Source organism: Canis aureus, chromosome X, assembly GCF_053574225.1.
Source record: "Canis aureus isolate CA01 chromosome X, VMU_Caureus_v.1.0, whole genome shotgun sequence".
NCBI classification, from domain to species: domain Eukaryota; kingdom Metazoa; phylum Chordata; class Mammalia; order Carnivora; family Canidae; genus Canis; species Canis aureus.
Window position 1 is genome coordinate 12,319,810 of NC_135649.1, and position 72,089 is coordinate 12,391,898.

The 72,089-nt window shown below is 36.4% G+C and overlaps 1 long non-coding RNA gene across 1 annotated transcript; it reads left to right on the forward strand.

Annotated features, from left to right (window-relative positions):
• The first annotated feature begins 8,365 nt into the window (after nucleotides 1-8,365).
• Nucleotides 8,366-55,982, forward strand: LOC144308113 (uncharacterized). Its single transcript, XR_013374748.1, has 5 exons — nucleotides 8,366-8,529; nucleotides 46,325-46,373; nucleotides 48,557-48,698; nucleotides 49,086-49,220; nucleotides 55,604-55,982. It is a non-coding gene; the product is annotated as an uncharacterized LOC144308113 (long non-coding RNA).
• Nucleotides 55,983-72,089: the final 16,107 nt, after the last annotated feature.

The window sequence follows — 72,089 nt, forward strand, 5'->3', positions numbered from 1 at the left end:
ATCACACACCAGATTCCCTCTCTCATATTCAGACTGCAAACTCTGACCAGCCAACATCTAAGCATTATACCACAAAATGTCCACTGTTGTTATGATAGTAAGAAATTGGAAACAACCAACCAAAAAATATCTAAAAATATAGGTATAGCTAAATAACTGACATACAATATAGCATTTGCAGCCCGTATAATTAGACTCATGAAGACTAATGACACAAGAAATAATTTATATTAACATAATGTTACTTGAAAAACTATAAACTGTTTATATATGAAGCAAAAGATCAAATGATGTGTGTATAATGATATTTGCATAAAGAAAAACCTAGAAGTAAATGTTTCAAAAGCAACGAATATGGTGGTTATCTTTACTATAGGATTACTGGTGATTTTTCTTCATATTTTTTCCTGTATTTTAAAACTCAAAAGGTATGTATATTATTTTGTTCTAAAAACCAATTGTTGCATGCAACAGGGATGAATGTAAAAGGCATACTGCTAAATTTAAAAATCCAGATACAAAAGACTCTTTATTGCATGATTCCAGTTATAAAACATTCTGTAAAAGGTGAACTTACAGGATTATAGACCAGCAATCAGTGACTACCAGGGACTGACTGCCAGGGACTGGGTGTAGAAAGAGAGGATTGACAGGGAAGAGACATGAGAGTAGTTTTTCATGTAATGGGAATAATTCTGAAAGTCAGTAGCATGATTCTTAAGGATCATAGAACTGTATACCTTAAAAAGGTGAATTTTACTGGATGCAAATGTTACCTCAATAAATTTGACTTTAAAAATAGTTTTTCTTTGTTTTATTGGACCAAATATAGTAGCATGCTTAAATACCTAAAGAATATACATCCCTACTTACAGTTTACAAATGCTATCATTTAACTGATTCTTCAAGGCTGCAAAACTATTTTAGAACTTTTTCATTAATAAATTTGGTTAAAGCCAGCCAACCAATCAATCAGCCATACAGTCAACAGAAACAACAGTAGCTTAGAAGATATTACCCCCAGACCATATCTTTAAAAGACTGGGTTTAACGCTATCTTCTGTTTGGTGTTGGCTTTTGCTTATGGCTGTCCCTTGTCATACTACATCACTATCTCCATCCTCTTGTCTTTTTTTTTTAATTCCTGGACATCCTTTGGTAAGTCAGCCATTCTTTGTGACTGCCACATCGCACTTTATGGACTCTAGTTGGCAAGAATGGATCTCACCTTTAAAGATTTGTTAAGACGATCGATCTCGCATTAAGTGTTCTTAACCAAACACAAAAAAGAGAAGAACACGAAGAAACTTTTGGAGGTGATGGATATAGCTTATATTATTGATTGTGGTGATGGTATCGTATTTGCATATGTCCAAACTTATCAAATTGTATACATTAAATATGTGCAATCAATTATACTTCTCTAAAGCTATTTCAAAAGAAAGCTATTATATTAATATAACACACTCAAAGAATACACATTTGGACTTCCTGAAGTAGACTCAACTGTCAACATTTTATCCACTTGCATAAGCAATAAAACTACAAAGACAGCAACTTAGATGCATGGTATTAGAGTTTTAACCACGTCGAATTAGGACTCAACACTCAGTCCACTAAAAGGGAGTCAAAGGTTGTCTCCACTGACATTCCTATTGCCTGTCACCCTATAGTTCCAATTCTTTTTTTCTGCTGTCTTATGTGTGTGGCACCTACAAGGTATTCAGTTTCTCACCGTCTGGAGCTAGCAGTGTTTAGTGTTCACTAGTATACTGGAAAGCACCCAAAGGATGATATCTTAATAAAGAAAAGTATAAAATGGATGTGTCCTCAATTTATTACACAACAATTCAGAGCATTGAATATGGGGTAAACTGCTCATATGTTTCTAATATGATTTGTTAATTAAGAAAATGGTAGGGGAAGAGATAAATGACCCTCATATTACATAGCAAATTAGAACTCCAACCTAATGCTAGCATTCATTATCTAGCTTCTTAATTTACCATTGCTTTCCCCCAAAAATGGATATATTACATACATTCCTAATGTCTCCAATTTCTTTTTATGATAAATTTCATATTTAGGCCTAACATCTATATATAGAACTTATTTTTTTATCACAAAACTGGATTTTAATGCCTCACTGAGAATATAAAGTTTTAAAAGACTGTTTAACAAAGCCAGAGTATTTTTTTCAAGTCACGATGAATGCATCCATTTGTATTCCCCTGTGCACAATTCACTGAACTTCATTTGGAAAATGTCAAGGATAAATATTCTTCAAATGCTTCCATTAAACAGACGATAACCATAGTAACAGTGTATAGTTTGATTTTACCTATATTTCTAAAATTCTCTCTTAAAAATAAAATGATATTCAAATTGAAGTTGCAAATGGGAAACACTTATGTGGTTTTTACACACTGTTCATATAGGGATATTAAAACAAAGATACAATATACCTCCTAATGCATTACATTTAGTGGTGCCTATTGTCAAAAAGGCTTTTTACAGTAGCCTTTTTTTATTGTAACATGCTCTAACTTGGAATCAACTATATCTTCACTTGAGAATGCAGGGACACTGCTCTTTTCTAAACTCACAAATATTAGCTATCTCCCTTTTACAAATACATACCAAAAAATGACAGACAAGATAGATTAAAATGTGCCCTAGGTCTAACCACATGATATTGAAGTGGAAAGAGAACCTACAGATCATTGAATCCTGCATAGTTATTTTTACTGATAGGAAAAGGGCCACTACCTATGACTGAGCCTACAGGCAAACAGTTACATTACTTCAAAAAAGAGAGTAACATAAAGAGAGTAATGATCAAGTCATGCACACTTCGTGCTTACTTCACATTTAAATCATGTTAATGATACAAAACAGGAAACTGAGAAAAAGCCCATAAAAATAAGGAGGCCCTGAGAGATACACAGGTAGGATAGCAAAGATGATGGGGTGGATCCTTATCCACGAGGTGTTGCTTAGAAGTCCTACAAAACAACTAGCTCCAATAATCAATATTTTTAATGATTACCAAAGCCCCTTCTCAACTATGAGCTGAGAAGATTAGCACATGTTGAGAATATTTTATCTGAAGTGAAACGTTTTTTTCTTCCTCCTCTCCAATCCAATAAGAAGCTAAAACATAGCCAGAAGTGAAGTCTGAAAACTCAAAATACAAAAGCTTAATCTGCAGAGCTACTAAACAAGATTTCCAAAATCCCTGAGAAATCTTAGGTTCTGTGAAATCACTTTATCACATCAGATGAGATGTAGAACACACAGAAGGGACGATAGGAGCTGGCAGTACCAATAAAAGCAGGTTGATAGTTTTCAGATTCAAAACCTTTGTCATCTTAAGAGAAAAAAAAAAGATCTTAGTCTAAACCGAATCAACCTAGCAGGAAATTGTTATTTCGTAGGGCCACTTTCTTGAAAATTAAACAATCTACCCATGAGGGGTATTTTTTTCTATAAAACTACACTACATGTTGGCATGAATAAAAGCTCCAATTTTTCAGTACCCAAAGCCCACCTTTGGTCACAGGTGCAATTATTTTAAGAGTTTTCAACAACTGGGCCTTGTCTCTCATAGTCTTGGTAGAGCATGAAGAAAGCCTGTTATTCTGGCTCACAAAAGGATGCCCCGTTTCACCTGATAGCTATTACTTAAGCCAAATGAAATATTTTAAAATTGATTTTCAAAGTAATTAAACTGACTTCTGGAGTCATTCCTTGTGGACGGGGTCCAGAATATTCTCACTTTCACCAATACAACTGTAACCGAAAAGAACAAAGGTACAAGGTATGGTGACTCTAAGAAAGAGAACATACAAAGTGGGTAGGAGTTTCAATCTTCAGTATGGACCAGTCAACTTGTGGTGTTCAGTTTCTCAGCATCATTTCCTGCAATTCTATCCTGCTGGCACAAAGTTTTGGCACAAATCTAAAGCCTCTCTTGAGACTACATTACAAACTTGCCAATTATCTTTGCTCGTTTTCTGTATACAAAGATTCTGATTTGAGACTACGTTCTCAATCAAACAGTTCTCTGGAACATGAAAGGATTGCCACAAATATATTCTAAACAATTACATTAAAATATGTCATTAGAGTCAAAAAGAGTTTGAGTATTGATAGTATCTGATCACTAAAAATTCCTCCTCAGAATTTTGCACAATAGGCATATGATTGGGGGGTAGGGAGTATAAACATTGCAGGGTGGGGCAGAGTGGTAGAAAGAACCCTGGATGTAGAACACAGAGGAAAGGCTGAGTTTTGTGGGTATTTCCTTTGTTAACCCTGACAAATCACTTCCTCTCTCTGAATTAAAGATTACTGATTTGAGAAATGATGGAGTTAGATTATCTTTGAAGGTAGAGTAATTGGCAAATTTTAATTCACATGAGATCACCCAGGAAGCTCATTAAACATGTAGGTGCTTGGGTCCCATCCCTAGAGACTGATCCAATTGGACTGGACTGTGATTTTACAAAGTGGATCATGAAAAGAGGACATCTGAGACAGGTATTCTCAGACTATACTTTGAAAAAACACTGTACTAAAATATTTTCTTGATTAAAAAATTCCAAAGTCTATGAGGAATAGACAAGAAGTAATGACACTTGAAGAAGATAGGGAAAAAAGTTATATAAATTTCTTGTACTCTGTCATAAGTAGCTGGGGAGTAGCATGCTTGTACATGTGCATTTATCTGCGAACCAAATCCTAATGACAGTAGACAATACATTTACACAACAATCTCCTGATGAATTAAACTGCCACTGCTCTTTTTTCACTGCAGAAGGATAAATGTAAATAAACTGACCTATAGACAGTCAATTCATTGGCCTGTGTCTCAGCCTAGGATTAAATGTCATATCCTTTATATGTGAGAATGGTACTACACTTCATGTACACTGGTGACATGTTTGGGGAATTTGATTTTTTTTTTAGTAGGAGGTTTGATGACTCCTTCTTTTCATGGGCTCCTCTGTGACCATAAGGATAATTTGGAGAGGCTCCTGGGTAGTGTTAGTGGTACTGCCTGTGACCACAGAACAGAATAAAAACATCTAACCTAACCAGGGACCTTGGCCTTGACATCTCTACAAATCTGGGTGGTAATATTGACTCAGCATATGCTGATGACAGTCACTCTGTAAAGTATCCTGTTTATCTATGAAAGAGATCAAGGTAATGCTTTACTGTCTATACTCATTAAGGGAAGGATGAAAAAAAAAGAAGGGAAGGATGACTCACATTGTGTTTTAGAGGGTAAACCTTTATCTAAGTTAAAACAAATCTGATCTTCCTACCTCTATGCCTTTTTTATCCTCTCTTCACTCAGAATTCCTTCCCCACCTTTCCATTTGTGTAAAACTTTCTCCTCATAGGAGATCCAGCTGCTTGAGGCTCTGCTTCAATGCCCAGGTAGGATTAACCATTCCCTTATATGAACTTCCATAGCACTGAGGCTGCACTTCTAGGGGGTACTTTAAACCTTTGCAGGCCTTAGTTTATTCATCTGTGGAAGACTGGCTATTTGTTTGTTAAGTTGTTTTTTGAAATACTATAGGGGGGCCTGGGTGTCTCAGTTAGGCATCTGACTCTTGGTTTTGGCTCAGATCATGATCTCAGGGTAGCAAGATCAAGTCCTGAGTCAGGCTTCACACTCAGTGTGAGGTCTGCTTAAGATTCTTTCCTTCTCCATTTGCCCCTCTCTCCACTCACATTTTTTTTCTCTCTCTCTCAAAAAAAAAAATACCCCAAAGACCCCACCAAAAAATTGCTAGAACTGATACAGGAATTCAGTAAAGTAACAAATAGAAAATCAACACACAGAAGGCTGTTGCATTTCTATACACCAATAATGAAGCAGCAGAAAGAGAAATCAAGGAATCCATCTTATTTACAATAGCACCAAAAACCATATCTAGCAATAAACCTAACCAAAGAGGTAAAAGATCTCTACTCTGAAAACTATATAACATTTATGAAAGAAATTGAGGAAGACACAAAGAAATGGATTGGAAGAATAAATATTATAATGTCTATACTACCTAAAGCAATCTACACATTCAATGCAATCCCTATCAAACTAACACCAACATTTTTCACAAAACTAGAACAAATAATTCTGACATTTGTATGGTTCCAGAAAAGACCCTCGATAGCCAAAGCAGTCCTGAAAAAGAAACACCAAAGCTGGAGGCATCACAATTCTGGACTTCAAGCTATATAAAAAAGCTATAATCACCAAGACAGTATGGTACTGGCACAAAAACAGACACACTGATTAGTGGAACAGAATAGAGAACCCAAAAATTCTATGGTCAACTAATCTTCGACAAAGTGGAAAAGACTCTCCAGTGGAAAAAGGGCAGTCTCTTCAATGAATGGTGCTAGGAAAACTGGAGAGTAACATGCAGAAGAATGAAACTGGACCACTTTCTTACACCATACACAAAAATAAATTCAAAATGGATGAAAGACCTAAATGTGATATAGGAATCCATCAAAATCTTGGAGGAGAACACAGGCAGCAACCTCTTTGACCTCAGCCCCCGCAACTTCTTGCTAGACATGTCTTCAAAGGTAAGGGAAACAAAAGCAAAAATGAACTAGTGGGACTTCATCAGGATAAAAAGCTTTTGCACAGCAAAGGAAACAATCAACAAAACTAAAAGGCAGCCTACGGAATGGGAGAAGATAGCAAATGACATCAGATAAAGCGTTAGTATTCCAATTCTATTAAGAACTTACCAACTTAACACCCAAAAAAACAAAGAATACAGTCCGGAAATGGGCAGAAGACATAAACAGACATTTCTCCAAAGAAGACGTACAAATAGGCTAACAGACACATGAAAAAAATGGTCAGCATTACTCATCATAAAGGAAATACAAATCAAAACCACAATGAGATATCACCTTACACAGGTCAGAATGGCTAGAATTAACAACTTAGGAAACAACATATGTTGGAGGGATGCAGAGAGAGAGGAGATCTCTTACATTGTTGGTGGGAATGCAAACTGGTGCAGCCACTCTGGAAAATATTATGGGGGTTCCTCAAAAAGTTAAAAATAGAGCTACCCTACGACACAGCAATTGCACTACTAGGTATTTATCCAAAAGATAATAAAATAGTGATTCAAAGGGGCACATGAACCCCAATGTTTATAGCATCAATGTCCACAATAACCAAAATATGGAAAGAACACAGATGTCCACTTGTGGATGAATAAAGAGGTATGGTAAAGAGGGAACAAACTGAGAGTTGCTGGAGGTAAGGTGGGTAGGAGGATGAGGTAATTGGGTAATGGGCATTAGGGAGGCAGTTGATGTAATGAGCACTGGGTGCTCTATGCAACTGATGAATCACTAAATTCTACCCCTGAAACTGATAATACACCATATGTTAACTAATTTGGATTTAAATTTATTAAAAGAAAAAAATATAATAATGCTATAGTTAAAATTTTAAGTGTTAATTATGTTTCATTTCCTTCCCTAGATTCTGAGCTCACTGACAGGATGTATTTTGTATTCTTTTTTTTTTTTAAGATTTTATTTATTTATTTATGAGAGACACAGAGAGAGAGGCAGAGACACAGGCAGAGGGGGAAGCAGGCTCCCTGCAGGGAGCCTGATATGGGACTTGATCCCAGGACCCTGGCATCATGACCTGAGCCAAAGGCAGATGTTCAACCACTGAACCACCTAGGTGCCCCCCCCTTTTTAAAAATTGTATTTAATTATTCATGAGAGACACAGAGACAGAGGCAGAGGGAGAGTATTTTGTATTCTTTGTTATATCTGCCCTATCTTGCTTAGAATCTAGATTATAATTGATAAATGTGTTTTGAAGAAAGGAATTAGTGAGTGAATGATGGATTAAGTGAACCCAAGTATCAGAGGTAAAAATCTCAAAATTTTCCATTGGTTAAAGGTTGCCATTTGGGGGTGCCTGGGTGCCTCAGTCGATTAAGCATCTGACTCTTGATTTTGGATGGGGTCATGATCTTGGGGTTGTAGAATTGAGCCTCTGTGTGGCACTCTGCACTGAGCATGGAGTCTGCTTGTCCCTCTCCCTCTGCTTCTTCCCCTGATTGTGCTCTCTCGCTCTCTCAAATAAATAAATAAATAAAATCTTTAATTTTTTTTAAATTTTCCCATACAGTCACATGGGATGAAAATACTGTTCAGACATGGGGCTGTCATGAAGTAAGCACACCCTTAGGGAAAGCAGATTAAGGAACGGTTTCCCCTCAGGATTGCGTGCTGAAGAGGAGTTATGATTCAAAACACAAATATGGGAATATTTTCCCAAGTTAATGGAGCAAGTCGAAGGTAAAGCAATTTAACTTTAGTTTGACTGATCTTCAAATCCACTCTGGAGCGACAGTTCTGTTGCATGTTGTGAAGCCTGCCGTGAAAATTCTCCCAATTGTCCTGCTTCTGGAGGGGGTAAAAGTTAATTCATCTGAGATCCAGTTGACTGCCACACAGGTAATTTGACAGCATGGTGCTTCTAAAGCACTTCAATTATACTACTCATTTTCCCAAAACTTAGGACAGAACTATTTTAATGCTCAGGGGTACTTTTGTGGTTGATAAAGAAGAAAATGTTCAAGTATTCTTGTTTTATACATATTAAGCATTAATCTCACCAGGAATGGTACAGTAGTGGGTGTGTTTAATTTTCTTTGCCAAATACTAAATTAAAAATATTATGAAGGAACTATACCAGAAAGGAAAAAAATTACACTAGTAAAGCATAACTTTCCTTTTACAAGGTTTGTTGAAAAAAGAAAAAAAAATGGTTGATCTCAATTTCTGTTTTTCTTTCTTCTACTCATTCTTTCTTTCTCTCTGTCTCTCTCTATCAAAAGGGGGCAAGTTTAAAACACTTAAAACCAAAAATAAGTTTGGGGATATTGGCTTACAATTTATAATCCAAATTGTCAGGTCTGAAAGGGATTAAAAATGAAATGTCAATCATCTAACATTTGGAATAAAGTTATGAGCATAAATCCTGGAAATTACACAAGGTATGGCCCTTAGGCATTACAGATTTGTATGCTGGTTTTCATGTCTGTGGACTGGGAATTTTCACCATCCTGTTATTTTACAAGAATGGATAAATCAGAGATGAAATATAATTTATAGATGTTCTAAATTAGAAAATATGAATAAATACTATATTCATGTGTGTACATATGTATTCACATACCTACTTTTTATACAAACTTAACTAAATTATAGAATTTATTCTTAATGCTGTCTTAGTCCAAAAGGGAGGATCCGTGCTTTTTACCTTTTACCACTAAATATGGTATGTAAATCCATTATAACTCAGAAGGTGTGGGCCTAGCACATTGCTAAAGCCTAGACAAATTATTTCCTGAAGCTGGTCATTAGTGGAAAGTAGCTTCAGACCTCTGCTAAAATAAATTCAATGCAACTTCAATTTTACGAGTTTTATATTTAATACTGAGGACTTGTTTGATTAACAAGACTAGGACATCTATTAGGCAAAATAACCAGGAGCCTCAGGGAGAACTACAAGCCTGAAGATCTGGACCAGGGCTAATTAGGGAATTCAAATGAGCCTCCAACCCTAGGTTAGACTGGGTTGCTTCAAAACTTTAATCACTGCCTTCCTATTCATCTTTGGACTGGTAGTTTTCAGTGAATAGAAAATAAATTTTGGTGCATGTATTTGCAAATTATTGAGGACAGTATCCTATTTAGGTACAATACAGTATGCATTTGAGTGTTATATGAGGATTAACGTTTGAGTTTAATGTAAAATAATAGGTTACTACATTCCTACTGTCTTATCCTCAATGTATGAAGAATATACAATGACCATTTACTGTGGACCTAAAAAAGTATCTGATGCTGATAGGAGCTGAGAGATGGATGGTGGGATTAATAACCCTATAAGACAAGTTTTATGTACATATGTATTATGTATACATTCTATAAATATAATAAATATAATATATTGAACTCAATATAATATAATAATTACTGAGCATCTGCCATGTGTCAAGCATTGCAATAGACACAACAGATTCAGTGGTGAGCAAAACTGACAAACTGACATATACTTGGCCATCATGGAGTTTGCCATTTAAGGAGAGTAGTGTTAAATTGAATATTAGGAGTAAGCCAAGGGAGGAGGGAAGCTTTCAGGAAGGAAATACTATTTGAAGTACTTATGAAGTATACCTGTATTTTCAACCTTGTAAACACCAACATGCTGTTCTTTATAAAAACCTTGCTTGCTCTTGGACTCATAAGCACAAATGGGGTACACACAGGGATTGTTTTCCTACAGCTGAAATACATCACTATTGAACTACCACCCACCCTCAGCTAATCTCTTCCATAGACACACATAGTTACTGAGTGACTAGACTAAATTAGGCTATGGCACAGTGTGAAGACAATTACTTTAACTAGAAATTAAATCAGCAACTTGTGTCCCTTTGGTTTACTTTAATTGATTTAATTACCAAATAGCTGCATATATGGTCAAGCTGGGCACACAGGTGCATGGGCACATGCATTATTGCTTTTCTAGTCTGTAGACAAATCTCTAAAGTGAGCAAAGCAGATGCTGTTAGTCCCATTTCACAGATAAGGACAACAAGACTCCATTTAAGGTCAAAATATGTAATAAGAGTTATTCCAAAGTTCAAAGTACAAGTCTTCTGGCCAAGAACTTTGCTCTCTCAGCCGACTATGCATATACTTGGCAACATTATATAAAAAGTAAACTGGTTATTTCTGTGTACTTTAAGCCTTATAGGTGTATTCTATCAAAGACATTATAAGATTATATTCATTCAATTCAAACCAAAATTGCATTAAAATTCATAAATGAGATACTTACTTGGTATTAGTCATGATTCAGTGGGTAATCATGCAATACATGCTTGGCAGAGATATTATTCACTAGATAATAATGAAGTGATGCTTTCTTGGATAAAATTCTACTTTCAGGTCTGCAGAGTAAATGTCAGTTTGAATCTTCTTTTTTTTCTGCTTGCTACTATAGAAAAAAAAACCCTGTATATTTCAATAACAAAAACTGTAGCATTTTTATTATGTAAGTTTATGCTCCAAACGAATGTAGTAGAAATTCAATTTGCATAGATCCCCATTGAAATTTGAGAATAGGTAACTGAAAATATCTGGTCTGAAAATATGTATAATGTCTATAGTATCAAATATCTATAATACAGAAGAAGAAACTAGAAATAATAGATTTATAGCAAAGAAAGAAGAACCACAGGCATAGTAGCGTCTCATTGAAGAATTCTGCTTCATGACATCGGTCTTGGCAGTGATTTCATGAGTCTGACAACAAAAGCAAAGCAACAAAAATCAAAACAGTTGGACTACATCAAACTTAAAAACATCTGCACCACAAAGAATATAATTAGCAGAGTGAAAAGGCAACCTACGAAATGGGAGGAAATATTTGCAGATCATATATTTGATGAGGGGTTAATCTCCAAAATATCAAAGGAACTCACACAATGAAGTAAATAGCTTAACACTTCAATTTTAAAAATGAGCTAAAGACTTGAACAGACATCTCTCCAAATCAAGACCTGCAAATTGCCAACAGTCATATGAAAAAATGCTTATTGGCACTAATCATAGGAGAAAACAAATAAAAAACCATAATGAAGTATCACCTCACATTTGTTAGGACGGCCATTATTTTATTTTATTTTGTTTTTTTCTTTCTCCAAATTTTTATTTAAATTCCACTTAGTTTAATATACAGTGTAATATTAGTTTCAGGTGTAGAAATTAGTGATTCATCACTTATATACAAGACCCAGTGCTCATTACAAAAAGTGTCTTTAATTCCCATCACCTATTTAACCCTATTTAAAAAGTGTCTTTAATCCCCATCACCTATTTAACCCATGTCCTCCATCCCTTCCCTTCTAGCAACCCTTAGTTTGTTCTCTATAGTTAAGAGTCGGCTTTGGTTTGCCTCTCTTTCCCTCCCCTCCATGCAGTGTTCATTTGTTTTATTTCTTAAATTCTACATATGAGTGAAATCATATGGTATTATCTTTCTCTGACTGACTTATATCACTTAGCGTAATACTCTCTAGTTCCATCCATGCCATTGTAAATGGCAAGATTTCATTCTTTCTGATACTCAGCCATCAGAAAGAATGAAATTTTGCCATATATATGTATATATATATAGAAATAACAGATTTATATATATAAAAGAACCACAGGCATATATATATACATATATATATATATATCAGAACATGGGAGATATATATATATGCCTCTTCTTTATTCATTAGTCGATGGACATTTAGGCTCTTTCCACAATTTGGCTATTGTTGATAATGCTACTGTAAACATTGGGGTGCATGTGCCCCTTTGAATCAATATTTTTGTATCCTTTGAATAAATACATAGTAGTAACAATTGCTGAGTCATAAAAAATTTCTATTTTTAACTTTTTAAGGAACCTCCACACTGTTTTTCAGAGTGGCTGCTCCAGCTTGCATTCCCATCAATAGTGCAAGAGGGTTGCCCTTTCTCTGAATCCTTGCCAACACCTGTTGTTTCCTATCCTGTTAATTTTAGCCATTCTGACTGGTGTGAGGTGGCATCTCATTGCAGTTTTGATTTCTATTTCCCTAATGATGATGACATTGAGCATCTTTTCACATGTCTGTTAGCCATCTGTATGTCTTCTTTGGAACAGAAAACCTAGAAATGAACCCATAACTATATGGTCAATTAATCTTTGACAAAGCAAGAAAGAATGTCCAATAGAAAAAAGTCTCTTCAACAAATGGTGTTGGGAAAAACTGGACCTTCTTTCATGCAAAAGAATGAAACTAGACCACTTTCTTACACCATACACACACACAAAAAAATTCAAACTGGATGAAAGACCTAAATATGAGATAGGAAACCATAAAAATTTTGGAGAAGAACACAGGAAGCAACCTCTTACTAGATAAGTCTCTTGAGGTAAGGGAAACAAAAGCAAAAATAAACCATTGGGACTTCATCAAATTAAAGTGTCTGCACAGTAAAGGAAACAATAAACAAAGCTAAAAGACAATCTACAGAATGGGAGAAGATATTTGCAAATGACCTATTTGATAAAAGGTTAGTATCCAAAATATATAAGAAATTTCTAAAACTCAATACCAAAAAACCCCCAAATAATCCAGTTAAAAATGGTCAGAAGACATGAAAGGACAGTCATTATTTTTAAAAAAGAAAAAAAAAACAAAACCAAAAAAACTAAACAAAAAAAAAAATAACATGTTGGCAAGGATGTTGAGAAATTGGAATACTTGCCACTGTTGGTAAGAAAGCAAAATGGTAAAGCCACTATGAAAAACAGTATGAAGAGTTCTCAAAAAATTAAAAATGGATCTACCATATTATCCAGTAATTCCAATTCTGGGTCTATATACAAAAGAATTGAAATCAGGACCTCAAAGTGATATTACCACTCCCATGTTCATTATAGCACTATACTTGTGCTTATGATACAGCTAAGCTCTAGAAACAACCCAAACGTCCACTGACAGATGAATGGATAGAGGAAATGTAGTATATACACACAATGGGGAATACTATTCAGTCCTAAAAGAGAAGGAAATTATTCAATATGACACACAGCATGGATAAACTTTGAGGACATTAATTACATTAAGAGAAACAAGTGAGACACAAAAAGACAAGTACTGTGTGATTCCACTTATAGCAAGTATCTAAAACAGTCAAATTCATAAAATAGAGACTGGAATGGTGATTACCCGAGGGTGAGGGAAGGGAAAATGGGCATTTATTAATCAACAAGCATAAACTTTCAGTTAAATAAGATGAATAAGCTCTGGAGACCTGCTGTAAGGCATTGTATCTATGTCAACAATAATATACTGTATACTTAAAATTTGTTAAAAGGCTAATCTCATGTGAAGTGTTCATTACCATAATAAATCAAATAATCCAATCATGAAATGGGCAAAAGACATGAAGAGAAATCTCACAGAGGAAGACATAGACATGGCCAACAAGCACATGAGAGAATGCTCCGCATCACTTGCCATCAGGGAAATACAAATCAAAACCACAATGAAAAAAAAAAAAACACAATGAGATACCACCTCACCCCAGTGAGAATGGGGAAAATTAACAAGGCAGGAAACAACAAATGTTGGAGAGGATGCGGAGAAAAGGGAACCTTCTTACACTGCTGGTGGGAATGTGAACTGGTGCAGCCACTCTGGAAAACTGTGTGGAGGTTCCTCAAAGAGTTAAAAATAGACCTGCCCTACGACCCAGCAATTGCACTGCTGGGGATTTACCCCAAAGATACAGATGCAGGGAAACGCCGAAACACCTGCACCCCGATGTTTCTAGCAGCAATGTCCACAATAGCCAAACTGTGGAAGGAGCCTCGGTGTCCATCGAAAGATGAATGGATAAAGAAGCTGTGGTCTATGTATACAATGGAATATTCCTCAGCCATTAGAAATGACAAATACCCATCATTTGCTTCGACATGGATGGAACTGGAGGGTATTATGCTGAGTGAAATAAGTCAATCGGAGAAGGACAAAAATTATATGGTCTCATTCATTTGGGGAATATAAAAAATAGTGAAAGGGAATAAAGGGGAAAGGAGAAAATTAAGTGGGAAATATCAGAGAGGGAGACAGAACATGAAAGACTCCTAACTGGGAAATGAACTAGGGGTGGTGGAAGGGCAGGTGGGCAGGGGGTGGAGGTGACTGGGGGGCGAGCACTGAGGTGGGCACTTGACGGGATGAGCACTGGGTGTTATTCTGTATGCTGACAAATTGAACACCAATACAAAATAAATTTATTAAAAAAATAAATATTTTTTAAAAAAGAATGTGGTTGTCATGTGGGGTAGGTTATACATTTAATATAAAAGAAACAAGCAATTCTAGAAGATAATTTCTAAGTGTGCATGAGTGTATGAGTATATATGCACATATTTGTCTTTTAAATTTTTACTAATAATCACAATAATATTCATTGGAGAAAATTTGGAAATTAAAAAATTGTAATACCACCATTCAGAAATGACTGCTATAAACTTTTCACTGCATTTCCCTTCAGATCATTGATTATGTTTGATATTTCTCATGTATTTTGTAGTGATTATCCCTTCATTGCCATCTGTTCTTTCTTTTTTTTCATCTATTCTTTCAAACATATTTTAATTCTACCATATTTCATTTAAGTGTTCCTACATTGTAGAATGTTATGAATTTGCCCAGTTACTTTTTAAAAATTGTTTTATTTAAGTATTTTAGAGAGAGAAATCATGAGGGGTTGGGCAGCGGGAGAGGGACAAGCAATCTGACACGGGGCTTGATCCCAGAACCCTGGGATGGCTCTATCCTGAGACCCCAGGATCATACCTGAACCAAAGGCAGATGCTTAACCCACCAAACCACCCAGGTGCCCCTTTTCCCAGTTACTTTTAAATATTTTCCAGTTTTACAAATTGAAACAATATCTCAGTGATATACATTTTATTTCTTTGACTATTAGTGAGAGTGAACGTGCTTCCCAATATTTGTTGACTAGTTCCATTTCTTTCTTTGTTGGTTGCTTGAGAATGTTCTCTTTTTTATTAAGGACAGTAGCTTCTCTCTCTAAAAAACAATACCATCAACAAAACCAAAAGCAAATTACTGAGAAAAAAAATGTTTTTAGCACATTTGGCAGATAATATACTATGATGGTCTCATGACAACACTTCCAGCTTGTTGCCTTAGAAATGGGATTTTGTTTGCAGTGATCTTGAATAACAAAATTCACCTTTCCAAAATCAGCTTTAGGGGTTAAATGATAATAGGAATATAAGTGAACCCAAAGGAGGCAAAGAAGGTCACTGTGTCCAGCCCCTATAGGCAGCTGATATTGGCTACTAAAGTCTGATCGATGCACAAAAACTCTTTCCCATCAATTATTCAGCCTTCTGGCCTTTCATATCCATATTAACAGTTAAATGTCTCTAAGCCATCCAGGAAGGATTTATAAATCAGAATGCAATCTTTATACCAGTGACTCATCTTAGAAATCTATTTCTGACATTACAAGATTAATGCTTTGAAAAAGAATGAAAAAAGTTCTCATTTGGCATATATATGAAAATCTTTAAATGATACAAACTTTTAAATCTATCATTATTACCGTTAGTAATAATCATATTCCATATAGACACCTAATTTTTCATTTATCTTATTTGATCCTCACAGCAACGTGTAGAGCTAGAAAGGAGAGGCATTTTCATGCTCTTTATAAAGAAGTTGAGGTCCAAAAGACATTGGATAAAAACCCAAGATCATACCATTAATTAGTAGCAGGGAAGAGGCTCAAATCCTGTCCCTCTGATTCTAAATCCTCTGCTCCTTTTTTCTTAACAATGTCATTGTCAGAGTTCTAGGCTTCTATCAATACTATATTTGGCCAATAGGTAATGTTCATGTACATCTGTCTGTTTACCACCAATCTAGTAATTATTAATAAACAGAATACAGGAGTTTTAATTTGAAAGTGTCTTAAGGGAACTGAGAGGGTAGAAATATCCTTTCAAGAGAATATATGCAAAGTATAAATCTCTGAGTTAGTCTGACCTAATATATTTTGCACACCAATGTATCTATGGCTTTGTTCATATAGTTTCCTATGCCTGGAATGAACACTTATATTCTCTATTTGATCTCTCTCTCCTTTCTCCCTCTCTCTCTCTCTCTCCCCACTGTCTCTTTCTCCTTCCCTCTCCAAGGCCCACCTCATATGCCATCAACATTTCCCATTATTTCCCACAAACTGAGTATGATATTTCTGTCCCTGAACACATACTTTATATTTACTGAACTTTATTTCTTATTTCAGATCTATGAGTTGCTTTATTCCCTTATCTGACTAGGAAATGTTCTATGGTTGTGACTGGCATATATGAGAGCTTGATATCATTAAGGAAAATAATGCATAGATATATACCTAAGGAATTATTGGCATAGATGATTGAAACAGGTATATGAACCCCCAAGATGGGTTAGAGTTACAGCTCTAGAACTGCCCATATTAAAGTACATCTACATTCCTAATCCTGATATGTAGCTGAAAACAATCCACAGAGACTTAAATATTCTGCAGGGGAGCCCTTCAGAACCTGATTATATTTCAAAAGCACATCCAACTTTGATATAATGACCTCATCTATTGTTATTTCTCTAAATTCAGTGACGACGATGTTTGCTATTGCCTTCTAATTGGAGCTTTCTTTTTTAATATGTCCAACAGCATAAATTATGTAGGTAGCAATAACAGAAGCAGAAAATATTTCTGTCCAAATGCTATTTGGGAATGAATATCTATCTGCTCTAGGGTTTACTCTAGGATGCTGTGCTGCTTTTTTGACTTCCTGAGCATTGATCTTTTACATTGAAAGGTAAAAGTCGGTACACACAATCCATAGTGCTTGAGTTGTAAATAACTGACCAAGAGTCAAGTATGATAGGACACCAGGCCCTAAGTAAGCAATTAAATACGAAGACAAGATTCCTTCTCTTTTCTAGGCTTCTGTTAATTTATCTATAAAAGTACGTTGTATTAGATCAAAATTTTCCAAGTCTTTCTGTGCAGGAGAATCTCCTGGGAAATTTATGTAAATACAGTCTTTTATCTCAGTCCTAGTCCAATAGAATGGAAATCCCCAGGGGTCATTCTAATGGATCCAGTCCATAGATCCCTATTAAGAAATAGTAGACAAGATGATTAGGGTCTCAGGCATTACTGAGTTTTTTATTTTTTATTTATTTATTTTTTTTTTTATTTTATTTTATTTTATTTTTTTAATTTTTTTTTATTTATTTATGATAGTCACAGAGAGAGAGAGAGAGAGAGAGAGAGGCAGAGACTCAGGCAGAGGGAGAAGCAGGCTCCATGCACCGGGAGCCTGATGTGGGATTCGATCCCGGGTCTCCAGGATCCCGCCCTGGGCCAAAGGCAGGCGCCAAACCGCTGCGCCACCCAGGGATCCCATTACTGAGTTTTTTAATCCCTAAATATATACTAAGTCCCAATGAGAATAGGAAAGTGCTTTTTTATCCATCTGGAATCATTTAAATAAATAAAAAAAAGAATATTGAACTGAACACCAAGAGACCTGAAATGAATCAGGAATTTTCCATGTCTCTTTGTGATCTTGGGACACATTCTTCCCTTTTATGGCTTCAGTTTTTTTCATCTGTAAAGTAAAATGATTGCATTACATCATAATTAATCTGTGGGGCCTTGCAAATTATACCTGCAGAAGTCCAAACAAGACAAATGGTGATGAAGCCAACACAAAGACTTGTGTCACCAGGGGAAAAGCTGCTGACTGCCTCACAGTGACACATTAATTATGGTGTTGCCAAGGTCTGGGATCTAGCTCTCAACCTTGTTGACTCAGGGATTTGAGTTGTCAGCACATCTACAGTGAACTTGCTACTTAAGAGGTAAATTCACAATGCCTTGGCTCAAAATATTAATCAGAAAGAGAAATGTTCATTTACAGGGAGAAATTGGACTATGATAGTAACTGGACACTGTAGTTGAGATATCTATTCCCCATAGATTTTCCCTATAGCCTATAACAGTTGTAATATGGAAAGCCACCTATAAGGAGAATGCCAGGAACTTCATTATAGTGAGAAATATAACTTTAAAGGGAATAGGACATGAATTATTCTGGTGAGAGCAGTCTCTTCTTGAAAGCAAGACTCACCTAGGAAACCCAATAATTGTCAGTATTCCCACCGTGAGAGCTTAGAACAAGAACAAAGGGAGTTAGATAAATTGACAAAAAATTCAAGCACATCTCCTACTGTTTTGATCTCAAACTCCATTTAGCCTTCCCAAAATTAGCTCAGAAACTGCCATGAACCTAGACTTACAGGTGGGATCCAACATAGAATTGTCTTTTCAGAGGCTGAGAAAGGCAAATGAGCATCAATGAGGTGGGGGAAAAGTAGAAATGGGAAATGACTTTGAGGATAAATCATGGAGGGCTCTAAGTTCCATACCAATGAGTGTAAACGGAATTTATAGACAATGGAGAACTACTGAAAACCAAATCTCAGTTAAGTGACATATACAACATAGAATTGAATCAGAGTCAACTGGTGATAACTTAAAATGTTAGTCAATGAACATTATCAAATGTGTGGCTGGTGACTAGAACATTCAAGTGTGTTATGTAGTATCCCAGCAATCTAGTAGAAAAATACAGTATCTGAAAAGGGGTAGAAATTAAGACTTAGTATAATTCAGAGGGAATCCAATTTGAAGTCCAGTAAAATCTGAATATAGAACTCAAGGGCACTCTCATTGGCCAAAAAATGGCACAGATTGAGCAGTAATTAATGGACAGAAACATCAAATATTCTTAAAAATGCATGAATCCATAATGATAAAAAAATTCACTAGATAACACTTAAAGTTGCTAAGTCAGTAACTCATTATTCTGAAAACTGATGAATAATGACAGGAAAAATGAACCACTTACCCTCTTTTTCCAGATCAATTATATTTCAGGACAACCAAATAATGAATAAAGGAGAGTGCTTCTTTATAGAAGAGCATACACTGATAAATTCAAGAGCAATACAGAATGAAAAAAATCTCCATTTTGTGACATCTAAAGGAATGATATATCTTGCCATGATCAATTAATGGTAAATTCATTAGATGAAATGTTGAAAAACTTAATGATAAAAGAATTAAACAACATCACTTGAACCCCCATCGATAGTTTACATTACTGAAAGTAGGACAATCAAATATCATGTGCCTCCAGATGTGACAAAACAGGAAGTAAACAACAACACCCACAAATATTCTTGCCAAAAATATGCTTAAGCCTCTAGGTCTACCTACAAGTTTACAGGAATCACCAGGATTAGAGGAATACATTAAATGGCACATGAGGAAGCAATCTGACAAATCCAGAATGTGGGGCATTCTATAGGACAAATGATGTGGTTTCTCCCTCAATCAATTGCATGATGTGAGTTATCATCGGCGATGGGGGGGGGCAATTATAGAAGAAAAGATACTCAGGAAACAAATCAAAAACAATACACAGATCTTGTTTAGATATAGATTAAAATAAACCTACCTCAAAAAATATATCTGAGAGAATCAGCAAAATTTGAATATAAGTGGTATTAATGATATTAAGAAATTTAGTTAATCTTCTTGGTTAATTTATCAATGTTGTTAGGTGTGATAGTTGTTAGGTGTGATAGCGGCATGGTGATTATGCAAAAACTACTCTAAATGTTCTTGTCATCTAGAGAGGTTTATTTAAATGTCTTTGTGTAATACATAATCCTGGGATTTCTTTTAAACTTTTCTTGAAAATAAGAAAGAGTAGTGAGGAATCAAAGAATCAAGATTCAAAAGTAGTGATGATTGCTAGAGGTATGTGATACGTACATGGTACTTAATTATACTGTTCTTTTTACTTTTGTGTACATTTGAAATTTCCCATATTTTTTTTAAATACTGAATATGACTAAAGATGCAGAGATGGATCTAACTAAACCAGAACAAGCGGAAACTGTGTCCAAGAGATGCTACAGAGATACAAATCACAGATACCTCTTCAAAAAGTTTCACAAAATGCAGTGTTTCTTCTGTCATAGCACTTATCACTCTATGTAATACTTGCCTACTCAATTGCCACTTTGCATACGTTATATGTTAGTTATTGTCCATTTGTCTCTGTAGATCAACTCTCTATCCCTTTCCATCTTACTGTGTTCCAGAAACCTGGCTTGGTTAGGATCCCTTGCCTCTGGCGTCAACTAGATGTAATCAAAGGAAGATGCCAGCAAGATATCTGAGGGTGGCAAATTGAACACCAATAAAAAATAAATTTATATAAAAAATAAATAAAAATAAAATTCAAATAAAAAAAGATATCTGAGGGTGGAAGGAGAAAGGTAATAAAAGTATTAACTCTTCTGCTTCCCTCTTCTGGGCTGCAGGTGTTCCAGGCTGCATTTCTCTATTTAAGTCAATAGTTCTGTGTTCAAAACTTCCCAAGACACACAACCTTCTTTCTGGGTTCCAGAAAGCATCATCTTCCTTTGTCCCTTCAGAATAAAGGATACCTGTAACTTTAAAATCTTGATGACCCAGGTATGCTTTCTTTTTGTTTTCCTTGACCCTGCCCATATCTTTGTATCTTTGTTCAGCATAATCTCTTGAATTACTCCCTTTGAGTGTGTCATTGTGTCATTTGTTTCTTGCTAGAACCTTGAGTAACACAGGGTATAAGTTTCTTGAAGGCCTGGAAATTGTTTCTCTCTCTTTGTTCATTGTGATTTGTACAATACATGACTGTCTGGCACCTAATAGACATAAAATAAACATTAGTTAAAAGAAATTAAAAGACAGAAGGTAATGCATAAAATTCAACATTAGTTCCTGATTTAAAAGACATAAAATAAGGAATAGAGAAAAACATTTATCATATGTTCTTTTAAAAAAGCTCTATCCATTAGCTTCATGCAGAACGCAATAAATTAGGCATATTTGTATTTAAAGGGTCATGAAGAGGATAAAAATAAGTGATAAAAATTGAAAAGAGGGGGGGCCAAAATTAATATTTTTTCAAGTCATACCCTAATAAAATCCTAGTAAACACTGTCAGTTCTCCCTAAATAAATCAATAAATGCAATTTAATTTCATTTTATAATTTGACAAAATGATCCTTAATTTCATGTGGAAAAATGATGAGATTAGGCAAGAGGTTGTAAAATAAAAAGGGTAAGGAATTTGCTTTACTAAGCAATAACATATAGTTAAAATAGGATAGCTATTAAGAGAATTCTACTTCTGACAATAGTGTACCAAGTGATTTGGAACAAACCTCCCTCTAAGAACAACTAGAAAATACACACAAATACTATATTTAGTATATATGTACACACTCTAAATAAAAGCTGTAATTTAGGAGGGAGAGAGAAGTGCTGCCCAGCTTCCAATCATCACAATCCCTGCTAGTTTACTTGCCATAAGCAAACAAATTGTCTCTTTCTTTTTTTTTTATTGGAGTTCAATTTGCCAACATATAGCAAAACACCCAGTGCTCATCCTGCCAAGTGCCCCCCTCAGTGCCCATCACCCAGTCACCCCAAGCCCCCACCCACCTCCCTTTCCACTACCACTTTTTTGTTTCCCAGAGTTAGGTGTCTCTCATATTTTGTCACCCTCACTGATAACAAATTGTCTCTTTCAAATATGCCATAAAGCTAGGCCTCAATGTATTTCCACAATTCTTAACATAAAAGTAAGTTATTCAATTAAAAATAACCAGGCACTGAAGGTTCTCATGGCTGTAGGTACAAAAAAATGATGGATAGAGGTGGAGGAAGAATGGTTGGGTGACCCAGACAGACATCAATCGAAGAGATGACAGAAAGAGGGTTGGCGTGTATATTGCTGACAGTATATTTTGACAGGGTTTAAAGGGAGACATGGATATCCCTCTCAGGAGATTCTACATGATGAAGGAGCTCAGGTAAGGCTGAGGAAAATCCAAGGAAAACTATACACATTAACGCTGGGAAGACTATAATACTAGGTTAGGCGACCCTTAGATGAAAGTAGACTAAACCAGAGCAAGACCAGGAACGCTTTCCATGCCAGGCTAGGAAACAGAGGAAGAGGTCTCTGGACCAGTCTAAAGGTAGGGTGAAGGAAAGAGCAATACAGTAGATTACTCTCTCCTCTCTACCTCCAGGGATATATGACTTCAAACTCCACCTCCAGAATATGACCTGCTATAGGACAAACAGAGATGAAACTAGATTTGAATTGAGGTAGAGATCGAAATTGTAAACTCGATTGGACTGAAAGTAACCAGAAAGTTACGGAATCTACCTAAAATAGCATCTATGAATGAGAACCAAAGCAGTGTTTGAAAAAAACAAAACCCTTGCTTGTCTATTCTCCATTGAGTTGAGACTTCTTAATAAATCATTATACTTAATAAAAACTTACCATGTGTCTCACACACTCACACATACACGTATGGATGACAATTTATTGAACATTTACTGAGTGTCTCAGGCACTGTGCTAAGTGTTTATTTAATTCTCACCACAATCTTATATGGTAGATACTTGCTTTTAGCACTGAGAACAGAAGCTCAGGGTGGTAAAGTGATTTATTTAAGGGCTTATACCTCGTATATGATAGAAGCTGGATCTGAATCCAGATTTCTTTGACTCCAAGGCCCATATGAACAACCACTTGAAAATGGAGGGTGTCTTTTTCAGTTTTTTTTTTTTTTAACCTGCCATAGGGACACCTGGGTGGCTCAGTCGGTTAAACGTCCAACTCTTCATTTCAGCTCAGGTCATGATCTCAGGGTCGTGAGATCCAGCCCCAGGTTGGCTCTGCACTCAGCAGGGAGTCTGCTCGAAATTCTTTCTCTCCCTCTATCTCTACTCCTCCCCCAACACTCTGTCTTTCTAAAATAAATAAATAAATCTTTTTTAAAAACCTTGCCATTGTTTATAAATTAAGTTTTATTAGAACACAATGTCAATTCTTGTACATATTGTGTACAGCTACTTTTGTGTTACAAGAGTTTAGTAGTTATGAAAAAAACATAAAGCCTACCAAGTGTATCTGGCCTTTTACAGGAAAAGCTTGTCATCCTCTGCCTTAGATAGTACTTGATAATGTTTGCTTTAAAAGGAATGAGGGTCTTTTAGACAAATGCTTTATTTACCACTTATAGCTTTTCTGCACATATTACCATTACAGCTCAGAAAAGTCCTACTCTGTTTTTGCAAGCTTATTTTGTCATGAAAGACTTTTCTTCTATTTTCTAGTCTTTTCCAAAAATATATTTTTCAGCTTGAAATAAAATAAAATCTGAGAAACATCATTTTGAGAAATGAATTAGCTAATAAGTGACAACTTCTTATCCTTTGGGTCTTTATTTTTATGTACTTTTTGTTCTACAAAGTTGCTGCATATCATTTTTACTATTATGGCATTACTTAAAATAGGGTAATTACCTCTAAGCTTATTTTTCATTGATATCATATGTAACTTGTATGATTTTTTAAGCAAGAAAATAATCAAACAGCACATCAATTACTGAAGCCTAACTGGCTATTGAAATTGGAGAAGTCTGGTCAGAAGATAGAACAACTAGATATGGTTCACTTGCCACAAATGGGGAAGCTGCAATGACTAGAAAATTATTAATATTTCAATATTTATTGAATAACTGATTACCATATTCAAAATCAAACCCACCTTTCTCTTATTGTATCAAGAATGTTTATTTTGATGAACTATGTATAAGATTGGTTCTATGCAAGCTTTGATGAAAGGAAGTGATAAAGAATGTTAATTTCCCTTTTGCTTGTGCCCTTAAGCAATGTAAGTTTATGAGGTAATTGAAATTAAAGAAAAATATGGAAATTTTATTTTGATGAAGCCAAATAGCTGCCTAATGGAAACCTGTTGCAGAAATTAATTTAGCTCCCTCTTCACTTCAATGACTACGTTGGAATGAAGGAGCTCAGAGGTGTCCACTAGCGGCATCTCACAAGAAAGTCATCCAGAATAACCACACTGAGAATCTTTCTAATTTGATCATAAATTCTTTGAAGACAAGTTTCATTGCATGCTATAGCCTTGTAGCCCCTTCGGTGCCTAGCATAGCTCCAAACACAACGCAAGTACTCCGTCACTTGAGTATGTAAAAGGTTTAGATTTCCTTTATATGCCAATTTCATAAAATTGCTGTAACTCATTAACTTTAAGAAAAAAAATATTTGCTACAAAATTATAGGAGACTGATCCACAGAAATGTTCAATAAGTTAATTATACACAGTCGTATATTGTCTAAATATTTCCCTACAGATTGTTCTATTATTTTGTGAATAAAAGGCCAAGAATTTCTCAGAAGATTTTAGATTAAATATTTTCTACCTTGTATGTATATCTGTGTACATCTGTCTTGTTTTGTAAAGAGAGACATACATAGGTAAAGATGACTATTGTATTTGGCCTAGTTTGAGGGCTTTTTTTTTTTCTTGTTACTATATTTTTATGAATTGTTTAGAAACATTTCTCATGGGTGACTCAATCTATAAATGGGACATTATCTTACAAAAAACACAGTACTGTCAAGGTTATTGGCTCTACTTCCAAATTCTCCTATATATTGTATTCTAAGTCAACAAGGATAAGAATGACAAAATGAAAAATTGGACATTATGTTCATTATGCAATTTGATTTGCATTAAATCTCTAATCAATGCTTTTTAGAGGTCTTAGTAAGCAGATTAATACAAATATTATTGGACTCTTCAGAGTGTGTTAATAATCATTTGTGAATAATGGGATTCCTTTTTGGGGGGAGGGATTTATTTAGTATATCTGGATCATTCTCTTTTGAACCTGTCTACACAAAGGAAATATCATCGTTGGCCAGAACTGGTAGCACTTACAGGAGTGGTGGGCAGTGTTTTAATGAAAAAGGAATATTTACCTACGAAAATTACACATCAAAATGTTTGAAAATCACTAGATTCAGAGATCTGGAAAAAGGTAATTCAGGCAACATGGTTAATTTATACCTTAAGAAGACCAATGCAAATGTGGGCTGAGTGCGATAAATACATCAAGATTGGCATATATTAAAACTTTGTTTAACTTACAACTTTCAGTTATCTATTGGCCACAGGCCACGGGAATTAAATGAGAAGCTACAGAATTCTTAGCACAAATTCCTCTGGAGAGAAGAGTTTGGAAAAGCTGTCATTGACTAGCCATTGTCCAACACAAGGTCCCTCTGATACTAATACTTGCCTGTGTCCCACTCAGATCCTATGTCAAGCCTGTGGATTCATTTTCATTTGACTTGAGAGGAAAAACAGTGACATGAATGGTAAGCGGCATGGGAAGATACTGCAAATGAATTGGAAAACAATTTGAAATTGGAGTCAGAATGTGTCAAGTCCGGATCATGTGGGTATAGAAGTAGACTGATATGGCTAGGCCATGCTGCTAGCTCGGCAGCCTTCATGATGCTCACATGCAGGTGCTGTGTACTCTCGATAATGTCTTAAGAGAATAAATGACTTGGCCTGGCATGTAGAAAAAAAAATGTGTTCTGTGTTTCAGGAGACCTGGCTTCTATCGCTAGTTCTGTAGTTGATAAGATATATAATCTGATGGTGTCAATTTTCTCCATCTGTGAAGTGGGAGGCAGTTGAAAAGATGATCCTCTAAGATCCTTTCTTTCAAGCCCTAACCTGGTGTGGTTCTGAGGTTTTCCTATGTGTGCACTTTTTGAGCTTAGAAGGTAATGACTAATAAGGGAGATGAACTTAGCAATAAGCAGCAGTAATAATAGTAATAAGAAACAGAAAGAAAATGCACTAAGTGTGAAGACAAGCAAAATTCCAAGGGCACATATAAGAGTAAATATTTATTTGGATTCGAGGGTTATAGTACAGAAATTTTCAGCATCTGAAAAGAGCACTGAAGTAAAAAAAAAGAAAATGAGAACTATTTTGATCTGTAGGGAGGGAATGTCAAGGCATAGAAGAGCTAGAGAAAAAAAGACATGGAGACATATGGACTTCTGAAATAGAGGTATTCAAGTCACGATACATAGGCCAGTGTGGCCTGGCTATCAGAAATATGAGAGTTAATGCCTGGCCACAAGACAAACTGGCTATCCAATCTTGAGCACATTGCCTATCCCTTTTGAGCCTCAAGTTCCTCATCTTAAAAATGGAAGCTTATAGAAAGGTTGTTGTGAAAATTAAATTAGATAATTTATATAATGGGCTTATACAAATTCACAACATATTATAAGTAAATAATCCAAAATGAGCTATTATTATCATCATTATTATTATTTAGAAGGATAATATAAGGAAAATTATTTGAGCCTAATTACAAATGACTCTGAATACTATGATAAATAATCTCACTTCTATTTTGTACAATAAGGAGCTATGGACTATTTTGAGGAGTGAAGCAAGATAAATAAAAACTGACAAAAGAAAGAGAAAGAAAATCATATAGCTTTGCTGAAGAAATGCTCAGCAATGAAGTAAAATTAGTTTTAGTCTGTTTCTTTAAAAAGTCAACCAGTCTAGACATGTCTCCAATGAGAAACTCAATTTAAATATTAATAGAACACATCTCAGCTGTCGCTCAAGTCCCATTTCTTTGTTGCTCAGTTGCAGTCTGTGTGGATGCCAACTTTTGCAACATGCCAGTGAAATTTCGTTCTTCGTGCATCCATGGTAGTTCCTTTGAGGTATGAAAATGGAAATATGATGAGAGAAAAAAATTGATGATTGACAGTCAAATTCAAAATCAAGAGTCCATAGCAACTTTAAGAGACCTCAGGAAATGTATTCCTATTTCACTGTGACCATAATAAATACCAAATTTGATCACAAGTGCATCTGCACAAGGGTGATTATCAACATTAATCAGTTTTCATTCTAGCAAAGGACAAGTTGTTAAACACTGTAAGTGATGCCCAGCGCATGATCCTGATTTGAAAATTTCTTTGCTTTTTTGACCTGTACCAAACACATGGGAATCATTTGCTAATCTCTTCTTGTGTGTGTGTGTGTATGTGTATTTAAAGAATCAATATTAAAAGGAGAAATCACAAAGCAGACTAACAGATTTCATTAAATAACAACTAAATTACTTTGAACATTAAAAAAAAACTAAATTAAAAAATTAAATGGCAAAAAAACAAAGTGAACCACATGTGCAGCTCCTAAGACTTCATGAGGAAAGAACCAACTTGCAAATAGATGAATGAGTAAAAGGTTTATATAAAGCTAACTCATTAAAATGAAGTGTAAAATGTTAGCAAAGATAAATGAAAACGTTCAGCTTCACTAGCAGTAGCCAGACCTAAACAATATTAGCACATGCGCACTATTTCATAGTAACTATTTTATATTAGATAAATTCTAGCTCTGTGTTCCTACCTTTGGTTAGTTTCCCAGGCAGGATGGGAGACTGAACACATATTAAACCTCCTCCTTCACTGAAGATATAGAAAAATGCTTGTTTTCTTTTTAAAGAATGCCTAACTGCATTAAATACAAGGGTAGACTATCCATGGGCCAGAACACTGGCGAAAGCTGAAAGATTATAGGAAGCCATGATCAGAAACAAGCACTGGGGGCCAGGATTTTAATGTCCTGTGATAGCAGAGACTGAACTGATTACTCACGTGGTTAGATAGCAAAACTAGTCTTCCCTCATGAAGCCAAGCCTAGAGTAGAACTCTCGGCCCATATTCAGGGGCAGATATAACTGTACCCTGCAAGGTTGCCTGTCCTACCAAAGGACATTAAATGCCACCATAAGATTGGGAACTCAGCCTGTGCCACTTGAAGACATGGTGACTAGAATTGTGGCATTGAAATAAAGAGCTCCAAGCTGCTCACAAAGACTCTCTGGAGTCTTGAAACCCCAAACTGTCTGTCAGAGGCAACAATGACGTTGCCCAACATGGAGAGACATGTATAATTTAAAACAACTTCCCATTTTTGCTTTTGTTTCTTTTGCCTTCGTGGATGTATCTTGCAAGAAGTTACTGTGGCCCAGTTCAAAATGGGTGTTGCCTGTGTTCTCCTTAGGATTTCGATGGAATCTTGTCTCACATTTAGATAAATGAACTATTGGGACTTCATCAAGATAAGAAGCTTTTGCACAGCAAAGGATACAGTCAACAAAACTCAAAGACAACCTACAGAATGGGAGAAGATATTTGCAAATGACCTATCAGATAAAGGGCTAGTTTCCAAGATCTATAAAGAGCTTATTAAACTCAACACCAAAGAAACAAACAATCCAATCATAAAATGAGCAAAAGACATGAACAGAAATCTCACAGAGGAAGACATAGACATGGCCAACACGCACATGAGAAAATGCTCTGCATCACTTGCCATCAGGGAAATACAAATCAAAACCACAATGAGATACCACCTCACCCCAGTGAGAATGGGGAAAATTAACAAGGCAGGAAACAACACATGTTGGAGAGGATGCGGAGAAAGGGGAACCCTCTTACACTGTTGGTGGGAATGTGAACTGGTGCAGCCACTCTGGAAAACTGTATGGAGGTTCCTCAAACAGTTAAAAATAGACCTGCCCTATGACCGAGCAATTGCACTGCTGGGGATTTACCCCAAAGATACAGATGCAGTGAAACGCGGGGACACCTGCACCCCGATGTTTATAGCAGCAATGTCCACAATAGCCAAACTGTGGAAGGAGCCTCGGTGTCCATCGAAAGATGAATGGATAAAGAAGATGTGGTCTCTGTATACAATGGAATATTCCTCAGCCCTTAGAAACGACAAATACCCATCATTTGCTTCGACGTGGATGGAACTGGAGGGTATTATGCTGAGTGAAATAAGTCAATCGGAGAAGGACAAACATTATATGGTCTCATTCATTTGGGGAATATAAATAATAGTGAAAGGGAATAGAGGGGAAGGGAGAAGAAATGGGTAGGAAATATCAGAAAGGGAGACAGAACATGAAGACTCCTAACTCCGGGAAACGAACTAGGGGTGGTGGAAGGGGAGGAGGGCGGGGGGTGGGGGTGAATGGGTGACGGGCACTGAGGGGAGTACTTGACAGGATGAGCACTGGGTGTTATTCTGTATGTTGGCAAATTGAACACCAATAAAAAAATAAATTTATTATTAAAAAAGAATATAGGGACATCAGAGAAGTTGTCTTAGAAAGATATACTCATTAATTTTAGATTTTTTTTAAGATTTATTTATTATTTGGGAGGGGGAGGGGCATAGGGAAAAGGAAAGAGAGAATCCCAGACAGATTCACCACTGAGTGTAGAGCCCAACATGGATTCAATCTCACCACCCTGAGATCATGACCTGAGCTGATATCAAGGGTCAGCTGCTTAGGCCAACTGAGCTGCCAAGGCACATCTGATTTTAGATATTTAATAAAAATTGTTATTTAAATATCATTAAAACACCATAAAACTTACACTTTTAAACTATACAACTTAGTGTTTTTAGTATACTTACAGAGTTATGCAACCATCAACACTTTTATTTTAATTTTTTTGATATTTTATTTATTTATGTATTTATTTATTTATTTGAGAGAGAGAGAGTGCACAGAGCAGAGGTAAGGGCAGAGGGAGCAAATCTCAGGCAGATTCCATGATGAGCATGGAGCCCAAAATGACCTGAAGATCATGACCTGAGCCAAAACCAAGAGTTGGATGCTTAACCAACTGAGCCACCCACATGCCCTAACCATCAACACTACGTTTAGAACACTTTCATCACCTTAAAAGGAAACCTTTACCCATTAACAATCATTCTCCATTTACCCCATTCCTCTAGCCCTAGACAATCACTAATCTACTTACTGTTTCATTTCTGAAATCTGGTCATTTCATAAAATACAATCATAATTTGTGGCTTTATGTGTCTGATTTTCACTTAGCATAATGTCTTCAATGATCATTCATGCTGTAGCATGTATCAGTACTTTATTTCTTATTATTGACAAATAATATCCCATTGTGTGGATTATTGTGTGATGAACATTATGTTCATAGATAGACATGTTCATGTTGATAGGCATTTGAGTTGTTTCCAATTTTGGCTATTATAAACAATGATGCTATGAGTATTTGTATATTGAGTTTTCGTGTGGAGATTTGTTTTCATTTTTCTTTGGTATATACCGGGGAGTGGAATTTCTGTGCCATGTGTTAACTCTGTGTTTAACATTTCCAGAAACTGTCAAACTGTTTTCCAAAGTGTCCACACTGCTTTACAATCACACCTGCAATTTATGAAGGTTTTAATTTCCCCCTATCCTTGTCAACACTTGTTAATGCCTCTCTTTTTCATTCTAACCATTCTAGTAGGGGTGAAGTGGCATTTCATTGTGGTTTTAATTGGCATTTTCCTGTTGAGCATCTTTTCATATTCTTATTGGCCGTATGTATACCTTCTTTTTAAAGATTTATTTAATTGAGAGAGAGAAAGAGAAGCAGAGAGAGGGAGAGAACTCCAAGCAGACTGGGCATGGAGCCCAATGTAAGGCTCAATCCCATGACTCTGAGAGTGAAATCAAGAGTCAGAAGCTTAACTGACTGAGCCACTCAGGTGCCATGGCCATCTGTATATCTTAATAGAGAAAATGTTCAAGCCCTTTATCCATATTGTAATTACTTATCAGTCTTTTTGTTGTTGAGTTTTAAGAATTATTTATATATTCTGGGTACAAGTACCTTATCAGATATATGATTTGCAAATACTTTCTACCATTCTGAGGGTTTTCCTTTCACTCTCTTGATAGAGTCCTTTGAAGTATAAATATTTTTATGTACAAATGTTTTTGATGAGGTTCAATTTACCTATTTTTGTTGCTTAGCTTTTTGATATCATATTTAAGAAATTATCGCCTAATCTGAGGTTACAAAAGTTTACAACTATGTTTTCTTCAGTAAGTTTTATAGTTTTAACTCTTTTGTTTAAGTCTCTGACCCATTTTGAACTGATTTTTGTATATGGTTTGAGATAGGAGTCCAACATCATTCTTTTTGCAGGTAGATATCTGGTAGTTCCAATAATTTCAGACTTTTGTTTAAATGGTAAAAATGAAAGGAAAATAAAGAATAGAATGTGATAAAGTACTCAAGTAGAGCAGGAACAGAATAAAGCTCAATAATCCAGTAGGAAACAGGAAAGGAGAACAGAAGGAGTAATGCAAAAACATGGTAAATACACAAAATAGACCAATGATCTCAATAAATGGAAATAGATTAAGCATTCCTATTAAAAGCCATCTAAACCCGAACAAAAATAGTTCCTGCTATATGCTATTTACAAGAATCATATCCAAGCAAAATGACAGACAAGTTTAAAATAAAGTGTTCAAGTAAACTACTAACAAAAGAGAGAAAAGTAATGTTAATATTCAGAAAAACAGAATTGGAGGTGGAAAATATTAATGGGAACAAAGACAGAGATTCCACTCTGATAAAAGAACAATCCACCAAGAAGATGACAACCATGACAATCATGTATGGACCAAACAGCACAGCTAGAACAGTATGAAACAAAGCCAGAAAGAAACAAGGAGAAAAAGTAGCACTTCCTATAATTTCTTATCTGCTTATAATTCACTGCTTTGCCAAATTAGATATGATTTGGAAGTCACCTTATTTTATTGTGGCATTGTGTCATAAAAATGTGTATAAGTAAATACATATGAGATAAATTATACTATTATCTTCCACCTTTCAAATTTGTAAATGTCTTCAGAAATGGATAATTCTCAATTGATGCTGGCAGCAGTGTCATCCTGAGCCATATTGGAGCCTGAGGCAAAAGGAAAAAAAAAATCTCATCCTGTCTTTATTTAAAATGCTATTTTGTTCACTATGAATTTTTGCAATAAATTTTGTTGTTCTCAAATTCTGAATTAAAATATGTAAATTTGGTGTCCAAGATGAGGGCCTCATTCACCTCATCCTTGTACTTCTACTGGCCTGTGTGGCAATGTTCATAGCCTTTGGTCTACTAATTCCACCTACTAAAAGTGAACCTAACTAGTAAATGTGAAATAAGGAGAGAAAAGGGGAAAAATTTACATAATAGATTTTAATTGCAGTGCTTCACATAAAGGAATACAAAAGAATAATTAAATCAGCTACATGAAATGACATGTAATAAAAGGTGTATTTTAAAATCTGACCAATATATGCCTGTGACAGATTAAACAATCTCAGAAAGTGCTTTAAAAAGGAGTTCCAAAATTCAGGATTTGGGAGGAGGAGTACATGAGATTCACCTAGAAAGCATACTTAACAAAATATTTTCCAAAACTGCACATTTCCGTAAGACCTAGAGGTGAGACCATGGCATCTATAATTTTAACTGGCTCTACACAAGATACTTATGTAGTCAACCTGGCATTTGGACATTTGGAAATCATGATTTAGGACAAAATTTGGTTGATTGTTAGTTACTGTATAGAAGCTTACGTATTAGAGGAATTTTTTTTAAGTGATCTTATTTTACAAGCCGGAGTGACAGAGTGAGTCATCTTAGAAGGCAAAACCAGGGTAAGAATTTGAAACTACTATCTTTGTGTTCTCTAATAGATCTTGCTGGATTTTCTGAGCATGAAGACTGCCTCTAGACAGAAAATATAACAAACCAATAGAGTTTTTAAATTCAGTTTCATAAATTGGGCCTTCATAGACTGGGGCAGACTTATATTCATTTAAATCTGCATTCCTCTTTGAGAAAGAAAACACAATACTGCCCAGTTTTCCATGAGAACTGCAAGAGAAATCATTCAAAAATATTTTTCTCCAGAATGTGTATATTCAATAGCTGTTAATAACGCACAGCTTCCTTTAAATCTTTTTATAATAAAAAGCTTTTAAAATGATTAGAATGGTCTCTTGATTCAGATGCTAAAAATGAAATCACAGGATGTTTTCCAGAACATCTGCAAATCAGTGAACACACAAATGGAATATTTAAAATGGCTCTTCCGATATTGGTAATTGTATCCACCATGTGTTAACATTCCGTCTGCTACCTCATTTCATTCCAGCTAACCCTATACAACTGCCTCCCAACTCCTCATCCCATCTGATTGTATACAAGACAGACATATATTCTATTGAACAAAGGACAAAGGATGATTCACAATGAGAAAATACTCTTATGCTAGGCCATATTCATAACTTTGAGGGTCATTGCTTAATAGAAAAAAATCTACCCAGGAAGAAACATGTTAAGTAGCTGGCACTTACCGTACTAGGAAACCTTGTTACAAAGAATGAGTGTAATTCTGAATCATCGAGGGAACCCTTTCAAACCACAATTTCTGCTCCAGATATATTCTAAATGCAGCCAGGCCACCTGTTGACAACTGCTGCTGTGAAGCAAGGCACTCTGAGTCTCTTTTTTGCCCTGATAACATATAATTGATATGCACCCATTGGTGACTGCTGAGAAATATTCAGTTGTGTATTCATTCTAACAACTATTTAACAAGTGCCTATTCTCTACCAAGTTTATGTCCGAAGAAATAAGACTATAGTAGTGAACAAATATGCAGAAATCTCTGCCCTCATGCAACTTGCTTTTTTTGGTGTTCTGGCTATAAGTATCTCTTATTTTAGGTAAGTGGAATATAATGACATTTAATTTTGCAAAATGCATACTGTATTTTCAAACATTTAAATGGCTATTCATGCAAGTCTGAAATTGAGTGGTCTGTGACATGAAATAGAAAAATCAATAAGATTATGTCAGTCTTAGTAAGTTTAAATTAAAATCTATAATTGCTCACTAAATCAATCAATTCTAGGTCTTTGGGTTAGATTAAAGTAGTCAAGATTGTAACCACCTTTATTTCATGACTTACATCTACAATTAAATTATATTACAGCTATTCTTATCATCATATTAGAGGAATGTTTCTGAATAGTGGTATAAAACGTATTCATGTTCATTTAATCCTATTTCAATGAAAGCTAGGAAGTGAGGCATATTTTTTTTAAAGTACCTATCTTTTTATAATGAGTACCTATTTTGTTATTTAGGAAATCTCTTTGTTAGGAAAGCCTGAAGGTCACAGCCCACATACCTGCACACCAGAAATTTAAAAAATTAAGCAATGGCTTATGTTGCCTTGGAGGGAAAAGAAGCTTGAAAGGTCGAGATAACAGTTTTGTTAAAATAACTAGTTAGTCAAAACAATATGTCAATAATGGATGCTCCCAATCATGCATTTTATCATTAATTGATAGTTTAAAGCGTGTGTTGGAGTAGTATGACACCATTTTTGATTCCTTAAATAGAATCTAAAAAATATGTATTAAAAATTTGTCACTGTTTTGCTCTCCATCTCAAAGAGTAAACTTCCTGAGGCCAAAGCTCACTTTTATCATATACTAGCCGTGTGACTTTAACCAAGTAACATAAATTCAGAGTCTCAGTTCCCTGATTTCCAAAATAGCACTAATAATAGGGCCTACATCAGTGTCATTGTGAAGACTAATGAAATAATTTACAGAAAGCACTTTCCACAATTACTGCTTCATATAAGCAACAAATAAATGTTAACCATTATTATGAGCTATTTGGGTTTACCTCTAAATAATTTTCTGTCAACCAAGCCTACTGTTGGTAAAAGTGAAAGTTTGGAAGCAAGCTGAATGCCCAACGAAAGTGATTTAGTTAAATTATGATTGTTCTAAATAATTGAATACTATGTGGTAATTAAGCTCATGTAAGGGAAAATATAAAATAACAAAATATTTTGCTTCGTTTTCTAACAATAGGAATCACTACATATTCACAGAAAATCAAGATATAACTAAAAGTACTGAAAAACATGTGCTGAAAAGTGTATAACTTGAGGCAGTGTAACTGGAAATCAAGCATTCTATGGTTTTGTATAGTTTGAGAAAAGAAAAATGCCAAATTCGTTACATTACACATACATATTAATTTTTTTAGATGAACTAGAAAATATTTAAAATGGATTGTGCATATACCTTCTAAACAGTGTTATGAAAAGTAGAACCAGGGATCCCTGGGTGGCTCAGCGGTTTAGCACCTGCCTTCGGCCCAGAGCGTGATCCTGAAGACTCGGGATCGAGTCCAATGTCGGGCTCTCCGCATGGAGCCTGCTTCTCCCTCTGCCTCTCTCTGTCTCTCATGAATAAATAAAATCTTTTTTGAAAAATTTATTTTACATTATTTACAAGAGTCACACAAATACAAAGGCAGAAAAATATTTAAGTAAAAGAATAGGAAACTACGCAAAATAAATGTAAACAAAAAATATGGCTTAGCTACATTAATATCAGACAAAATAGATTGTCGGCAAAAATTGTTATTATAATTTATAGAAGAATCAATTCATCATAGAAATTAGGCAATTCCAAGCCTGATAGAATCTACTAAAAATAGCTTTTAAAATAGCTTGGAATTTTATTATGTAAAATTTGACATAACTACAAGAAAAACTAAATGACCAAATCCACCATTATATTGAAAGTCTTCTACATACCTCTCTAAACAGTTGATGGATTAAGCAGAAAAATATTAAGTATCTGGAAGACTTGAGAAACATAAATGCATGCTTAATCTAATGAAAATATATAGAACATGGCACTCAACAACTGGATAATGTACATTCTTACACACATACCGAATATTAATATAAGCTGACAGTGTACTAGACCTTAAACCAATTCTCAAAAAAATTGGGAGACATGCCCTATCAGATAATCCAGTATTTTTATACAGCTATAGTTATTAAGATAATGTGTTTAGAGCTCAGGGATAGACGATAAGTACAATGGAACTAAACAGAGATTCTGGAAGCCAACCTATACACATGATGATCAACAAAGACTAACCTTAATTTGAAAAGATAAGCCTCAAACTGGAAGCAGCATATAAAAGCAACAATGGTTTAGTGTCCAGAATACATGAAGAAAATTTCAAAATCTTCAAAATGACAAACAAGTCAACAGAAAAAACAAAGAGGTACAAATCATGAATGGGCGTTTCACAGAAAAACCAAAAACAAAGACAAATGGTCCACAGTCATTTAAAAAGATACTGAAATTCGTTAGTAACGACAGAAATTCAAATAAAAACCACAGTAATACATAATTTCACACTCACCAAATTGGTGAAGTTAAAAAGTCTGGCAATATTATATATTAGTGAAGATGTGAGGTGATGAGAGTTCTCATACAACTTCAAGCGGATATGTAAATAAATATGACCAATTTGGAAGTAAGTTGCACATGTTTATTTCCTGTAACATAACAATCATACTCTTAGGTATATATCCTAGATAACTTCTTGAAAATTTGGACCATAAGAAGAGTTGCCAGATCTAGCAAATAATAATACAGAGCATCCAATTAAATTTGAATTTCAGATAAATAATAAAAAATAGCATATATCTCTATATATCTCTTATGTATTGTTAGTGACATACTTATACTAAAAAAAATCTGTTGTTTGTCTGAAATTCAAATTTAACTGGGTATTTTGCATGTTATCTGGCAGCCCTAACCATGAGATATGTACAAAAATACTCACAGCAGCATTGTTTGTGCCAGTGAAAAGCTGGAACCAACGAAAAGATTCATGGACAAAACAACTGTGCTACAGCCCTGCAATGAGATACTATACATTGTGGAAAATACATGAAATATGGCTATTTTAAAATTTTAAAATTCTATTTTCAAACAATGTTTCTTTTATTTATTTGTTTGGCAATGTTCCCATGGTTTTAAATGGTGACATTTTTTTCCCTGAGTTTTGAAGCAGTCTTTTTTTTTTTTTTTCCAAAAAGTAAGTCTTTTTTTTTTTTTTCTTTTTCTGTATGAGTGTTTGTTGAAATCTATACATTACACTGAAGAGCTCAAGTGCGGTCAGTTTATCCTTTTCTAGGCAACTTACGGCCTCTTTGAAGATCATCAAACAGTTTTGGAGAAGCAGGATATACTTTGTTTTACTATCATTTTTTTCCCACATTTTCATCCTCGATGCATTTACTAAGTACAGAAAAACATTTTTCTTTAACCACACTTTGAAAATATGATTTTATGGCAGGCCACCACTTTAACATGTTTCCTATGGCCAATAGCAGTGAGAGCCATCTTCTCTGCACAGTTCTAAGGAGGCTATCTCCTTCGATTTCTATAAAGTAAAAATCTCATCAAATGTTTTCTGTGTGATGGAGCATCCAAACACTTTCACTATGAAAGCCTCAATGCCTTAGGTAAGCAAAACACATTCCTTTCTAGCAGGATTGTGGACAAGGTCTACAGAACATTTACCAGAAAAGATCTTTTAATTTTCTTCCGTAAAAAGTTTATAAACTGAAAGGAATTTGCCATAGTTTACCTTTGCAGTATCTGCTAAATATAGATAAGCAAAGTCTAATTTGTATCTTTTGCTCTATGTTTCCTATAGTTTTAATCAAAATCTCCTTTTTAAAAAAATAATTTATTTATTTATTTGAGAGAGAGCCTGCACATGAGTAGGGGGAAGGGCAGAGAGAGAGAAGCAGACTCCCCAGTGAGCAGGGAACCCAATTCAGGGCTTGATCCCAGAGCTCTGGGATCATGATCCAAGCCATAGGCAGACATTTAACTGACTGATGCCCCTCAAAAATCTTAGAAATAAAACGACAACAACAGTTTGAGGGGCGTCTGAGTGGTGTAGGCAGTTGAGCCTCTGACTCTTGGTTTCTGCTCAGGTTGTGACGTCAGGGTCCTGAGATCAACCCCTGTGCTTTTCTCCATCTGTCCCCATCAATAATGAGAAATCAGAACTTTTCACATGATAGGGTGGAAGTTTCCTGGTAGGCAGGACTTTAAGGACTAAAACTATCACAGATATGGGGGAAAAGCGTCATTTGGTCCCTCAAGTGACACATTAAAACATCATTCAGTTCAACCACATTTTTTCTTCCAGAAAGAAAGTGAGGCTAAGAAAGAGCAGGTCAAATTTACCTAGCAAATCAGTGCCAAGTTTAACACCCCTCACCCTCTATTCCTGACCTCCAATTTAAAGATCTTTCTAACTTAGGTGTTATACTATATGTTGGCAAATCGAACTTCAATAAAAACAAAACAAAAAGAAAAAAAATAAAGGTCTTTCTAGTAGAACATCCGATTTTCATTGATTAGAATCTGACTGACCAAAATGTATTAGAAAAGTTAAAAAATAATGGCAATATATAGGCAAGCAATTGAGATCTGAAGAAGATATTTCTGACTGTCTTTATAGATTTAAAGTTGGAATAAACCGCTACAAGTAATTTCTTGTTCCACCATTATGTGCAAATGTTTGAAACTTGTTTCACCAGCATGTAGCATAAAAGTTTACAATATATATAATCTTCATATGTTATAGACTGAATGATTGTGTCCCCCACAAATTCATATGGTGAAACTCCAATCCCCCCACAGTGATATTTGGAAATGGGGCATTTGGAGGTAACTAGGTTTAGATGAGGTCATGAGGGTGGAGACCTCATGATGGGATTAGTTCCCTTATGAGAAGAGACACCAGAAGGTGTTTATCTCCCTCTCCCTCTCCTCTCCCTTTTCCTCTCTCTCTCTCTCTCTCTCTCTCTCATTCTGTTCAAGTATGCAAAGAAGAGGCCATATGAGCACACAAGAGAAATGGCAGCTGCCTACAAGCCAAGCCAAGAGGCTTCTGACTGAAACTAATCCTGCTGGCACCTTGATCTTGGACTTCCAGCCTCCAGAACTATGAGAAATAAAATTCTGTTGTTTAAGCCCCTCAGTCTATGGTACTTTTTAGAGCAGCCCGAGGTGATTAAGATGTCATCTATACATTTGGAGCAAAAGATTATTCTCCTCACACTATATGATATAAGCTATTTACAAGTATTGTCAAAAATAACTAAATTTTATAAAGGAAGAAATCACACATAATATTAGATAATAATTAACACCTTGAATAAAATATAATAATATATTTTTAAAAAGCAGTCTTAAGGAAAATGTAGAGTGGAAATTGTCGATTACTGTGTATATATGCGTATGTGTGTGAATTTGAGGTACACAAACCCAGTTTGTGTTTGAGCCACACAAACCCAGTTTCTTTATCATGTTTTGGCAGCCTTCCCATTCCTTCCAATTCTCACTTGTATGAACTCTTCCTTGTTACCTCAGGCCTTGAGAGTCTTATTGATCCGGTTTCAGAAATGTAATCAATTTAGACGCGTGAGCTGAAAAAGCCATTCTTTATTCATGCATTAGTGGTGTTCTCTCCATGCCATAGCTGCGCATTGATGCAGTCTCAATTCCCCATCCCAGCCTACTGGATTATGGCTGCACACCTTCCCTAACATAGCACATGATGACTTTATCTACATTAGACCACACCAGAACATTCCAGAATGTTCTTTCCTGGTCCTATTAGCCTCTCTACACACTTCAGTCCCTTACAAAGATAAGAGATAGGAGTGCAGTCTCCACGTTACAGATTCCATTTCCATCTGCTTTTTCACTCTCACTTAAAGCTGCTTTGCAATAACTGTTCCCTCTGCTCTGCATCCATTCACATTCCTTTTGCTTTTCCAAACCCTCATTTTCCTCTCTTTAAAGTCTCTCCAACAGTCAAATTTTGATATCCTTGGCTAATACACTGTATTGTTTTGCATTTCAACTGAGCTATTCTTTTTTTTTTTTTTCAACTGATCTATTCTTAGTTACATATCATCCATAGAAGCTGTGGAGCATGGAGATTAAGAGTATAGACCCTAGACTAGAGCCATTCTGCTTGGGTTAAAATAGTTTCCTCTCCCACTTCTTACTTCTATGACCTTGGGCAAAGTTACTTAACCTCTTTTTGTGCTTTATTTTTGCCTGTTCATAAAGTAATGATAATGAGAGTAGACTTTTTAAGGTGTTTCAAGGATTAAATGAGATGATCCGTGTAAAGCACTTATGTACCTAGTACAAAATAAGTGATGAATCAATTGTAGCTATTAATAATCTATCCTTTCTACTATCTCCATGCTACGGTGCTAGGTGATATAGGTCAAATTTGTGATTTGAACGTATTGCATGGTTAGGTTACAGCAATTTTGAAACATGCTCTAATCTATTTGTTCTCTGGAATACATTACCAAAAATATTTCCTAAAATGAAATTAATAGGTTCAAGTCATACTGATTAAAACAGTATCGGAAGAATTGAACTTATACTGGACATTCAAAATTCCTCTTTAGAAATAATTCAGAAGAATCAGTAAGGCATAAATTCTGGTAACATGACTATCATTAATATCTATAAGTTTGGGCATATCATTAAAACAAATTCAATTGGAATTTTCACACATGATAAAATGGGAAGATTTAATTCATTTCAAAAATATTTGTTGAGCTACTACTATCTGCTGGTGTCTTTAGTAGATGACTTATATATATTATGTCATTCATTTGTATAGCAGTGCTATGTAATAAGAGCGATTATCCTTATTTTGTAGCCAAAAAACATTGAGGCTTTGCCTGTCTATCTCCCTGGTTAAGAAGATCAAACGCATGAAAATGTGAATATTTTCTAAACGAGAACATTAAACTTCCCAAACACTGTATTACTTTAAATTCAATATACTTGTTTTGACAAAGTACATCATTTCAGTAATTAAATTCTTGCCTATTTTTTCTTCCAGTGTTTTGATGAGATATCTGAATCATGAGAACCACTGCCTAGTGTTTCTGGATTTGGATATGACGATTAAATTAGAATCTTTTCAAGATAATTAATGAAATACTAAAAGAAGCTTTGAAAGAAAAATCAATTTTAGATTGGATAAATGGCACTATTTTAGAAATATATGTATCACACCATTCATTATGCTATAATGAATGATTATTAATGTGTCATTAATTAATGCTTATTATTAATGATTATAATATACAATAAGATATTTATTAAGCAATTTGTGCCACAAACTAAAACAGCTAATGTTTGTGTGTATTTTGAATCTTGAGAACTTTTCATCACAAATACTAAAGAAAAAGGGATTTTGAGACCTATGAATTAAATTTAACTGGTTTTGAAAACAGAAGAAGCCAAAAAAAAAAAAAAAACAAAAAAAAACAAAAAACCTCAAATTGCATACAATTGTTTTTCCCATGATAGACTCACACTTTCCTTATTTACCACCTGGGGATTTCTTCTTATAAGTTGATGCAATAGATGGCAATCCAGAAGTGCCATGTCTCTGCAAAGGATATCCAACCATTTTTATTGGACAAGTGTCACTTTTAAAATTGCTGAATAGCAAATGTGAAGTAGTAATATCTAATGTCGAAAAATGAAGCCACCTAAGGAGCAAGAAATGATAGATAACTTGGTGGTGTTTCAATATCATAAAAGGTTCATAAATGAAGAATAGTTTTGGTGATGCCTCAGTTTTGATGTGTGGCCTGTAGCTCCAGCATACCATTTCAGATTGACCCTTCTTTGTAGATAGAATAAAAATAAAAGATCTCATTTCCTCCTGAAAATACCCAATATGACTGTATAAGTATGTATTTGCGGGCTATTGAAACACATTCCCTGCGAGTACTCCATAAACTCAGCAGGGGTCCATTGGGACCTGGAATTTGGCCTGCAGAAATCGGTAATAGCAATTTTAAGCACTTGTAGGATAATGAGAAAATTTAGGCATTCTCAATAATATCATTCAATGCAGTGTATCTTCATTTCTTTAATAAAAAAGGAAATTCCTGCTGATCAAGTGTTACATAGCTTAAGGCTCATTTGGGGGGATGTAATGGCCAATGCCTAATTTATGTTCTTAGGGTTCATCTCAATATTAACCTTTTATGATTCCAGTGGGGTTAGAGGCTTAATAGAATGAGGTGAAGTTATTAAAACATATAACTTTATAATATACACATTTCTCACTGTTCCCTCCGGAGTCAAAATGTTTCCTCTCTATCTGAATGAGGCAGGGAATGATTTATCCACATGTTCTTCCCAGTTCGCGTTTATCTTTAATGAGGACTTTGCCAGTTAGTTTATTTTTGTAATTAATGATACTTTGCTCCAGAAAAAAAAACTGATGTCAATCAGTTTTATATATATATATAAACTAATATATATATTGGCTGTCTTTTATTTTATATGTATATATGTGTGTGTGTGTGTGTGTGTAGAGAGAGAGAGAGAGAGAAGCAATTCAGAGTCCTCGTGTATGTGTGTTCTGTACTCTCTATATCATTTTAAAATCACAATCATGACTTTCTTTTCCAATGTTCATTACTAAAGAAAGTTTTGCAGAAATGCTGCCTAATGCTTCCTGAAGGTCACCTGAAAGTGAGTCTGTGGCATGGTCAGATAAGAGAACACTGCCTAGAGCCTTGCTATTCACATCATTAATCAGAAAGTGAGGAACTTAGAAGTCAGTCTGGAAATATGAGTTATGTGGGTAAGAGAAGAATATATAATCCCGTTCAGTAGAGTGTGAAAGTTTCCATATATCTGCTACTCCTAAATCAGTAATAGCTGAGGATGAAGCTTTACGAGCTTTTTAAACAAAATGGTATTCTTGATAATATATGCCAGATGTCTCTGAAGCAGGATCCAAGGCCACACAGTAAGTCACCACTCCAAATTGTCTTAGTAAAGGTATTATTTTGAGTTTTGAGAGAACTATATGTGGGTTGCCACGTAAATCTGTCTTACATTGGATCATTCAAGAAAGAAGCAAAACACCACCAAATATTTCATGTTCCTCTGAACTTCAAGGCAACTTTAAATATTTAGGGTGCTGGGATGATTGGCTGAGGGGGAGTGGCTAAGTAAAAATATGCTGAAGTCATACTATATGCCAGATTGATGTGGATATTATTTAATTTATCCGGCACACTACATATGCATATGCAAATATGCAGCTACTGAGGTGGGAAATTTAGACATTAAGTTAAAATAACTTCCAAGATTATGAGACGACAAAGTTGTAGACTTGAGTCCACATTACTCCAAAAATTAATGTTCTTTTCCTGTGAGGAATTGTGTGCCCTGCTATATTTTATTTTAGTAATGTACGCATATTTATACCCATGAAACCTTCAGCTACAGGAAGGATAGAACCTTCATGCAACTCATTTTTGCAGCCTCACAACACCTAGCTCCATGCTATGCAACTAGTTGGCGCTCGGTGGAGGGGGGTTGGCAGATTGAACTAATGAATACCGACCTCAAGTATTGGCAATAAAATATAAATGTAAATGTGGTGAATGAATGAATATATTTTGGAAAATTGTCTCAGCAGAGACAAGGTGGAACAGTTCATATCTAAGGAGAGAACCATCGATACTTCTGGTCAAGGGATGACTTCCTTTTGGTTCTGTTGGCACATCTGCCTTGGTCCCAGTTCTTATATATTTGATTGGTAGGTGATGCTTTTAAGGATAAAAGATTCTCATAACCAATTTCAAAGTTGGTCACTTTAACATTTTATTACCATCTACCCTGAGAATCCAGTTCTTAAGAGGACAGAAAATTATTGGAGAGGGCAAACAAACAGCATTGACAGGGGTTCCCTTTCACCTGCTATGGTCAGAACAAATATAGCTTTAGGACAGCAGAGGAAGCCGTCAGATGATGTGAGTACCTTCAGCACCAAGAGCTTTTTCCTACCTTGTCAGGCTTTCCCACTTGCTCCAGGAATTAGACAGTTTATATGATTTTACAAAAATAGCTCTTTAGAACAGGTATCTAGAAGCTCATCCTTCTTGCCCTTGGGTTCTGTCTTTCTACTTGTAGTCAAGTTTGGCATGGCCTTGGTGGTCCAACATTTTACAAAGTAATCTACATAAAGATATGGGCATTGTTTTTTTTTAAGATTTTATTTATTTATTCATGACAGACACAGAGAGAGAGAGAGAGAGAGGCAGAGACACAGGCAGAGGGAGAAGCAGGTTCCACGCAGGAAGCCTGATGTGGGACTCGATCCCGGGTCTCCAGGATCACACCCCGGGCTGAAGGCAGCGCTAAACCGCTGGGCCACCAGGGCTGCCCATATATGGGCATTGTTTTTTAAAAAAATAAAAGTGTTTTTAAGAGGAAATATACAAGCTTATACAAAAAAAGGCTTTGTAACTATTTTACTGGCTAATCGTCAAACAGAAGTTTATTGTTACTTTTTTTAAATATATTTTACACACAGTCAGAGGGGAAAAAAGGCATTGTTTGAATCCCAGACTGGGAAAAAGAAGCCCTATCCCTCTGCCCTTGGTTTTTCATGTTACACCATGATAGACACACTATTATAATTTCACAGGAAAAATATTTATATGTCAGTGTGTTTGCTGGCCTACATGACCTAAACCTACTAAAAAAAAAAAAAAAAAAGAAAGGAAAATGCATGTTATAGCTGGAAGAGTTGTTTTCAGTCCTAGGTAAGCATTACAATCATTTTTAGGGCTATATAAAGCTTCCAAAGCAGGGGCCCCATTCCTTACCAATAAATCAGAAATTCCAGAGTTGAGGCTCTGGGGAATCTTTTCAGATCTGGAGTTTTGAGTCCTTCAGCTCTTATATTATTATTTCTTTGGTAATTCCTGATTCACCATTTTATGTTTTCTCTTTGAATATGTTTCCTACATTGTCTCTGGATTTCTGAAACATTAGATGATCTTTACATTGCTTGTTCACAGTTAAGAGTAAAACCAAGTACACACTGATGGAGACGTCACTTTGCAAAGGTGGAAGTACATGAGGATCAGGTGGTAAACTGGTCTCCTTACTGAGGAACCACTGGAATATCCGCCTTTCAAAGTTTTTTTTTTTTTTTTTTTTTTTTTTTTATTTATGAAGTCAGTTTCCCAGGAGAATGATCTACCAATATTATGCCACGTTGACATAACCTGCTCTGTGAGGAGGAAAGGCAGGGAAGGCTGGGAGTCTCAGTGTGCACACTTTCACCTAATCCTTTTGTTTTCAACTCGGTATCTCACCCCTGGCCTCCTTTGTGATAGGTTTCCCAAAGTCTGGAGCTTTCCAAGTTCAGCTTTCAGAAACAAAACCTTTGATCTCTTATTTGGGAGGAAAAGAAAGTGGGTCACTACTGTGGAGGGTGAGGGTGGAGATCTGGATGTCCATCAGCTCTACACACAGACTTTCAACACTTCCTTCTGGTTTCATTTCAACTCCCCACTCCTGTTTACTGCAGTGTCTGATACTTCAACATGAGCCATTCTGATTTTTGTGTGGAAAATCACCTTGCCTCTATTTATGTCTGCCCCCTGTTGGCATTTTTATGTTATAACTTCCTCCACTTTGTTAAATCAATCACCACTCTTGCATCCACTTCCAGGTTTCTTTGGAAAACACACCTCCTCCACTAGAATATAAGCTATAGGGTGGCAGGGATTTTTGCCTGTTCTGCTCACGGATTTGTCCCCAGTGCCAAGAACAGTGCCTGGCACATAGCAGGTATTCAATATGTATTTGTCGAATTAATGCTGAAATTGTTTCCTTTTTTGACAGTGGAACTTGCCTTATTTACTTTGTCCTTAATTTTTATGCCATTTTTGCCACTTTATTCTCATTTCAGCACTGTTTCTGAAGAGAAAGATGGTAAACATGAGAATTTAATCCATCATGTGAGTAAGTGTAACTTATTTTAAGATGTCTAAATTAGATTATCTGAGTATCCTCTGAAAGATGGTGAAAGGGCTTCATTTCCCAGACTCCTTATAAATTATAGGCTTTGCCCAGTCTAGCCCTCACTGCTTTCTCAGACATCCCAGCTCGTATTCTTAATGAATAATTCATTAATTTCTTCATCCACTTATCCACCTATCCCTTCATTCTTTACATGTACCCATTCATTCATTTATTTTAGATATACTTATTGAGGATCCACTCTGTTAAATACCAGGACACCAGGAATACGATGAGGCATAGGCCATGCCCTTGAGGTGCTCACACTTCCTGAAAAGAGGTCTGCATAGGGGTTGAGAGAGAATCGGACACCCTTTTTCAAGCTAGCACATGACTCTAATGAGAGAATTGAGGTTTTATCTAGCTCCCCTCCACAAGAGGACTCTCAGTGGCTAAATGGGAAGGAGCCCTGTGATATAAATGTATCTACCGCTAGGCACACACATCCAGACATGCAGATCAAGAGTAACCTGCTTCCACCATTATTCTAGACCAAGAAAATACTTTTCTTTGAGTTACTGTCCTTCCTTCTCTACATCGTGTTGAAGGAAAACAAGAACCACATCAAAAAAGCAATTTGGTACAAAATAATGCATTCAAATCCTTGCTGTTTCCTTTAGAGAAATTAAATAGTGAATATACTTTCTACTTGTACAGTCCCATAATCTGCCTAACACCCTGAAAATCCTATAAAGGTGCATTTTCCAGCAGATTGACAGAGTTGGCCAGAAAAAAACCAACAGACCCATTTAGAAGTATCTTCTTTTTTTAAAGATTTTATTTATGTATTTGAGAGAGAGAGAGAGAGTACAAGCAGGGGAGGCAGAGGGAGCAGACTCCCTGCTGAGCAGGGAGCCCAACATGGAGCTCAATCCCGGCACCCTGGGATCATGACCTGAGCCGAAGGCAGATGCCTAACTCACTGAGCCACCCAGGCACCCTAGAAGTATCCTTTTTGAAAGGGTTAGAGGACAATGTACATAAAGTTGAAAAGGCAACAAGAGCAATGTTTTTACATTGGTAGCCTTTTTCAAGCTACCTATCTGACTATCTGCAAGGCTGCTCTAAAGAGCAACCACAACAAACCACAAGCTTGCTAGACCCTGTGCTGAGTATAGTGCAGATGCAGGGGCAAGCAAACTTTTAAAATTATTTATTTATTTATTTATTTATTTATTTATTTATTTATTTATTTATTTATGAGAGACATACAGGGAGAGGCAGAGACATAGGCAGAGGGAGAAGCAGGCTCCCTCCGGGGATCCCGGGATCACAATTTGAGCCAAAACCAGATGTTCAACCAGAGCCACCTAGGTTTTTTTTTTTTTTTTTTTTTTTAAGAGGGGCAAGCAGACTTTTAATGCCAGGACAAATCATTAGGGTGGCGCCAGCCTGAATCTTGCATCATACAAATCAGAGGAACATCAAACAAAAGTCATTAACACAGAAAGCAAACACCCTTGAGTTTTCCTGTTATCAACTATTTGTTAATTTACTCATCAACAAGCCTTCATGGGTTTTCTTTAGTGAAGCAGAGTGAGAAAAGGGGAAAAGAAGGAATCCGGAGTCTGATGAGTGTATGCAAATCCTGTACCTCCACTTACTCTGTCTGACCCGGAGCTATTTATCTGAACTCTCTGAACCTTGGTTATTCCCTGTGTTGAAATGGAGATTAAAATAGCTTTGCTGCTTCACTGGGCTGTTATGAAGTTTAAATGAGATAATGTATGTAGGAGCAGGCTTGGAGTAAATGTATTTGTAATTGATATTATATATACACGGATGGTACACTCAATCTGCAATTACAGTTCCTGATGATAAAGTTATCTGCAAATAAATTAAAAAGACATAGGCCCCGTCTAAGCTTCAGGCTTAAACCTGAAAAGTGGAATTGCTGTCTTTACTGTGTGGGTGCTTTGTAGAATGTATTACTTTTGAGAAGACGATCATTTTAGTCTTATCGTACCATTTATCACACAAATGTTAGATGCCTGCTTAGCATTCACCTCGTCTCTGAACTCTGCTCACTGTTACTCGCAAGACTTCCTCATACTTCCTGTCACTGATGTCCTATTTCCTCCAGGCTTCTAAGCTTTGTCTCTTTATCACTGTTTTATTCCAGCCTTTTTTCTCCAAAGCCTGGCAGGCTTCATGAAGGAGATTGAGCTCAGCAGTCAATGAAGAGAGAAAGCTAAGGAAAGCAGCCATGATCAAGGACTGAGACCAAAGGAAAGAAGGTCAAAAAAGATGCTAGTTGCTCTGAGGTAAAGAAAAGTAGAAGAAAGACCTGAGAATCAGGAAAAGAAGATAAGCAGTCAGTAAAAGAATGTTGAAGGAACTGTACTCCATTTATGGAGTACTTGTTCGATGTAAGGGATTATGGGAGGCATCTATAGTTATTATCTAATTTAAGACTCACAATGAGCCTATGAGGGAAGTACTGGTATAATGTATCTGCAATATCCCCACTTGGAGAACAACTTTCCGTGACAGAACAGTAATCTTTAGATGTATGAAAAGGCAGGACATAGGCATAGGCAGTATAATTAAATGTGAAGAACTATGAGCTTTTAAGGAGAATGGAGTTTTATTCCCAACTTTGTCATTTTTGCTATTTTTTCACACAAGTCCCTCACCTCTCTGAATTTTAGGTTCCTCTTCTGGAGAATCTAGATAATAAGTCTGGCTTACTTCACACTGCTGCTGTGGATCACATGAGGTCACACACAGTCATAATTGTTAAAGCTATGAGTTTAAGAGCTATGGAGCTTGGCTTCTAAACCTGAGTAAGTAACTTTATAACTCTGGGCAGTTGTCCACCTCTCAGTCCTTCTGTCTCTTTTCTCTCTGAAGTAGGGACAAATTCCACATTTCTTCTGGTTATAATGGAGTATCTGATGCTCTAAAGTGTGTTTTCAATCCTTTCCCCTTCCATCTCGTAAGGGAATTAACTTTTAAAATAACCGTTTTGTGTTATCTCCAGTTACATCATTGACTTGTCACACCCACATTTAAATTTGACATTTCCATCTTAACGTTTGCCCCCTCCATTTCCCACCAGTCACTACCCTATATCTGTTATCTGCCTTCCCTACAAATCACTCTTCTATAATTAGCATTCTGTTCCTACCCATCTTTTGAAATCACCCTCATAAGCTCACTGACAATCTTTTCCTATTTCTCAGTCTTCTGACCCATGGCCACTTCTCACAGCACTCTGAGCAAACTCATCCACTCCAATGGACTTGATGAAATAAAATGCAATTACCATCAATGAAATCAATTCTCAGTTAGAGCCCATAGGGAAATTATTGGAATATCCAGAAGTGAATGGTTGGGAAGAATGTGTAGTTTTAAAAACACCTATTACAAATGGCAGTCATTGTTAATACAGACTATTGAATATAAACTCTAAAAGTATTGAATAGTAGGGAAAAGGAAAGGTTACCAGAAAAGATTTTATTCATAAATTATATCCAGAGATATCCCAGGGAAACTTCATAACACTGAAGATGATGAAAACAAAGAAAAAACACAATTACCTAAAATTTGACGTAGACTACTTAATAGCAAGTAAATTGACAATATACTATTTCACAGCAAGATTGAAACGAGGATATTATAGGATGAAAATTACCAAATTTTGAGAGAAAAAAACTGTAAACCTAAAATTCTATACCTAGGTAGATTATCATTCAAAAGAGGAGGCAAAATAAGGATTTGGGACCACGAAAGTCCTGAGAAACATTACAATGAACACATCTTTACTAAAGGAAATAATAAAAGATGTAATTCAGAAAGAGGGAAGGTTAACTGAGATAGAGGGAATGAGAAGCCAGAAGTAATTGTGAACAAAGCCATTCAAATATGCATTGGTAATTCAGAACAAGAATCAATTATTTGAAATAACAATATCTGTAATAATGATTATTTGGGGAATAAAGAAGTTTCAAAACTGAATTTAAAATGTAGAAAAGTTTAAAAACCTGAATAGGCTAAAATTCATAACAGCATAAGGGCAGAGAGCAGGCTGCTGCGAGATGGGTCACTTTGGCATGAAGATTATTTTTAGCTAAAAAGCAATCAAAACTCAGGAGATTCCATAAAGGCTCTTTACCTCCCCCTTCAGTTGCCTAAAGATAATTTATGTAGAGAACTTGCTCCAGGAAGAGAGCTAGCACTATAGGTAGGTATGTTATGACATAAACTAATATGGTAGACAATGAGGAACCTAATAAGACCTGTTTGATCCAAGTCCTCTGTGTCTCATTGTTTCCTAGTGGCCCAGCAAACATCTGTTTACCAAACATTTACTCTTTTTCATCTTCCTGTGAAGTGCATTCTTTCCCCTTAAAGTCCCATACCCCAACCCCTTCTCCTTGGTTCAGAATGACATATATACCTCATTTTGTTTAACTGTGTTTGGAATCTCCACGTCTGTGTGGGTTCTCCATATGTACTCTATTAAATTTGATTTTCTCCTGCTAATCTGTCTTGGATCAATTTCATTCTTAGTCCACCTAGAAGAACTTTGAAGGAGACAGGACAACAGGAATTGAATCAGTAGTTAGAAAACAACTATCTTCTTTTCCAAACAAAAGCATTTAGAACTTTAAAAGCTTACATTTCAAAATATTCAAGGACCAAATAATCTTTCTTTCCATCTTTTACAAACTAGTCTAGAAAATCTTAAATGATAGAATGCTTACCAAGTTTGTATTGAGACCTTGGTAAGATAAAAGTAATATAAGAAAATTAAAACTTTAGGTCAATTTCATTTGATTATAGTCAGAAAAATGCTGAATATATTAAAACCCAACTAAATTCAGTAAAATAGGGACACCTAGGTGGCTCAGCAGTTGAGCATCTGCCTTCAGCCCAGGGTATGATCCTGGAGTCCTAGGATCGAGTCTTGCATTGGGCTCCCTGCATGGAGCCTGCTTCTCTCTCTGTCTATGTCTCTGCCTCTCTCTGTGTCTCTCATGAATAAATAAATAAATAAATAAATAAAATTTCAAAAGTAAGTAAATAAATAAATAAATTCAATAAAATAGGGATGCCTGGGTGGTTCAGTGGTTGAGAGCATTTACCTTTGGCTCAGGGCATGATCCCAAAGTCCCGGGATGGAGTCCCACAGAGTTCCCTGCATGGAGCCTACTTCTCCCTCTGCCTATGTTTCTGCTTCTCTCTCTTTCTGTGTCTTTCATGAATAAATAAAATATTAAAAAATAAATACAGTAAGATATATGTGCATACAGAAATAATGTGTATATGTAAAATTTATATGTGAGTTTGTATGTGTGTCCATGTGTATACTTATATTATACCACTAGAAGGCTTTACTCAGGAATGTAGCCATGGTTTAAATTGAGTCAACTATTTAATGTAACTCATCATGTTAATATGTTAAAGGAAGGTAATCACAAAATCATCTCAGTAAGTAGTGATAAAGCATTTTGTAAATTTCAGCTATTCTTGATTTTTAAAAATGCTGAGAAAACTAGGAATAGAAGGCAATCTTTTTATTTTTTATTTTTGTTTTTTTTTAAGATTATTTCTTTATTTATTCATAGAGACACACAGAGAGAGAGGCAGAGACACAGGCAGAGGGAGAAGCAGGCACCATGCAGAGAGCCTGATGTGGGACTCGATCCAGGGTCTCCAGGATCATGCCCTAGGATGCAGGCAGCGCTAAACCACTGTGCCACTGGGGCTGCCCGAAGGCAATCTTTTTAATATGATGAAGTGTAACTTTGAAAAACCTTCAGCAAACATCATACTTAATGATGAAATATTTAAAGTCAAGAATAAGGAAAGGGCATGTGCTGTCATTTTTATATTCAACGCTGCACAGTAGGTCATAGCCAGAATTGTAAGGTGAAAAAAATATGTAAGAACTTGTAAAGTAAGAAAAAAGAGAGACAGACAGACAGACAGAAGTTCAGTATTCCCAAGTAATATGCTTGTTTATATTAAAGGCCAAAAAAACCTATGCTATAAAACCATTAGAACAAATAAGGAAATTCTACTGAAAAAATGAGAGACAAGAAAATATAAATCACATTGTTACACAACCCTAATGATTAGACAATGTATTTTTATGAAGACTGCTATTTGCATATGGTTTAAAACTAACTATAAGATACCGAGGAAAATATTAATAGAAAGTATGCAAGTTCTTTGTGGAGAAAACTATAAAATGTTATATGAAATAATAAAATAAATCTAGATGAAATATATGGCATGCATTTGTCTGGAAATAATATGAATAATAAATATACCGGTTTTCCATGAATGTACAAATTCAGTGCAATCCTAAACAAAATTACAATAAGAAATTTTTCATGGAACTTGAGAAGTTGATCCTAAAAATTAAATGGACTTGTAAAGTGCTCAGAATAAGTAAAACAATTAAAGTATTGTAAGGGGCTTCCTGTATTGGAGAGCAAGAATTATGATAAAACTAAAGCTATAGCACCTAAGACAGGATGGTACATGGAATTACAGACAAATGGACAAAAGGATTCTATTATGGAGATTAGAAACAAACTTATACTGTATGGACCCTTGATATGTAATAGATGTAGTATTATAAATCTGAGGGGAAATGATGGAGAATTTTAATAAATGGTGCTAGTACCACTGGTTGTTTACATGGAAAAAAATAATTCCCTACCTCAAATCATACACAAATGTCAAGTCTAAACAGATTGAAAACTTACATGTAAAAATCAAATTATGTAATTTAATGAAGTAAACAAACAAGATGAGATGGGCATTATGGGCTCAGGTTAGGGAAGGACCTCTTTAAAGAGGCATACAAAAGTTCAAACCATGCTACGATGAGGGTGGACCCTGAAAATACCATGCATACTGAAGGAAACCAGTCACAAAATATGACAGATATGATTCCATTCATATGCAATGCGTGAACAGGGAAATCTATAGAGATAGAGAGTTGATTGCTTCTGGCTGGAGGGATGAGCATTTGGAGGATCTGTTTGGAGGTCTTTTTTAAGGTACTAAAAATGTTCCAAAAGGGACTGCCGTGATGGTTGCACACAAGTATGAATATACTGAAAACCACTGAATTTTACATGTTAAATGGGTGAATCATATGGAGTGTGAATTTTATCTAAAAGCAGTAAAAATATAAGGTCAAATGATAAATGAATAGGTTGAGACACAGTCCTTGACAGAAACTGTAATTTAAAAAGTTGTGTAGAAAAAAACAAAATATAAACAAAGTGAAAGGACAAGCAACAGACTCAGAGAAGGTATTTACAGTGCATATAAATAACAATAGTACTCCCAAATTTCAATGAAAACACGAGGAAAAAAGGCAAAGTATATGTAAATTTCATTTCTGTACGAAAAATAGGCATACGAAGTGGTGTTTTATTACACCGGACATCAGGAAAGTGCAATTAACACCGTAAGACTGACAAAAATGAGAGTGTCTGACAATACCTAGTGTTGGCAGGATGTAGAAGCAGGAGTTCTCATGTAGTGCTGGTAGGAGTATAAACGTCTATAATCAGAGAGGAGAAATTTTTGACAAGATCTAATATTGAAGATGCATGCACTCAATAACCTAATAATCCCATTCCTGTAAAATTGTCCTAGTATTGTAGGAAATGTGCAATAATCTGGCATTGTTATTAACAATGTAAAATTGGAAACAACTCATTAATAGAAGAATGGGTAAATGCATCATGGTTCATTCAGGCAGCAGAATAATAAACAGCCTTTAAGCTGAAAGAACTCTAGGTGCACGTATCACATGAATTAATCTCAAGAACATAACATTAGATGAAAAACAGGCAAGTTGTGAGAAGGCTTAAAAAGCTTAACAGCCTAGATGTAGAGATTTAAAACATATAAAACATACCACGTGTTGTTTATGGATGTATTAGGACCGTCTGGGCTGTACTGTGATAAAAACAACCAAGGTGACAAAATAATCTCAGAAGTCTCAAGCACCAAAGATTTATTTCTCACTTGTGTCACATATCAATTGGCAGTTGCTAAAGGGTTCTCCTTCACATCATCCTTATTCTGGGGCTCAGGCAGATAAAACACCCACTATCTGGAAAACTGTTCGCTGTCATGAAAGATAGAGTATTTGAGGGTCTCAGATGAACAATTAAATGATCTGGCCTCAAAATAACATGTGAACTCAAATCATTGCTTATTGGCTAGAAGTAATCCCCTACTTCTAGGGGATTGGTGGGTTGGTCCCCTTCAACCACAAAGGGGGTGGGAAGTGTCATCCTCTTATTTGCTCAGGGTACTAGGAGCTGAAAACATTCAGTGAATAGAATCAACTACAAAGTTTGGCATGTGTTGACAAAGAATTCAGGATCCTACTAGGCAACATGGAACAAGAAGTGAATAAAGGATGGATACAAACAGAGATTCATTCTATCTTTAATGTTTTACTTTTTTTACAGATTTTGTTTATTTATTCATGAGAGACAGAGAGAGAGAGAGAGAGAGAGAGAGAGAGAGAGAGGCAGAGACACAGGCAGAGGGAGAAGCAGGCTCCATGCAGGGAACCCAACGTGGGACTCGATCCTGGGTCTCCAGGATCACGCCCTGGGCTGAAGGCGGTGGTAAACCCCTGAGCCACCCAGGTTGCCCTAATGTTTTACTTTTTGAAAAAGTAAAGGGAAGCCTGAATGAAATGTAGCAAAATATTGAGGTTTTTCAAAAGTGAATGGTACACTTCAACAGATGAATGGATAAAGAAGATATGGTCTATATATATTTATACATACAATGGAATATTCCTCAGCCATTAGAAACGACTAATACCCACCATTTGCTTCGATGTGGATGGACCTGGAGGGTACTATGCTGAGTGAAGTAAGTCAATAGGAGAAGGACAATCATCATATGGTTTCACTCATACGTGGAATATAAGAAATAGTGAAAGGGATTATAAGGGAAAGGAGAGGAACTGAGTGGGAAAAATTAGAGAGGAAGACAAAGCATAAAAGACTCCTAACTCTGGGAAACAAACAAAGGGTTGTGGAAGGGGAGGTGGTGGAGGGATGGGGCAACTGAGTGATGAGCACTGGGTGTTACACTATATGTTGGCAAATTAAATTTAAATTAATTTTTTTTTACGACCCTGCAATTGCACTGCTGGGGATTTACCCCAAAGATACAGATGCAATGAAACACCAGGATACCTGCACCCCGATGTTTCTAGCAGCAATGTCCACAATAGCCACACTGTGGAAGGAGCCTCGGTGTCCATCGAAAGATGAATGGATAAAGAAGCTGTGGTCTATGTATACAATGGAATATTCCTCAGCCATTAGAAAAGACAAATACCCACCATTTGCTTCAACGTGGATGGAACTGGAGGGTGTTATGCTGAGTGAAATAAGTCAGTCGGAGAAGGACAAATATTATATGGTCTCATTCATTTGGGGAATATAAAAAATAGTGAAAGGGAATAAAGGGGAAAGGAGAGAAAATGAGTGGGAAATATCAGAAAGGGAACATGAAAGAAAGACTCCTAACTCTGGGAAACGAACTAGAGGGGGTGGAAGGGGAGGAGGGCGGGGGGTGGGGGTGACTGGGTGGCGGGCACTGAGGGGGGGCACTTGACGGGATGAGCACTGGGTGTTATTCTATATGTTGGCAAATTGAACACCAATAAAAAATAAATTTACAAAAAAATAAAAAAATAAAAAATAATAAAAAAATAAAGTGAATGGTACCTAAGTACATAGGTACGTGTTTATCATTTTACATAATTATTTATGTAATGGAACTACTAAATAAGACTGAACATATGAGAAGAAAATAAAAAAAAATTAACAGCTGGTTATCATACTTAAGAAGAAAGAGAATATATTAGGGAAAAAAAGACAAACAAACCTCTAGCATAGAGATCATTAAAATAATTATAAGAGGATACATTGTACAGTTCTATTGTTTTATGAAACCTGGCTGGAATGGGTGTTTCCTAGAAAAATAAATTCTCCGAATGACTCTAATAGACAAAAAGCAGAAATGGACTAATAATCATTAATCCATTTATGATATAAATTGATAAAGATATCAAAGAACTACATTTCCTCCTTCCTCAAATTGTCAGAAGTAGATGGTTTCACAGACAAAATCTTTCATATTTTTAAGAAGTTGATAATACAATTTTCATTTATTTAATGTCTTTGGAAGGCATATGCGAAGTGTTCTACATTTATTATTTTATGATGTCTTCTGAAGAGACCTATTTGATTAATTTTATTATACCCATTTTATAAATTTCAAAACAAAAGAAAAGTAGCAGGGCCAGATTTTAAATCCATTTCTTGGGCTACAGAGATCATTCCTTTAGAATTCATATCCTCTGATAAAAGAAAACCACACGCCCAAAATGGCTTCACTTAGGCTAAGTCCCAGAACTGGGGCTTACTACATAATCTAATTGCAGTTTCAACTTTCCTCAGGGATGTAGTCTACATAGTCAGGAATTTTCTGATGGGCGCCTTGTTCTGCCACCTTAGCCCCCTCCATCACCTAAAGGAAGATGAAGTAATCTTCGCAATACAGCCCTCTACTCTTGTCCCTAAGGGAAAGCAACCCTGCCTAGAACAATCCTTTTCTTTCGCTAATAACTTTCCTGCCCTGCCCTCACCCCTTCTTCTATTTAAAAACCTTCCATTTTTTACTTGTTAGATGGGATGCTGCCCAATTCAAGAATCATTTGATAAAACCAATTAGAGATTCAAATTTTCTCAGTTGAACTTCGATTTTTAACACCCTATAACGTCCATGCATTTTAAACTATTTTTGAACAGTGAATGACAGGGAAGCTTCTCCAATTATTTTTTTAAGGCAGCATAATAGTCTTACCCAACCCAAACCTGATGAAGATAGCAAATGAGAAGAAAATACTGAAAAGTATGTATTTTCAAGTATTGATGCAAAAATCGCAAAAGAAACATTTGCTAATATAATCCAACAGCAGAGCAACAGAATAATATATAATGATGAAGTGGGAGGCATTCTAGGAATGCAGAGTTCAATAACAGGAATCCCATAAGAATTGCCTAAATATAGTTTACCATGTTAATAAGTCAAAAGAGGAAAAAATATGGACATCCTGGTAGATGCCAATAAAGGAATTTATAAAATTAAACCATTAAAATACAAATACTTCCTGAAAAACTATAATATATGACTCAAATTAAAAGCCTTATATTTTATTGTAAAAAGAATAAATGAAAAGACTGAATTTAATTCCAGGAACAAAATTAAGATGCTGCTTTCACCACTATTATTTAAAGTTGTTTTAAAAGCGCTAGATAATGTATTTAGATAAGATAAAAAAAAACTCAGATATTACATATTTGATATGAAGATAAATGCAAAATTAATATCCAATGATTAATATCTTCCATTTATACAAACAAAACAAATTAAAGTGTAATGGAAAAAGCCCATTTACATAAGCAGTCAAAAATAAAATGAAAATTAAATACCAAGGAATAAATTTCACAAGCAATGCATACATACTAAACGAAGAAAACTACCATATAAAACTTTACTGAGGGAAATTAAAAGAAAAAGACCTGAATAAAAGTAGAGCAATGTAGAAAAGGCAGTATTTTAGAAATGTCAATTCTCCATGTGTCATAAAACGCTGATTAAAATGAGATATTTTTCACCCTTTGGATTCATAACAAAAAAAAATATATTAGCAAAGAGGGATGAATATGAAGAAACCTGTTGTTAGGGAAGGTGTGGGAGTGGGCACATTCATGAATAATATTGAAAACTCAAATTGTTCCAGCTTTTTGGAAAGGCAATTAGCATTGTGCTTTCTTAACAAATTAGATGTGTGACTCAAATTAAAAGCCCCGTGTTTAATCATAAAAAATTTTCAACATCAAAATTAATGCCAGGAACAGGAGAAGAATGCTTATTATTATAAAATTATCTTGAAAGTATGAGGTACTTATGTTATGGAAAAGTACGGATAGAACAATGCAGTAAACTAGAGAGTGTAGACATATATATAATCATATACTGTAATTGGGAATATAATACAAGTAGCATTCTAAATCTTCGAGGGGGGAAATGTGTTGTGCCCAAGATTGCGAATCCAAGAAACCACCAAGGAGCCGACACCGATGCAAGCGCATGAGGGTTTATTAGCAAGCTCGAGCTTGGGTCCAAGTATACCCGACACAGCGGAGCAGGGACTTGGACCCCAAGGTAGGTTACAGCTGGGTTTTTTATAGGCTGGTCTAGGGGATTTTCAGAAGGGGTGGAGGAATTTCTCAAGTTCTGTCTACATTCTGATGTGGGGCTTAAGGGCATTGAGCTCTGCTCTCATTCTAATATGGGACTTTCTACCAGGGCGTGGGCTCTGTTGTCTCTCTGATATGGGATTCCCTGCCGAGGACATTGAGGACATTCTGCAGTTTTTCCCATAAAGTTCAGCTCTTATTCACAGGGGCCTGAGATGGCTGTACTTGTGCTAATGCTAAACTTTAGGTGGGATGGCCTTAATTTTTCTCGGCCTCCACAAATGGACTAATCAATAAATTATTTGGGGGAAACAGATTATCTACTGAAAATAGCAATAGTAATAAGACTAATTCAAGATAATATCAATCATATACTTACTATGTACCAAGTTTTGTTCCGAATTCTTTGGATGGATTCCTTCATTTTCATCACAAGCTGATGAGTCAGTGAGTATGATCACTCCCTTTTTTACAGATGAAGAAACAGATTCCAAGAGGTTAAGTGATTTCTCGCAAGGTCACTCAGCTACCAGGTGGTAGAGGCCAGACACAAGTCTTTCTTATCTTAGAGTCTAAGCACTAGCTGATTACTAGCTTGATTACTACCTCACTCCAAAGCCCTCAAATAAATTCCAGGTAGATAAACATCTAAATGTTAAAAATCAAACCACAGTAGAAAAATATATTTATAAATGCTTTTTGTGTTCCTGATGCCGGAAATGGCTTTCTAAGCCACACTGGTATATGTAAAAGCCACAAAATTTTGATAAATACGATCATATAAAAATGTAAAGCTTCTTTTTAGCTAAAAATACTATGATGAAAGTTAAAAGACAATCTGGGAGGAAGCATTTGTAATACATTTGACAGACTAATTTCCTTAATATTCACAGAGCTTGTATAAATCAAAACTAAAAAGATGAGCGACATTATTTAAAAATGGGCAAGGAACATGAAAAGCCAGTAGAAAAATAAGAACAAAAAAGGTTTATTAAAAATAACAAGCTCACCTTCACTAGTTATCAAAAATGTAAATGAAAATATTTTCCTCCTTCAGATTGGTAATGAGAAAAAAATATTAACAAAGATGAAAGAACATGAGGAAATCCCCTGTTTGGAAAGGTGTAGGATATGGGTGTATTAGGGCACTGATGGTGTGAGAGCAATTTATTCCAGTCTTTTTTGGAAGTACAATTAATTGTGTGCCTAACATTTATTTTAGTTAAATATTCTTTGGCTCAGTATATCTTCTATTAATATTTCCTAAGATGATGGTCAAAAAGTGCATAAAGGGGAAGCCTGGGTGGCTCAGTGGTTGAGCGTCTGCCTTCGGCACAGGGCGTGATCCCGGAATCCCGGGATCGAGTCCCACGTTGGGCTCCCTGCATGGGGCCTGCTTCTCCCTCTGCCTGTGTCTCTGCCTCTCTCTCTCTCTGTGTCTCTCATGAATAAATAAATAAAATCTTTCAAAAAAAGTGCATAAAGGTGCGTGCCCAAGCATGATCTCTGCAGCACTGTTTTTGAGCTATAAAGCCATGAAAGAGAATGCTCAGCAGCCATGAAAATGGGGATGTGAATGGGCATGGAAGGGGATCCACAATACACTGGTGAGTGAAAAAAAGCAAGACATGAGACAGCATGCATGGTACGGCCTTATTTGTGCAAAAGTGTATGCAGATGTGTGTGCTTACATGTACACATATACAAATATAAGACTTGAAAAGTCTTGGCCTCTTGTTCTCCCGCTAAAGCCTGTTTCCATAGGGTGTCTCATTCAAACAATGGTCTATCTCCTGAAATATTTGAAAAGCAACTTTACTCTTTGCTTCCTATTCTTGAGAAGTGCCAGAGTAGAGAATGCATTCATAATGCACAGCAAACCTTATTAGACACTCTCTCCTTCTCTTTGTCTCTGTCTTCCTCTAGGTCTTCAATGCTTCAATTCCTGTAATTGGAAGTACAGCTTTAGAAACCTCTGGTGCATGTTACTGGTTTAACAACCACAGCCAGGGAGAGAGAGAAAGAGAGAGAGAGACTGTAGATTCTTTTTCCCAGTGTCTTTCCCCAAATTATCAGGAACAGGGCTTGCACTGAATTAAAATGACAGCTCCCCTATTACTCAGGTAGAGGAGATAAAGGGGATAGGGCAGGGGAGGGGAAGAAAATTCATAGAAAAAAGGCCCTGGGCAGATAAAACTATAAAGATAACTACAAAGATAAATATATATTCTTAAAGCTCCTTGGTTATTTTCTAAGATAAATGGGTTAATTTGTGTGCATTGCAAGGTTTCCCGTTTTACAATATTCTTAGTATAAGAATTCATTCTCTAGCATTAGAAAAAAAGTTTCTAGGGCAGCCTTGGTGGCGCAGGGGTTTAGCGCCGCCTGCAGCCCAGGGTGTGATCCTGGAGACCCGGGATCGAGTCCCACATCGGGCTCCCTGCATGGAGCCTGCTTCTCCCTCTGCCTGGGTCTCTGCTTCTCTGTGTGTGTGTGTCTCTCTCATGAATAAATAAATAAATCTTAAAAAAAAGAAAAAAGTTTCTAGAACTTTCCTGTGAGCCTTCCCTGTGCGCACCATAAAGATTCCTGTTATGTTAAAGATCTGTAAGTTCATATGTAATTGCTTGAATGATAGGTGGACATTCTTTATGTGCTTTTTTCAAAAAAAATTCATTTATTTATTCATGAGAGACATACAGAGAGAGGGAGGCAGAGACACAGGCAGAGAGAGAAGCAGGCTCCATGCAGGGAGCCCAACATGGGACTCGATCCTGGGTCTCTAGGATCACACCCTGGGCTGAAGGTGACGCTAAACCGCTGAGCCATCAGGGCTGCCCCTTTACGTGCTTTTAAATTAGACCAGAACTTTTTAACTTTGGCACTATGGACCAATTGGGTTGGATGATTCCTTTTCCTTGTTGGAGATGGGAAAGCTCTCCTATGCACTGTTGAATTGTTAGTAGCATTTCTGGCTTCTAGCAATTAAACGCCAGTAGGACTTCCCACTCTCCCTACCCATCCCCTGACACCCCAGGTTGTAACAACCAAAAATATGTTCAAGGGCAGCCCGGGTGGCTCATCGGTTTAGTGCCACCTTCAGCCCAGGGGTGATCCTGGAGATCCGGGATCGAGTCCCGTGTCGGGCTTCCTGCATGGGGCCTGCTTCTCCCTCTGCCTGTGTCTCTGCCTCTCTCTGTGTGTCTGTCATGAATGAATAAATAAAATCTTTAGAAAAATATGTTCAAACATTGCCTAAAGTGCAATAGGGATCAGAATTGCACCTCACTGAGAACCACAGTAGCTGAAACAGCTCTTTTCAGGAGGGTGAAGACTATATATACACATACATACGTACATCTATATGTATCTGTATATATTATATATATATGTAATTTTTTGTATCATGAGAAACTTTGTTTCTGATTTGTGAAATAACCAAAGCGGATCATGTCAAAAGTAAGCACCCGAAAAGCCAAAGCTCACACAATAAGTACACATTTATTTCTAAAATTCATGAAAGGCTGATCAGATAAAAAAAAATCATAAGAAATGTCATTATAACAAAAATTGCACTGATAAAAATGCAATATAGAAGTGAAAAATGCAACTATCAAGGGTGAGGAACCGGCAGAGTTCAGCCAAAATCTAATTAGAACGATTCTATGGGGAAAACGGAGGGCTACTCAAATTTATTTTTTAATCATTTTGTTGTTTCTGTCTTTCTTCAAGGCAGAATATGCTTAAGCTCATACTGGGATTGTTTCTGTATAATTCTTGACTGATGGAATGAATCAGAGAATTGCATAAACTCCCTGGTGAATTCACCATCTGCCCATGCCCTCTGAATATTTTCTATGACTGAACTCCTTAAACAAGTGAAGTTGAAGGCATTGCTGAGCAGAAAGGAACAATGAGAATATAAAATAAAGTGAACACACAAACATCAAAACTCTTGCTAGTTTAGAAGCCCACACTGCAAACTTGCTTTGGGGAAATTTGTCAGTATGCCCAAAGAGCTTCCTCTTGCTTTCTGAACTTCTTGCTGTGATGAATATCTTTGGTGACACGGTGGTATCAGATTCATCTCCAGCACTAAGAGCTACTAGAATTAAACAACAACAAACAAACAAACAAATCAAAAAAGTCCTAGGGAATGCTCCTGCGCGTGCATGCCTGGAGTTGGCCAAGCCATCCATAAGGAAAGCTTACAGTACACAGACCTAGCGTTAAATCTTAGTTCAAACGCTGACTCTGACAGTGATTTCCAGGACACTTTCCAGTTTTCACGTTTTCCGACTTTTCAGTTGCAGAATTTAATCAAATATATCTAACAGGCCAGTTGGCCATATACTATCTGCAGAAACTCATGAGAACCCTTCCTTTCCCTCTCTGTCCCATCCTTTGTAAAATACTCTCTGGTAGTCAAGAAGTCTTGTCGTTCATTTCAAAATAGCAATGTTTTTGATAACTTAAAAATTAATCCAAAGTAGATTTTGATGCATGTCAATAAATTAGCTGGGTTGGTATGAGTGTATATATGATTGATTCACATGAGATGTATTGAAGTTGGAATAGACAAGAATAACATTTTGTGGCTATATTAATTGTTCTATAACTTTTGTTCACTTAAGATTCTCCCTGTTTCTATCATAGTTCATGCAAGTCAGTGCTGTTCTTAGTCAGCTGTACCCAAAACCTGGCCGATGGTTCTCCAAATTCTCAGCTTTATCCAGATTTTTTAAAAGCTGAAGCACATAAATAAACTGCTTCACTAGAGAGACATCTTTAGGCTAGGCATGTATCAAATATAGTTCTTGATATATTGGTTCAAACAGGAAAGGGAAGAGTTGACACAAAATCCTTTATTGCAGCTAGACCGGGGGTCAGCAAACTAAGTCCCAGGGGCCAAAACCAAGCCATCATCTGTTTTGTAAATAGAGTTTTATTGGAATGCAGTCATGCCTGTTCATTTACATATTGTCTACAGCTGTTTTTGTGCTGTAAAGGCAGAGTTGAGTAGTTGTGACAGGAAAATCGTGCCCTGCAAAATCTATTTGCTATCTGGCCCTTTGCAGAAAATGATTGCCAACTCCTGGCATAGACTATCAAAGGGAACGGATTGTACAAATAATCCAATCTTCTTATTTTATGGAAGGGAAAAAAACTGAGGCCTAGAGGGAGTACATGGTTTGCCCAGAGTCACACAGCTTATCAGTAGCAAAATAGTTACTGGAAACCAGGTTTCTTGATGTCCTTTGAGAGAAATGGATCCTGCCTCCAAGAATTATAACTAAGGTCCACAGTTCTCTAGAGTTCATATTTCAGCCTATATCACAATGCTTTTGGCTTTTTTTTTAAATTTTATTTACTTATGATAGTCATCAGAGAGAGAGAGAGAGAGAGAGAGAGAGGCAGAGACACAGGCAGAGAGAGAAGCAGGCTCCATGCACCGGGAGCCCGACGTGGGATTCGATCCCGGGTCTCCAGGATCGCGCCCTGGGCCAAAGGCAGGCGCCAAACCGCTGTGCCACCCAGGGATTCCCCCTGCTTTTGGCTTTTAGATAGAAGAGTGAAAAGACAGATCTGTGAACTCCCTTGCTTTTTCCTGGAGATTAGGTGAGATGATGTATGTATGTATGTGTGTAGCCTGATACGCCACTCATGTTAGTTTCCTTTCCACTTTCATTTTTCTGGATGAGCAAACTGAAATCTGCTGGGTATGTAGCTTATTTGGAGGCCATACCTGCAATGAGGATTCAAAATTGAATTCATCCTTGGAATTTAGAATTTCAAGTCTAGTCTTCATCCTATAATGCCAAATGAACAATTCAAACATAGAACACTAGAACCTCGGAATCAGTTGGGGTAGGTGTTTCTTTGCATTTGCTTGTAGTTTGAAATAACAAATGAATAATCATTGTTTCTTCATTGGCCTTCCCCAACTAGAGTAAAAAGTTCCCAGAAGGTTACCAAATGCAATTTTCCTTCCAAGTAGGCACCAGCAGCTGCCTATTAATAGTTTCTTATCAGGGAGTGTGAAAAGTAATCTCCCACTTGCGCTGCAATGACTTGTAGTAAGTAAGAACAAGAACTAGAGATGTGCTCACATGGCTGCCAGATGCGAAGACCATCCACCTTCCTGTGCTCTGTACTGTTGCAATTCTAAGCAAAATAACTTATCCTGTCTGGGAACAATAATAAGAGGAAGTGCAAGAGAAACAAATGGCCTAAACAAAACAAACACAACTGATCTTACACAGACATAAGGAAGAAATGATTTCTTCCTCCATTTTCATGGCTCTATCCAAGGCTCTTCTCTTCAAATTGAATATAATCCCCAGTGTAATTTTAGGCATTTTAGAATGATGAATTACATCGCACAAATGTGGACTATGGCTTATATGAGGAAGGCAAGAAAACCAGGAAAGATAATACTGCAAATATCAAGTTGAGAAGTAATGATGTGCTGAATTAAATAAAAATGAAGATAGAGATGACCTTGTTTGAAGATATTAACTGAGTAAGAATCTTAAGTCTTTTCTAAAACAACATGATAATGGAAGGGAGTGATGAACCACCATTAAGGAGATAAAACCCATGAGATTTTTTTTTTTAAACCCACAAGACTTTCGATTATAGATTGGATAGAAATGATGGAGAGGGAGAAAGAAGAGTTAACGGTGACTGTATCCATTTCCTATTGCTGCTGTAACAAATTACCACAAACTGAGTGCCTTAAAATAGCAGAAGTGTATTATTTTAAAATTCTGAAGGTCAGAAGCCCTAAATGAATGTCGAAAATCTAGGTGTATAGGGCTGCATTCCTTTTGGAGTCTCAAGGGGAATAAAAGAGAAGTAGGGAGGGTACTAGTGTGAGAGGCTTTGGTCCAACATTGCTGGTATTGAAGATGGAGAAATAGGGCCATGAGACAAAGGAATGTAGGCAGCCGTTAGAATAAATGGCTTTGAATGACACACTGGACCAGAAGGACTTAACAGATATATTCAAAACATGTTATCTCAGGGGTGTCTGGGTAGTTCAGTCACTTAAGTGTCTGACTCTTGATTTCAGGTCAGGTCATAATCTCAGGGTTGTGAGATGGAGCCCCACATTGGGCTCTTGCTCAGTGCAGAGTCTGCTTGAGAGTCTCTCTTCCTCTGCCCCTCCCCCCACTTGCTCTCTCTCTCTCTCTCTCTCTTTAAAAAAAAGAAGAACATTTCATCCCAAGACAGCAGAATACATGTTCCTTTCATGTGCACAGTCTCTAGAATAGATCGCGCACTAGCTTACAAATCAGGCCTCAAAGAGTACCAAAAGATCTGAGATGATACTATACACATTTTCCTACCACAATGCTATGGAATTTGAAGTCTACCACAAGAAAAGAATCGGAAAGACCACAAATACTTAGAGGTTAAAGAATATCCTACAAAAGGATGAATGGTTCAGCCAGGAAATTAAAGAAGAAATAAAACAAGTGAAAATGAAAATACAATGGTCCAAAACCTTTGGGATGCAGCAAAAACAGTCATTTTTTAAAAATATTTTATTTATTTACTCATGATAGACACACAGAGAGAGGCAGAGAGAGAGACAGAAGGAGAAAGGAGAAACAGTTTCCTCGCAGGGAGCCTGCTGCAAGACCCGATCCCCAGACCGAAATCATGTCCTGAGCCAAAGGCAGACGCTAAACCACTGAGCCATCCAGGTGCCCGCAGCAAAAGCAGTCATAAGGAAATATATAGCAATGCAGGCCTACCTGCAAAAAAATTCTCAAATAAACAACCTGACCTTAAACTTACAGAAGCTAGAAAAAAAATACACAAAGCCTAAAGCCAAGAGAAGAAGGAGAAAATAAAGATAATAGCAGAAATAAATGATATAGAGATAACAATAGCAACAAAAATACAGTAGAATAGATCAATGAATCCAGAGGCTGGTTCTTTGGAAAAATTAATAAAATTGATAAACTCCCAACCAGACTTATCAAAAAGAAAGAAGAAGGATCCAAATAAATAAAATCATAAATGAAAGAGGGGAAATAACAGCCAACAATAGAGAAATACAAACAATGATAAGAGAATATATATATATATATATATATATATATATATATATATATTTAAAGATTTTATTTATTTATTAATGAGAGACACAGAGAGAAAGAGGCAGAGACACAGGCAGGGGGAGAAGCAGGCTCCATGCAGAGAGCCCGATGTGGGACTCAATCCTGAGACCAAGGATCACACCCTGAGCCAGGGGCAGGTGCTCAACCACTGAGCCACCCAGGGATCCCTGAGAATATCATAAAAAACTTTATGCCACCGAACTGGAAAGTCTGGAAGAAATGGATTAATGCCTAGAAAAATATGCACTACCAAAAGTGAAATAGGAAGAAATAGAACATATGAACATACCAATGACTAGGAAGGAAATGGAAACGGTAATCAAAAATTTCCCAACAAACAAAAGTCCAGGGCCGGTGACTTCAAAGGCAAATTCTACCAAACATATAAAGAAGAGTTAATACTTTTCTTCTCAGATTATCCCAAAAAATAGAAAATATTTGTCTCATGGCCCCATTTTCTATCTTCAACACCAATAATGTTGGACCAAGGACTCTCCCACTAGTACCCTCTCTGCTTCTCTTTTACTCTGCCTCAGTTTTTCACTTTTAAAGATCCTTTTGATTACATTAGGCAAACCCAGATAATCTCCCTATGTACTGATCAGCAATCCTAATTCTATCTCAACCTTAATTCCTCTTTGCCATGAAGGTCACATTTTGATGGACTACAGGGATTAATACATAGACATCTGCAGGTGGCCACTATTCTGCCTACCACAGTGACTTCTTGAATTCTTCTTCAAATCACCGAGATGTGTCATAGTTTAAAATATACATGTCAGGGAACATTCCTCAGCATCCTAAAAGCCATCTATGAAAAGCCCACCGCAAATATCATTCTCAATGGGGAAACACTGGCAGCCTTTCCCCTAAGATCAGGAACAAGACAGGGATGTCCACTCTCACCACTGCTATTCAACATAGTACTAGAAGTCCTAGCCTCAGCAATCAGGCAACAAAAAGAAATAAAAGGCATTCAAATGGGCAAAGAAGAAGTCAAACTCTCCCTCTTCGCAGATAACATGATATTGTATGTAGACAACCCAAAGACTCCACCCCAAGATTGCTAGCACTCATACAGCAATTTAGCAGTGTGGCAGGATACAACATCAATGCCCAGAAATCAGTGGCATTTCTATACACTAACAATGAAACTGAAAAGATAAATTAGAGAATCAATCCCATTTACAATTGCACCCAAAAGCATAAGATATCTAAGAATAAACCAAACCAAAGAGGTAAGGGATCTATACCCTAAAAACTACAGAATACTTCTGAAAGACATTGAGGAAGACATAAAGAGATGGAAAAAATATTCCATGCTCATGGACCGAAAGCATTAATATTGTGAAAATGTCCATGCTACCCAGGACAATTTACACATTTAATGCAATCCCTATCAAAATACCATGGACTTCCTTCAGAGTTGGAACAAATCATCTTAAGATTTGTGTGGAATCAGAAAAGACCCCGAATAGCCAGGGGAATATGGAAAAAGAAAACCAGAGCTGGGGACATCACAACGCCAGAGTTCAGGTTGTACTACAAAGCTGTGGTCATCAAGACAGTGTGGTACTGGCACAAAAACAGACACATAGATCAATGGAACAGAATAGAGAACCCAGAAGTGGACCCTCAACTGTATGGTCAACTAATATTCAACAAAGCAGGAAAGACTATCCACTGGAAAAAGGACAGTCTCTTCAATAAATGGTGCTGGGAAAATTGGACAGCCACGTGCAGAAGAATGAAACTAGACCACTCTCTTACACCAGACACGAAGATAAACTCAAAATGGATGAAAGATCTAAATGTGAGACAAGAATCCATCAAAATCCTAGAGAACACAGGCAACACCCTTTTTGAACTTGGTCACAGCAACTTCTTGGAAGATACATCCATGAAGGTAAGAGAAACAAAAGCAAAAGTGAACTATTGGGACTTCATCAAGATAAAAAGCTTCTGCACAGCAAAAGAAACAGTCAACAAAACTAAAAGACACCCTACAGAATGGGAGAGGATATTTGCAAATGACGTATCTGATAAAAGGCTAGTATCCAAGATCTATAAAGAACTTATTAAACTCAACACCAAAGAAACAAACAATCCAATCATGAAATGGGCAAAAGACATGAACAGAAATCTCACGGAGGAAGACATAGACATGGCCAACACGCACATGAGAGAATGCTCTGCATCACTGGCTATCAGGGAAATACAAATCAAAACCACAATGAGATACCACCTCACCCCAGTGAGAATGGTGAAAATTAACAAGACAGGAAACCACAAAAGTTGGAGAGGATGTGGAGAAAGGGGAACCCTCTTGTGCTGTTGGTGGGAATATGAACTGGTGCAGCCACTCTGGAAAACTGTGTGGAGGTTCCTCAAAGAGGTAACAATAGAACTGCCCTATGACCCAGCAATTGCACTGCTGGGGATTTACCCCAAAGACACAGATGCAGTGAAACGCTGGGACACCTGCACCCCGATGTTTCTAGCAGCAATGTCCACAATAGCCAAACTGTGGAAGGAGCCTCAGTGTCCATCGAAAGATGAATGGATAAAGAAGCTGTGGTCTATGTATACAATGGAATATTCCTCAGCCATTAGAAACAACAAATACCCACCATTTGCTTCAGTGTGGGTGGAACTGGAGGGTATTATGCTGAATGAAGTAAGTCAATTGGAAAAGGACGATCAGTATATGGTCTCATTCATACGGGGAGTATAAAAAATAGTGAAAGGGAATAAAGCGGAAAGGAGAGAAAACGAGTGGGAAATATCAGAGAGGGAGACAGCACATGACAGACTCCTAAGTCTGGGAAACTAACAAGGGGTAATGGAAGGGGAGGTGGGAAGGTGGATGGAGTGACTGGGTGACGGGCACTGAGGGGGGCACTTGATGGGATGAGCACTGGGTGTTATATGTTGGCAAATCGAACTCCAATAAAAATATATATACAAATAATATGCATCTCCTGCTGAGTAAAGTCTAGAGTCTGTACAATGTCTTATAAGGCTCGCTATGTAATTAAGAACTATGGACCTAGAGATAGAATTGGATTAGAATAAAGGTTTTGCCACTTAATAGTATTATAGACTCATAAACGATATTTCTCATTGGCTCGGTTTCCTCATCTGCAAAATGTGGAAACCAGTTACAGTCAACAAATACGGTTATGGTGAAGATTGAATACGTTGATGATAATAATGTGTTTAGTACAGTACCTGACTCAGTAACTATTAGTTCTTAGTATAGAACAGAAATACAGGTCAAGGATAGCTGGGTTTTAATTTTGGACATATTGATATGAGTTACCTGAAAAACACCTGTTATACACTGAATGTGTCCCCCTCATTCATATGTTGAAGTCTCAACTTCCAATGTGATGGTATTTGGGTGTGGGGTTTTAGGAAGTAATTAGGTTTAGATAGAGTCCCAAGTGTGGAGTCCTTAGGATCGGATGAGTATCTTATAAGAAGAGACTGGAGAGCTAGCTCTCTCTCTTTCTGCCACGTGAAGATGTAGCAAGAAGGTGACACCTGCAAGCCAGAAAGAGTCCTGTCAACAGAACATAACTATTCTAGCATCCTGATCTCAGACTTCTCAGCCTCCAGAATTGTGAGAAATAAGTGTCGTTTAAGCCACCCAGCCTATGGTATTTTGTCATAACAGCCTGAGCATTAACCCTTGGAATTCAGGATTCACCACTGGAAATTAGCATCCATATTTATCCCCTTAATATATTCTTTTCCCCAGTTGCGTAAACGACCATTTCATACTTTCCCTTCTTTCCTCAAACTTTTAACATCTTGCTTTGCTCATACTCTGCAAAATATATAAGCAATCAGAACTTCCCAAAGCTCCCTCTTCTTCATCTACACATCTACCTGTACCATGGTCATGTATTTAACTTTCTTTCTTGTAGCTACGGTTGACTGTTCATGCTCCTAAGCCCCAATCCTCCTCCACTTGTGCACTAGATTCCAACTCTGTTTGCCTACCCAAACAATTTCCCCTCTCTCCTCTGCATCTCCAAGCTCTCTCCACTTCATGGATCATTGCCTTCCACATACAAACATTTCAATATCAGTCTCATTATACACAAAAAAACTCTCTCAACCCCATTTTCCATCAACTACTGCCCCATTTTATCCTTCCCTTTATAGCAAAGCTCCCTGAAACAGCTCTCTACATTCCTTATCTGAAATTCACCTCTTCTTATTTTTCTTGAACTATCCAAATAAGCTTTTTAAGAAAGATTTATTTATTTACTTGAGAGAGAGAGAGAGCATGCATGCACACATGAGTGGGTGATGGGCAGAGGGAGAGATCTCAAGCAGACTCTCTGTTGAACAGGGAGTCAGGCTTGAGGCTCCATGAGAGGTTCCATCTAATGCCCGTGAGGCTATGACCCATGAGACCTGAGCCAAAACCAAGAGCCAGATACTCAACCGACTGAGCCACCCAGGGTCCCCTATCCAAATAGCCTTTTTACTCTACAACTCTACTGAAGCAACTCTTATCCTAGATTAGCAAATGGCATTCACATTGCTAGATCCAGAGATCATTTCTGACTTCATTTTATCTGACCCATCAGCAGGATTTGACATTAGCTGATCACTTCTGACTCTGAAGCACTGTCTTCATTTGATTCCTAGGACATCATACTCATTTTGTTTTCTCTACATGTTTGGCTAATTTTTGCTAGTCTCCTTTGCTTGCTCTTCTTCATATTTTGTCCTCTAAGTATTGGAATACTACAGGTTTCAGTCCTCATATCATTTGGCTAGTCTCTCTACTTCCACTGCAAAGGTAATTTTACCCTGTCACATGATTTTATATACCTATATGCTGATGACACACAGATTAATATCTATAATCTGAACTCAGCTGCACATTTTTATATCCAAATGCTTAACATCACCACTTGGAGGTTTAACAAATATTTTTAAAATCCATGGATGCAAAACAGCTTCTGACAATCTCTTCAAACCTGTTACTCCCATAGTCTTCCCTAACTCAATGGATGGTAACTCCACTTGTTTTGTTGCTCAGGCCCAAAACCTTGGAGTCATCCTTGACTTCACTCTTAATTTCAAAATATACATTTAATCCAGCAATACTGTGAATTCTAACTTCAAAATATATCCAGAATCTGACAATTTCTCACTATCTTCACTCCTACCACCCTGGTCCTAACCATCATCATCTACTTCTTGAATTATTGCCAGTAGCCTCCTA